Here is a 72089-nt window from a genome sequence, read left to right as displayed (position 1 = left end):
ACGTGTCATTAATAACACAGGTTTCGCAACAGGCATGCACAGGCACGCCACGTGGGAAGCCACGACTACTTTTCCACGTGAGCGAAATTTCACGCTACCAATTTGTTATTTATGGAACCCAATCGTCTTTAAAATCTTCGATATGGGATATTAATTTACGCACTACGCAGGCTTGACAATGTTATATAATATATATTTTTATTATTACCAGCAAATAGAATGGCGGTCGGGTGGTCTAGGTGGTTATCGCTTCTATCCCTCTCTCAATGGTTCCAAGTTCGAAGGCCCCGGGCAGCAGCCCACCATCTAGTTTTATTTTTTTTATGTTCAAAAAAACAAAAAACGTTAAAAAAAAATTTATATTGACAAAAAAAATAAAAGTTACATTGACAAAAAGAGTTTAATCAAAAAATAAATAAGAGTTACATTGACAAAAAAAAAATAGGAAGAAGTTATTTGGACAAAAAAAAAAAGTTATCTTGACAAAAAAAATAAAAGTTATGACAAAAAATAAATAAAAGTTACATTGACAAAAAAATAAAAGTTACCTTAAGAAAAAAATTAATTTTTTCTTGAAAAAAATAAAAGTTACCTTAACAGAAAAATAAAATTTATCTTGATAAAAAAAAGGTTACCTGGGTAGCACCGTCTTCTTATTTTTCTTGTAAAAAATTAAAAAAAAAGGTAATAAAATAAGTATTTATTGTCAAAAAATAAATAAAAAATAATACAACAAGTATCATGCTTTTTAAGCGTGCATTTGAGCTGCGTTTATTCTAGAAACCTTAAAAATTTTGATTTTGAATCCTAAAAAATTAGATTTTTGAAAATCAGTACGCATTCTAATAATTTTTACATTAATAAACAAATTTTATATTTTATTTATTAATTTATTTACAATATAAATTATGTAATTTGCTTTTGTTTTTTACAGTTGTGAATATTATATTTTAAATTAGATGATATTATAATATATTTTGGATTTGTTATTATTTGTATAATAAAATAATTATAAAATGTAAACCAACAATTTCAATTTTAGTATATAAGATTATAGTTAGTTAGGTTGTAATAATTTTGGATTAATGTTAGTTAAGTTGTAATAATTTGTTTTTTTTTTTTTAGTCGATTAGGGTTTCTTTTCAATTCGAAATTTTGATGGCCATTTTTTAATCGATTTTATTCATTCTTTATTGTAGTTTATGTATGATTATATATTTCATACATGATAATTCTAAGATTTTTCTCTTGTGTGATATAAATTTAATTGTTAACATAAATTTATACAGGGAAAGAACGTCTCAATATTCACATATTGATGAAAAAAATGAAAGTTAATAATGTAGTACCCCCATTTCTTATTGGATTCCTAAAAAACAACATTTATAATGAATTTTAATAATTTTTTTAGATTTATTTAAAGGTTTAATCCAACCAATTCGGCCGATTCCTGATCCAAATCACTGATTCATCGATTCGAATGGGTTTTTGGAATGCCCGATCTGGGGCACCGATCCATTTTTTAAACCACTGGACCATGAACTTCTATGATCAAATAGATCAAATATTCTCTCCTAAATATGTCATAGATGTGCATATTAATTTCAAGGCCCCTAGATAACTGAAATTTCCTTGTGAAAAAGTCATCATTTTAACGCATTTCCCAGGAAATGAATTTCTCATGTAAAATAACAAACCTACTCTAGAAAATGTTTATAGTAACCAGAAATACCCTCAACCACCATTGCTCCAAGAAACTTGTACCAAATCCTATAGATGAAGCAAAATCAAAACAAAAATCCCAACTCTCAAATCCTAGGAATCAAGCATGTTCAAAGGCAAAAGATCTTCACCTTGAAAGCAACTCCAGAAGCTAAAATCAAAAGACAAAATAGTATATGAATCTAAATGACCAAATTGTGATGCACTCTACTTACCTTAACATGGCCAGCTTCTTTAATGGCCTCAACCAGCTTAAGCTGGAGAAGAATTTGGTGGCTTCGAATGTGAGCTCCAGAAATGGCTGATATGACCACATCCGCGAGTTTCACAGCCTCGACGAGGCTTTGGTGGTCACTGAATGAGGCCTCAACAAGGTGAGCTCCTTGTTTCTTGAAAGATAAAAGCATTTGGAGCTTGTCGATGTCTAGCCCTATTTCTGCCCTCTGAAGAACGTAGGTGGGGTGCCCGGCTTCGAGGCTCGCCTTCACAATTCTCCGGCCAATGTACCCTGTGCCACCCACCACCAACACTCTACTTTTTTCCATTTCCATCTCTCTCTCTCTCTCTCTCTCTCTCTCTCTCTCTCTCTCTCTCTCTCTCTCTCTCTCTCTCTCTCTCTCTCTCTCTCTCTCTCTCTCTCTCTCTCTCTCTCTCTCTCTCTCTCTCTCTCTCTCTCTCTCTCTCTCTCTCTCTCTCTCTCTCTCTCTCTCTCTCTCTCTCTCTCTCTCTCTCTGGCAATGGAGGAAACCACCTCTGGTATTTATAGGAAGTGGGAGCATTTTTTTAAGTTTTGAGGTGACTTGAGGCCTTTTGATAAATGGGAAATCTTTTGAGACATCTTTAGCATTTTTAAACAGGTTTATGAGTAGATGGACAAAGTTTCTATGAGTCCTAGGACTCATATAGATATGCGGCCTTTTTTATGATCAAAGATAGATTTTGACCTTATTTTAATGTATATATATATATATATGGTTTTGGTAGTCTACACCATTTGGTGGTGTAGACCTGCTCAATATTTGTTTACACTAAAATACTCTTGAATTGTAATACAAAATTTTTCAAGTAGGGGATTTTTTGTCATTTAAAAAGGTAAAATGGATATTTTTATAATAAAATAATGGCATTCTATTAATAGTTAAAAACAATTAATGTATCTTGTGGGTGATGTCACACACTATATCATGATGCCATTGTCCACTATTGTTAATAAATGATTTTGTTTCTATTAAGAATTTCTAATTTACCCTTAACTAATTACTTAAAATATCCCTAAACAAAAAGTTACTATACTATAGGATAAGGGTATTTAAATGTCTAAAAAAGTCGAGCACTTTAAGGGTCTACACCACAAGTGGTGTAGCCTAACAAAACCCATATATATATATATATATATATATATAAGGTTGCAACCTTATAATGTAGATCTACTGATGCACCTCAAAAATCCATCGGAAAATGTAGTTTTAATGTTGAAAAACCCTTTAGTTGATCATCTGACATCGAGATGTATGACCATAAAAAATAAAAAAATTTTAAGTCTCAGAAATAGTGCATTTTACAACATATTATCTACACCGTCCATTTTCAAGATTTTCATATGTTTATATATCTACTTGATTTTAAGCACTTTTTAAATTTAAAATTTTATAATTAGATATAAAAATAGATTTTGAGATAATCCTAAGCATATTTTACATCAAAATTATATACTATGATAAAATTTGAAGACGCACCTTACCTCTATAGCTATGGATGCATCCATATGCCAAATGCATCCATATATATAACCTCTAACATGGAGACCATTAATAAGTAGAAAAAAATATTTAAAAACTAAAAAATGATAATTTTAACTGAAAAAATGATAATTTTTTGAAAAAAAATTTTGAACTGTTAGATTTTAATTTTTTAGGAGATATGTGATACCTTGGGGATGCAAATATAGAAATGCTTCTCTGACAGACTACTTTACCAAGGGAATGAGGCCATGAAAGAGTTAGTTGAGACCATTAAAGTCCAAGAATTAGGTGCGAAGTCTTTGCCCCATTGAAACCCAAATTGTCGTCTACCCCACAGATCTGTGTCGGATCATCGGATTGGCGGTCTGAATTGGTGATTGAGCAAAATATTTAAAGCTAAAAAATAAATAAAGGTATGTGCTGGGGATTTACCAGGAAACTAAAAATACAAAACCTTGAAAAAAAAAAAATATAATAATAATGAAAGGAGAGTTATTGGGGTGACTGTGCCAGAACATATATCTCTCATGAACCGGTTCGATCCAGACCGATTCCCGATCTGGATCAATAGTTCCCAATTTGAATCATTATGCTTTAAAATATGAAAAATTGTTTTATGAATCAATGAGCGCAACAGCCCGCTAACTTACAAACGTCCATCCTAAAGATGGACGTTATTTAAAGCATATTGTCTATAAATAAAATATGGACAGTGCACAAAAAATATTAAAAAATTTTATTTTTTATGTTAAAAATTTATTTTTATTTTCATATTTATGATCATCCTGGCCTAGATAATGAACCGACAAACAAAAATTAAAAAAAACAAATCATCTACAATGAATTTTAGTGGGGGCCGCATATATACATATGAGTCAGCCGACTAATAGAAACCCATCCTTAAAATATTGATCTAAATTATGGAGATCTACTTAGTAATGCACAAAAACAATTTAAATATTGATCTAAATTATGGGGATCTACTAGAGTATTATTAAAAAAAAATTAAGAAAAAAAGGAATTTTCATTTATCAAATCATTTATCACATTGGCAAAATCAGAAAAAGTGTTCCACGTTACGTTTCATGAATCATGATTATTGCTGATTCTCTTTTACAATATTTTTTATTATCCAAGAAAGAAATCCTTCAAAGACATGTCCACCTGTGAATAGATGTGAAGCAAAAAACGATAGTTTCGAAATTTCTCCTCTTTAGACACATTAATTTTTGAAGTCATTCCCTCACATTTGAACCTTCTCTTTAAGCAACATTAGTTGTTTCCACCTAAACTTGAATAGTAGGTGCTGCATGTTACGACCTCGCAGTAGTTATCAATTACTAAAGAAAAATGGTTTGATAGAGATGCAGCTTTACCAAAATAAGCAAAGCCTCACCTTGAATCTCATTTAAAATTGCAATTTCAGTATTGAAAAATCTTTACATCTTTACACCGATCATTTTGACTTGAATATTATGGCTGTGAAAAAAATTAAGATTTCAAGCTCTAAAAATAGTGTATATTACAACAAATTATGTAGACTGTTCATTTCACCCTAAAAATAAGTGTTCATAAATCCATAAGATCTGTACCATTTTTTGAGTTTCAAACTTCATTGTCGGTGTTGGAATTTAAAGCCATCATGGAGATTTCCGTTGATGAAAATGCTTTACAAATAAGGATTTGAAGTGAGGCTCAGTTTTGCTTTCATAAAGCCTAGGCCTTATAGAAACCTCATCAATGTATTTTGTTCTCATAAAGCGTGAGCCTTACAAAAACCTCATCCATTACTAAAATATCCTCAACTTCTTCCTGTGAATAGATGTGAAGCAAAAAACGATAGTTTCGAAATTTCTCCTCTTTAGACGCATTAATTTTTGAAGTCATTCCCTCACATTTGAACCTTCTCTTTAAGCAACATTAGTTGTTTCCACCTAAACTTGAATAGTAGGTGCTGCATGTTACGACCTCGCAGTAGTTATCAATTACTAAAGAAAAATGGTTTGATAGAGATGCAGCTTTACCAAAATAAGCAAAGCCTCACCTTGAATCTCATTTAAAATTGCATTTTCAGTATTGAAAAATCTTTACATCTTTACACCGATCATCTTGACTTGAATATTATGGCTGTGAAAAAAATTAAGATTTCAAGCTCTAAAAAGTGTATATTACAACAAATTATGTAGACAAAATACTCCCTAGGGAGTAGAATATCTTTTGTGCCCCGACCTTTTGGTGAGAATGGAGTCAGAGACCTCACCGTAAGGCTTGACAATACTACCGCCAGAGCCCGAAGCCATTCTGATATGTCTAAATGATAAGTTTCTTGCCTCATTTTGACTAAGGAGAATAGTTAAGATTATCATGATCATAATTAGTGGTAGAAAGAACAGCAGTTTCGATTAGTCAATAACTTCCGCATTCTACAAGCATAGTGGGTGACTGGTGAGTTATGCAACGACTGCCCTAGCTTTGGCTTGTTCAAACTTTGGCTGCTTTCAATGATAACATCTCTCTCTCACATGCATATACACATTCTTTCTCTCAGATACACCCTCCTCTCTCTCTCGGACATGCCTCTAGACATTCTCTGTCTCAGTGACATGTACCTCCCACCATCTCTTTCTCTTTTTGAGAAACAGTAACAGTTTTATTACATCATCCTTTGCAAATTACATCATTATAAATGCTAATTGGTCAATATAAGAATAATACAATTTTCATTTAAATCTGAAAAAACTAAAATATTAAAATTAAAAAACTAAAAACTTACACAAACATTAAAGCCTCAGCAGTTACTTCTATTTTTGCTAAAGCATCCACTTCCATATTTCTTTCTCTATATACATGAACAAATGAACTTTCCATATTCTTACACCAATCTAACAATTCCGACAATAACTCATTAAAAAACCATGGTAATGCAGGCTCTTTTTTTATTTATCTATTTTATTACATTCAATGAATCTCCTTCCACCACTAGCATATTAAAACCTTTCGCCAACTTTACACCTTGTGAAGTTACCCCACTAGACCATTTGCAACACTACCCCACTAGACCATGGTATTTTGTCAACACTACCCCATGACAATTCTGAATGATACCTTTTTATCCCTATTGGTCCTGGGTTCTCCAAAGAACTACCATTGAAATTTAAATTAATTCATCATTTTGCTAGTACTTCCCAAACCCCTACCCTTATATCATTTACCGATCTTTCAACAAGTAACACATTCAGATTGTACATCAAATCCATCCGAGAAACCCCCACCACTCCTCTTTAATTGATAACCATTCAGTAGCTGTAAGTCTTATTTTTTTACACACATCTAAATTTGTCTTTGTTGGATATGGTAATATCCACAATTACCCACATAAGGAAATCTCACATTATGTGGGATTGGGATTGATATTGATAAGTTTCTTAAAAGAAATGGAAATCCAAAAAGATTAGGACTATGGGATATATCTCTTGGCTCTTGAGATATATATAACACTTATAAGAAGTTTTCTATTTAGTGTGGACTTCTAATCTTATATATATAAGATAAAAGATAAAAGACTATGTGTGCTCTGTTTGGGTCGTCATATGGAAAAGGTTGTTTCCTCTAAAGAGAGAGAGAGAGAGAGGTAAGGGCCTCATGTGCATGAGAACCAAGGTCTCCCTTTAGAGAGAGAGCTTTCTATAGAGAGAAACACCATGATGAGCCTCTTGTAGATTGAGAGGCTGATTTCTTTTAGAGAAGCGGTTCTCAATAAGATTTTGGGTAGTTTCTCCTTGTAGTGAGAGAAAATCTCGATTGCTCTCAAGGGTATCTTCCTGGACAACGGTTTAGCTGTGGAATAGATATGGGTCTCTTCCTAGATAGTGGTTTAGCTGTAGAATTGAGTTGAGAGATCGGTAGATCGTACCAATAGAGAGAATGGATTTAAAATGACTTGCTCGATCAGGTTTAGTCGAGGGTTGAAAAGATAACTCTATGTCCCAAAATCTTGGATGTAACTTTCATTGATATAATGGATTTCAGTTTGTCGTGTCTGTGGATGTAACCCTCTTCGTGTGAACCATGTAAATCTTTATGTTCTTTTGGCATTTGTGTTTCATATTTTATTTCTTGTATTATGACTCGTGCTCTCTCCTACTTTGTTTCTAGCTGTATAATACACGATCTTGGTAGGATCCAACTTTTAGGATTCTTGTTTCCGCATCTAAGAGGTTTCTTAAATCCTAACAGTCTTAACAATGTCTTCAAAACATCTTTTATTCATCTCCTTCCATCACTCCCTCCATCACTCCCATAATACATGGTTTTAACTGCCTTCCAAATTATCCTCCCTTTTTTTCCCAACACTATTTACCTTCCAATGACCAATTATCCTCTCTCTTGTATAGGAATATCAACTTGCATGCCCAACCAGCCCAAACACCAATTCCATATCATCCTTGCAAAACAACACTTGAGGTATAAAGGGTCCATTGTTTCTTCATCACTTTTACACATCATACAAAAATTCGTTAAAATTTTACTTATTTTTCTCTGACATTTACAGTAAACAATTTCTTTAACTTTAAAAGCCACATAAAAGCTCTCACCTTCATGGGAATAAGCCATTTCCAAATCTTCGCCCCATCTACATCTCTCCGTCTGTGATGATTTTTATCCCAAACCGCATTGAAAACCCAGTGCTCAACCACCTCATTAACTATCTTCCTCTTAGATGTAACTGTGGCAAACAAATGAGAAACTTGAATCTTAAACCCCCAATCCAATTTCCCTGCCAGAATCGAACTTTCTGCCCATTATCCACAACCACCCTCATATACCTTAAAAGAAATCTCTAAGAAAGGCAATCCCTTTCCAAATTAGAGAAACGCCTTTCTTTTTTGCACCTTTTACAACAATACCATGCTTTTTGTCTTCCCCATATTTCTCCCTTAAGATATATATCTAGAATTGATCCTTCTCCACCTTTTACAACAATACCATGCTTTTTATCTTCCCCATATTTCTCCCTTAAGATATATATCTAGAATTGATCCTTCTCCTTAATGCATCGCCACCACCATTTTGTCAATAATGTACTATTCATTAATGTCAGTCTTTTAATCCCCATACCTCCGTTGTAAATAGGAGTACATACTTTATCCCATCTCAACAAATTAAATGGTTTCTACCATCACTTTCTACCCACAAGAACCTTAACATATGGCCTTCTAACCTTCTCACTACATTGCTCGCTCGGCAATTTAAAAAGGGACATATAGTAGAATGGGAGATTTGTTGGAGCTGCCTTAATTAACGTCAGTTGAGCACCCAATAACAACAATTTATATTTTCATGAATCCAGTTTTTATTGGATTCTTTGGATAACATGGGCCCTGCTATCAAGGCGCATATCCTCTCTCTCTCTCTCTTTAAGAGACACACATACACATCCCTACTATGGAAGCTAACATGCTTATCCCATGGGCCCTACTATCAAGTGAAAATGATAATGGGCTGACAAAGATGACCCAAAGTGGACTACCTTAGCAATATATGTTGTTTGGAAAAGACCTAGAAGTTATTTCAAAACGACATTCTTTCAAATTATTGTTTCCAAATTTGAAACAATAATAGAATTATTGTAAATAGAAGTAGTGGGTTTTAGTATCAAGTTGAAAAATGGAAGAGCGCAAGTCACGTTTAGATATAAAATGCGTTTTTTTATTTGTATTATGAGAACCAATGGGAGATAAAGCTCATGTAGAGCATACAAAAGCATACAATACTCATGTACGTGTGTGGCAGTTACGGTTAAAACGCATCAACCTTCACTTAAAATAACTTAGGTTGGAGATCAATTGCCAAAATTGAAAGAGTGCTTTCTCTCTCTATAAATTACTGTTCTAATACACTTGTTGGTACAAATTTTTTGGTAAAAAGTAAAAACAGCAAGAAAAATCATCTTTTGCATACTTTTTTTTTTTAGGTAAATTTTTTTTTGCATACTTTTTCTCTGTAAGATAAAGCCTACTCGTGGAAAATTCTCTCTAAGAGAGGCTACTCGTGGATAACTTAGATGCACTTTGATTAAAGTTCAAAGAGAAAAATATGGAAAAGTTATTTATGTCAGTGGGTGCAAGAACCTGACTCACCAATGTCTATCTTTAAGATGGACATTGTAAAAACCCCATGGCCTAAATTTCGTATTCATGATCTTAACCTAAATCACGCATCTTTAAAATTTTGGATTAAAAATTTAATCTTAAGATAGGTTCAAGTCGGGGGGCCGCATGTGTACAGCTGAGTCGGCTAACTCATAAAAACCCCATCTATATATATATATAGATAAGCACACTTATTTTTATGGACAAATATTGTCTTGACAAAATGATAACTCGTGCCTAGAAATAAAAAGATACTATAATAAAGGAGAGATATTCCTACTTAGATTTTAAGTAGGAAATTAGATTTTCAAACACATGCTGTTTATACTTTTATTTGAATATAAACTCGATTTTTTTATAGGAAACTTCTTTTGTAATAAGAACTAAGGCTCTGATTTGGTTTCGAAAGTTTTTTCTCATATTTATAAAGAAAAAGGTGTTTTCAAGGTTTGTTGTTTCCTCTCATGAGTTAGACTGTTGTATTATTATTACATAAATAGTTCTTAGTGCACACTAGGATTGTTAGCCTTTCGTTGCATGATTTTAGTCGGTGTTTTAAAATCCAGATCAGTGGGTTGGATCGTCCACCTCACATGTGTGCCGGATCGGATCGGATCAATCTAAATTACTGATAAATAAAATATTAAAAAATATGGCGGGACGAGGAGGGGGAAGGGGGTGGATTTACAAAGGAACTTAAGAAAATATTAAGTAAGTTTGAATAAATAAATAAATAAATAAATATATATATATATATATATATATATATATAACCTTAAAATGCCTATAGGTGAAATGCTACAGTATTTCGCAGCCACTATAGACTTGCTATGTCCATGACGGTTTATGGAACTGACCCGCAACGGACAGCGCTGTCCGTTACTATTCCACATGAATTTTTTTACCGCCACAGATCTAGTATGTTCGTGACGGTACTGCCACTGACATGCTAGGTTTGTGGCGGTCGAAAGACACAGATGAGCTTATAAGCGGAAACACTGTTCATTTTTTCCCATAAACGTTGCATAGATGAAACTGGGCTCTAAGGGGAACCAAGCCAATAGCAATACCTTCCTAAAACTGATTCGGTCAACGTTGATTTCCGATCTAGGGAGGCAATTTCTAATCCAGATTGGTAGGTTTTACAAAATTAAATTTTAGTCATAATTTCTTGATATTGTCCACATTTTCAGTAATAAACAAGGCAAAAAAAACCTTAAACCTTTTAAACACTTTAAAAGAAACAAAGTATCACTTAGGACTTCGTGAGATACGTGACTATGTGTGCTCCTTATAATATAAGGTATACGGGAAAGTACAAAATGAGAACATTTACCTTTAGTACAAGTAGTCGCATTGACTATTGGATGTGAAATTGGGTGGTTGCAATCATTCCATTGACCAAGCGCAAACTTCAAAAGAAATTTTTTCGAACTTTATAACACATCCAAACTATCAAATTTCACATCGAATGGTTGTAAGTAATTGTAACTACCTTATATCAAAAGTAAATGGTGTCATTATATACAACATCATATTACAAATACAAATATCGATAATAGATATAAAATATATCTATTATCTATATAATTTAGTATGTAAAATTAAATTTTTTTATATTTTGAGAAATTACGCCTATGCATGGCTCTGCACTAGAATAAAATATAAATATAAAATTTTCAATAGAATAGATACAAGATAAACTCAAGACTCCATTAAACCTCATTTATTTGGAATTGTATTATATAAAAAAACTTCTTTTTCCATTATAAATTTCTAAAAAGTGAAATTTTGCAATTAAAAATTGTAAAAACATTAAGACGATATCACATTTATTAATTTTAAAAAATTAGCAATTTTAAGGTGCGACTCAAGGCTAGGTGGTCCGGGTGGCAGGGTGTCATAATGTAACATCTTGAATTTCATTCCTACCACTACCTGGTTACCTCGTCCCCTCTAACTACTCATTCCATATTAATATTAACACTATTGCACTACATCGTAACAAAACTCTGAAGTTAAGCTTGCTTGGGCAAGAGTATAGGAGCGGTACCTTGTTAGGAAGTCTTTGTGTTGCACCCCTTTTAAGCCTTGACTAGTTAACAATTACATTAGCAATGCTACTTCTCAAGTACAATTCCTACGGCTAAATTATCTAAAAGAATAAGAAATATTATATGCATGGTTTCCACATATTTATGTTAGTAATATATTTATGTAATTATATATAAAAGATATTTATAGAATGGATTGTATACTATGAGACCGGTTACTTTTGGTCTTGCATTGCTTCCCATGCTTCATAGCCCCCCTCTTCTTAAGGTAAAGGGCTATGCATGGTGGGGTAGAAGCATCCCATCTGCAATCTTTTTGGCATGACCAAGAAGTCTTATGCCTTTCGAGTTATTTATAGAAAAGATTGTAGACTATGAGATTATTTACTTTTGGTGCAAGGAGGTCACAATTACTTTTAAGCATTGGATATGAAATTCAATGGATGAAAGTGTATTAGAACATTTGAAAATTTTTATGTTGAACTTTGTGCCTAAATAACGAAACATCATCAACCAAATGATTTTAAATCAAACAGTTACTAATGATTGTGAGCTCCTTATATCAAAAATAAATAGTTTTATTGTATGTATTTTGCATTTTTTTTATAGAATAGGCTCTAAACAGAATGTGACGGTGCCACAACACAACATCTAGAGTTCACAAGAAAAACCATCCTCCTTGTATCAAAAATAAATAGTTTTATTTTATGTATTTTCTTTATAGAATGGGCTCTAAACAAAGTGATTAGGATATGACGGCGCCACAACAAAACGTCCAGAGTTCACAAGAAAAAACGGTCTTTGGAGTATTCATTTTTAAGTATACCTAACCTCAACCTGGTCTTCAAGGTGGCTTGCACCACCACATAGGTCCATAACGTCGTTGAATATTACAAAAATAGGCTTAACGGCCCGTAACATTTAACGACTTTAAGCCTAGACCCTTTTTTATGTTGTCCTCAAAGCAAAGCAAGTTATTATGTACAAATATTCAACCAACTTTGGGGCTTGTTTAGTCCCGCGGACCACCCCGAATACAAGGTAGTTGAATATTACATTAGATATTCTTTTTGATATAATTGGGCTCCTATGATCTTATAGGTATCGGATCGATTCATTTTACTTTTTAATTTCAAATGTAATTCGATATTGGAGATATTGGCCTGCCATAGAAACAGCAAAAAGAGAAAACTAGAATTAAAAAAACTCATGATGCATAGGACCTTGGCTTAAAATGTCTGAAATTTTGGACCAAAACATAATTCAGGTAATTATCACCGCTTTGTACATAATTATCCTTAATCTTATTCCTAACCGAAATCCAATATCCCTCAGGATTCTCAAATAACATTATCAATACATGGACTCTTTTTCTAATAGGATAAGACATACCTCTTTTATTTTCAACATAGCAATTAAACTAATAGAAACATAAAGCTAAAAGTTCATGGTGATAATATATGTATAGGTCATAAATGACATCGATTGGGTGACAAACCAAAATGTCCACAATGTGGAAAATTCAGATTTAAGGCAGAAGGCCTTAGTGGAGTTTATCTACCCAAATCCTAGCAAATGGGAGGGTTGGTAAATGTCCAAAATTGGATTTATACTAAGCCAAAAGATTTCTACTCCCTCGAGACTAGAATGTGTGTTTACTCCCTTGGGTAAACCCCGACCTAAATTACTTTTTAAGGACTCTACCTCCTCAACAAATAGATTGACCCTAGAAATAAATAAATAAATAAATCCTAATTGTATCATCTATGCACATAAAAAAAATAATGTTTTGAGATTAACTAGAGATCATCCAATTTTTAGATGATAAGATCTAAGTGTTAGAAAACTGAAATTTTGAAAAATAAAAAATAATCATCTAATATTCTCAAAATTTCGGATCGCAAAAGTCCTCCCAAATACGCCTTCTTACAGAGACCACAAAGTAAACTATGCTCCAGAGGAGCCTAATATGCATCCTCTTATAATAAACAAAAAGTATAGCATAGGGGATTTTTATATATATATATTTCTTCCAAATGGCCAAAGCAATTGAGAGTGGAGACAAGCGATGGCCCTCTTGATTCTATCCAAATTGATTCATTATTTAAAATCATCAAATCCCAACTCTCTCTCTCTCTCTAGGGTCCATGACATTGAAGCTCAAGGTATAATTTTTTCCCTTTTGAAAAGTATTATTAAAAAAAAAAAGACATAGCATGGGGAATGGAAGTGGGAAACAGTTATGGCCATTACTAAGCACTGCATAGTGGAAGGCCTCATGGCAAGGCCCTCTGTTACATGAACAGGTTTGAATGATGGCACACGCTTTCTGTCTCATTGCTTGGCAGGCTTTGGTGTTGAGAGATAAACAGAGAGTTAAATTCCTTTTTTTCTAAATTATTTCAAAAGAAGTGGCACCCACTGGGGTGTGTTTGAGTGGTAGAAGAGGTTATGCGGCTTCCTCTCTAACAACTCTAGAATTCTACCAGTTTAAGAAATAAAAAAGAGAAATTATCCTATAGGACTTTTTCTCACCTATGTGTGTAGGACCCCAAAATATTGCTATTAAATTTGACATGGATCTATAGAAAAGTTAACTCCCACCCCAAAATATTGCTATTAAATTTAACATGGATCTATAGAAAAGTTAACTCCCACACCCACGTGATAACTTTTATAGAGATCCGTGCCAACTTTTATGGTGATCCTTTGGGGTCCTACACACATAGGTGGGAGAGGATCCTATAGGATCATTACTCAATAAAAAAATATGTAACGAAATTATTTACCTTCAGTACAAAGATGTCACAATTAATCTTAATCATTAGATGTGCAATTAGGTATTTGCATTTATTTTATTAACTAGGCTCAAAGTTCAAAAAAAAATATTTTTGAACTTTGTGACACCTAAATTACCAAGTTTCACACCAAACGTTTTTTAACTTTATGACACAGCGAAACTACCAAATTTCACATTGGATGGTTGTAGTACTTGTGACCTTGTATTAGAGGTAAATAGTTGCATTACATATTATCCCAAATGAGATAGCATGAAAACGCAAGTCTAAATTTCAATGTAATTTAAGATGTAGCTCTAAAATACAACAAAGTACTTTTTAATTAATAAAGATAAAATGTTATACCTTCTAAGGGGTTGTTTGGATACCTGGAAATATATTGTCTTGTGAAATATTTTATTGGTGTAATACATTACATGCAAATGGATTGTTACTGTTTGGGTAGTATTTAGATGCAACCTGAGAAATAAATTGCCCTTGGTTGATACAGTTTAATATGGAATTGTCTACATTGCACTTTAAATTTTCTCTTAAATTGTTTTTACCAGACATAGAAATTTAATATGGAATTATCTCGAAACAGACCATTTACCTTTTTTACTCACAATCATTCATGTCCTTTAAATTTCAAAATGGGTGGTTGTATTAATGTCATTCAATAAATACAAAATTTCAAAAAAAAAATCACTTTATGAAACGATAAAATATTTAAAAAATTAGATTGAGATATTGAAAGAGGCAAATGTGTAAGTAATTTATCACTTCTTTATTTATATCTTAACCCTAATCCCAAAAAATCCTTTTTTTTTCCAAAAAATAATCATTATAATTTAAATAAAATATAATTTATCATTTTTTTTTGTCTTGATCTAAACCCTAATCCCAAAAAAATCTTTTTTTTTTTTCAAAGATTTAGTAATCATTATAATTTACCCTCGTCAGCTAGCTTGTAGAGAGAGAGCAGACAAGGGAGGCTCAAAGAGGGAGGGACGCTCGAAAAGGGACAGTGAAGAGAGAGAGCACAAACAAGAGAGAGCACAGGCAAGGGAGGCTCGAAGAGGAGGGAGGCTCAAAAAGGAATAGAAAAGAGAGAGAGAGCACAGACAAGGGAGGCTCGAAAAGGGATAGAGAAGAGAAGCTAAGTAAACATGACTAAAGAGGAGAGAGAGTAGATTCGAGCAAAATGATGGGAAGAGAGAAATTGATACCATGATTTAGAAATAAACTTGAATATGGAAAATGGGAGCTTGAGAGAGAGGGAAGTGGTAGGCTTACCAGGTTGAGAGGGAAAATGGGAGCATGAGAGGGAGAAGAGTATAGAGAGGGACAATGGCTTTTTTAGACATCCGCAGTAGATTACATGTGAGGCCCGTAAAAGATTTCCCAACCCTCCCGGCGTGTAATAGATTTCACCATATTTTGAGAAATATTGTGTAATCTATTTTCATTGATAAATGTACCAAAGCAGTATAAATGACACATTTATTAGTAATCTATTTCTCTGTAATATATTTTCAGGTACGGCCCCTAATAATCAAACATTTTTGTGGAAAAATTTTATATAAGGTTGCAATCTTAAAATGTAGATTTAAGGTGCACTTCAAAAATACATCAAAAAATGGTTGTTTTGATGTTAGAAAACCCACTATTGAATTATCACGACACCATGATGTATCAATATAGAAAGAAGAAAAATTTGAGTTCCAAAAAAAGTGGATCTTATAATTATGGTGATCGTCTCTTTTGACATTCTTGCTTTGAAATCATTCATATTGATCTCTGGGAGACTTTTTGATGCTGTATTCATCTGCTTCATGATATTATATTAGTATTGCTGATTATTCATTCGCTTTCTAAGAAAATATTTTTTTAAATCTAATTCTAAAGTCCTTCAATTTTTCAGTCTTCCAGAAAATATTATCAACGACATATTAAATTTTTTTGTAGTGATAATAGAGATGAATTTTCATCTCATACTTTCTAATCTGTTTGTAATGCTCATGGTAACAAACAACAGTTTTTTTGTTCACTTACACCTGTCCAAAATGGTAGAGTGAAAACACAGTCAGGGATTGGGGTTGTCTTTAACATTTCATTGTGAGGTGTCAATGTATTTAGGAATGAAGCATTTCATATAGCTATATTTGTTATTCGGTTACCAACTTCTACCAAGGTGTCATATCAAATACTCAATAGAGAAGTGCCAAATTATTCAATTTTGTGTGATTTTGTTTGTATGTATCATGTGCATATAGACAAATCCTCTCAAGAGGCCTAAAAATGTGTGTTTGTTGGGTATAGTGTCGAATTTAAAGGATATATATGCTAATCTAATATCATTTGAAAAGAATATGTTTTCTGTCAAATATATAATTCTCATTATATAACTTTTGAGGGGAATAATACTACAAAGGTGAAAGGAAAATTTGCAAAAGAGATAACGCACAACCTATGTCATTCCTCATCAGATCATCTATAGAGAACATGCCATGTTTTAGCTCTCAAAACATTCACGGTGGTTCTCACTTATTGGTGGGGCACGGTCACTAATCAGGTACCTAGTGGTATTGAAGACCATAGTACCTCCACAAACAGTACTCTAACCACTCCAACCCTTGATAATCAGCCACATTACTCCTCTCGAGGTTTTTCAACTTTTTATTTATTGTAGTTCAAACATGTGATAACCCATTAGGGAAATTGATGCATAAAAGAAAAGTGGGAAATTAAATTCATCATTTTTGGGAAGTTCAAAAAAGTAAAATCAACAATAATAGAGAAAGAACATTGTTGTAAATCAAGCTACAAGAAGAAAAACTATCTTCTTTCATAAAATAAAATTCATTCCAAATGACATAAGTCTCCTAAAATGTAATATTCAACCTTTTATAAGTCTATGAAATCCTAAAATTAACTTGATATCCAATTAAATATTTAAAACTCTAAAATACCTTTAAATAATACCAAAATTTTATAAATACCCCTATAACAATATGCATGAACGTTACTTGTAAACAGTAAATAAAAAAAAATATATAAAAAAAAAAACTAGAATCTCTAAAAAACTTAAAAGACCCTAAAAATAAATCCTAAAACTAAAATTAAAATATACATATCATAAAATTAAAATTAAAATAATTTTGTCATGCAACAAGAATGGAGATTTTCCAGCTGTGGCCAAAAAATTGAATTCTCTATCTTTTGGAGTCGAAATTTCATCTGAAACCTCAAGAAATAAAATTTTTCCAAAAGGTTCTGGCAAAAACCCAGATTTCCCATAACTTTCCAGTAAATGCCCTTGCCTTTGTGAAGAGCTTGAGGAGAGAGTTTTCGGACTCGATTGAAAGTTACCACCTGAAAGTGCGAGAAACCTGTCTCCCTTCACCCCCTCTCTCTCTCCATCTCCCCTCGCATGTTCTCTCTCTATCTTGGGCCAAAAAAATCAAAAATTCTACATATACTTTAGAGAAGTGACAAATGCATTGACCTTGTTTTTATGCACGAAAATTTCACATAACATTTGCTCTTTACTGATAAAAATTAGTGTGCATCTTAAGTTCTTCCTACAAATTTATCATCGAGATATATATGATGATCTTAGTTAACAAGTCAAGAAATAATATATCGTTAACAAAAAATCGGTATTAAATCAGTTTTGGTCTCAAAAGTCGAAGGCAAAGAGTAGGGTGAGAAATACAGATGGTAAAAAATTAATTAAGTGGAAATATTGTGAATATTTTGGATTTGACTCAAAAAGAAAGTGTGAAAAACCAGACAAGATAGAAATTCCATGAAATATAGATATAATTTGCAATAGCAATCAATGATAACTAATGCATCCTTGAAAATTATATTAAATTGAAACAAAATTAATTGCAAAAGCGGCAAACCTAAAAATTATATAGTATGGTAGAACCATTAAAATTACAAAGAACATTAAGAGCTTGACCCATGCGCCTTTGACATTTACTTCATTTATAGCCCTCCACCCCTCTCTTTATTTTTTTTGAAATATGTTTATTGTCTTGGGAATATGTATGGCGAGTATTTTTCTTGGAAAACATATTTGTACGGGAAACTAGTTGATAAAATGTTTTGTTCAATTTCTTTGGTTAAGTTTAAAAAGTTTCAAAGATAAGGAAGTCTAAAAAATTATTGAGACATCATAAAAATTTTCAGTCAACCCCAATACTCCTAAGAAGTATAGGATCCCATTAATCAGAAAATATATTTAAGAGCAAAGTAAAAATAATATTCTTATCATATACAAATCATCTCATTTTATTAGTTAACTCAAAATTTCATTATTTAAGTCCATCTATCAAACCTAATGCTCCTGCAAATAAGGGATATATTATAAATATCTTTAAACAATGTAAAAAGATAACATTTATCACAAGCAAACTAACCAAAAAGTAAGTAATCTACAATTCCCCCATATTGTTTCAAGTTTCTACTTGAAAAGGTGTAATGACATGGAATTTTATTTTCAAATGCGGAGTAATTGTGGAGAGTATTCAACCCTTGGTTTTACAAAAGTAAATCGGATGTATTTAGGAAACCAATCTGTCACCATAGAATCAAAGTCAACTGAAGATAAGGAGTTTTCTTATTTGGAATTTTGCATTAGCTTGAAAGTAGGAAGGCCAAATTATCAGAATTGTTTTTTAATAACCAATAAATATGTGTTTTAAAAGGACTTACCAAAAATACATTTTCAAGATGTTTTCAAAAAATTGAAGTTTAAAATTTTTTTTAAAGAAAACAGAGGTTTTTTTTTTTACAAAAAAAAAAGTCCGTGTTTTTAGGGGCCACTTGCCAACTATTATCATGCTTATATAAATGCAAAAGAAAAATAAAATTTATTTCACCAAAGGTCTTTTCATCATTAAGGGGCCGTTTGAGTAGCTAGAAATCTATTACGTGACAATAGATTACAAGTAAATATTACATTTTCCACTGTTTGGGTACACTTAATGCTAAAAAAATAGAAATAGATTACACAATATTTCTCCAAAAATCAAGAAATCTATTACGCGTGGTGATGGGTAAAAAACTTATTACAAGCGTGACGTGTAATTTTGAGAAATCTTTCGCGTGCATTTTTGTCTAGTCTATCCCTGATTAAAAAATTCTTCTAAGTCTCTTTTTATAATAATTAGGTGATCCCTTTCTTTTTAAGTTCGTCCCCTTATCTGAAGGCATCAGCTGTCATATAAAAATAAAAATAATAAAAATATAAATTAGTAATCAATGATAAATTACACAAGACAATCATACTAAAAAATTTCACATAACATAATGTGATCCCTCCTTTTTTAAGCTTGTCCCTGAAGCCATCAATGTCATATAAAAACAAAAATAGTAAAAATAAAATCAATAATCAATGATAAATTACACAATACAATCATAATAAAAAAGTTTACACAATATAATCCTCATAAGAGATTACTAAAATCTCAATTGAAATAACATACCTCTTTAGTCTCTTCCAATACCTCAAAAATTTATACTGCAATTAGCAAACCTTCTAGTTTACTAATCAAACTTCTTCCTATTTTTTAACTTGTACCCTACAGATTTTGAATTTAGTATCATAAATTTATTGTTTATTTGAAATGATGAAAGACTTCTATAAAAAATAAATAAAAATAAGACTTATCACAATAAAATCATGTTATTCCAATTATATTGTTCCAATGACTTATCATGTTGAAACCAATGTCATGTTAGAAAACATGTGATTGCATATAAGTACCAAAGGCACTTAAAATAAGTAGGAAATAGTATCATGACTGTAAAATAGTACAAGTTATTATTAAAAAATCTTTTTGGAATTGTGATAATGTTATTATTAAAAATCTTTCTGGAATGGTGTGATGATGATTTTAATTTAGTATTTTAGTGGAATTTTATGACAAAAAAGAAGGAAATGATAATTCTGCACTTTAGGGGAATTTTGTGACAAAAAGGAAAGAAATGTTAGTTTATAGGCACGTGCTGGTCAAATGTTGGTAATGCAGTTTTTATATTTCTTCCAGACATAACCAAAGAATAACAATCTATTTCCCATGTTACATCTAAATACTACTCAAACAGTAACAATCCATTTACAAATAATGTCTTACGCAGGAATGTATTACGCCAATAATATATTTCACAGACAATATATTTCCAGTTATCCAAACGGCCTATAAGGGAAGTAGAATAGATGTTTTTCTAAGAATTAAGTGAAATTCTATTAGTGGTCAAGAAGTAATTAATGTCCGACGTGGATGATGTCATTATCTACTATATCTAATAAATGTTCTTTTATCTATCATGAATTTCTACTTTACCTTTAATTAATTACATAAAATGCCCTTAAACAAAAAGTCACCATATTATGTGGTAAGGGTATTAAATATTATTAAGTATATTATTGGAGCCGATAGCAACAACCATTTCATTGGACATGCGTATTTTTTCTTTCCAATAGATTTACATGTTTTATTAATTGAAATTTTTGATGTAGTGAGTAGTAGATTAGGGTTGTTCACCATTTAAGAAATCTTATTTAAGCTGTTCATACCATCCATACATAGTGTCTTGATCTAAATTTCAATTGTTCCATGTTTCGACAGTAGCATATTGTTCCGTAGGACTAAGGTCCAAAATATAGAATAAACGAGCGAATATAGGTCCAATTGATCTGAATTCATAATAATGAAAATAGGGAGGAGATGGAAGAGAAGATACATACGATTCAAGTGCCGATCTTGATAAATAAATAAACAAATAAACACTTCTTAAATTTGATCAAATACAAAAAAATAAATCAATCAATGGGAAGTTGCACGAAAATGGAGCTATGGATTCTAGCACCTTTCGTCTCTTAGAGTCAATGTCGACCCAACAAAATGCTTTCGCCTTTGGTGTTCTTTCCAATGTTTACACATTTTATCGCTCCATCAGAAACTCTTTCTGCCCCTACTATACTCCAGCTTTGTAGTTTCCACCGCCTGTCCAAGGTTGAGCCTTGGGATTTGACGTCAGACTTGAAAAGCCATTTATAGACGCTTTACGCCCGATCATTCCGAACAACACTTGCATCCTTTGTCTTACCGCAGCTACTAGCACAAAGTTAGCTGATGCTTATTCCTTAGATATAATCATTGCTTCTTCTTTGGAAAAAGAAGTTCACAACCCGTGGAACTTCTACCTTCACACAAGATTGATTGTTAGGCTTTCGCCCATTGTGGAAAATTCCTCCCTGCTGCTTCCTGTAGGACCATAGACCGTGCCTTAGCCCTATTAGTTCAATCCCCCATATGTACATGACGAACTTGCAAAGTTTTGGACCAAAAGGAAAGGGAGGACTTTGTAGTGCACTTCTATATTTTAAGGGTATCACAAAGATATCTAATTTTGAAACCATGGTTTTTTTACACTATTTGAAGGTTGATATCTAATTTTGAAACCATGGTTTTTTTACACTATTTGAAGGTTGGCTCTAATTTGTTTGTTTAAGCCTAAGCTCTATACAAACTGCACCCTGTAAAAAGTTAATATAGAGCCCAAGCTCTAAACCAGCGTTTTAAAAAACGCCGAGTCGAACCGGACTCGCCCGGTTCGACTCGGAAATAGTGAAAAAGGAACCGGATCGCCCAAAAATCGGAAATCGTCCGGTTCTAGAGAGATCCGGACGATTCTGTACAGTGAATCGCCGATTCACTGTACGGAATCGGCGAGTCCGAACAGTGAATAGGCGATTCCGTACGGAATTTTTTTTTTTTTTTTTTTTTTTTGGTAATCCATGATAGATTTTTTTTGTAATCCATGATCGAATTTTTTGGTTTTTTGTAACCCATAATAGAATTTTTTGTAATCCATGATCGAAATGTTTGTTTTCTTTTCTTGTAATCCATGATCGATTTTTTTGTTTTTTTTTTTTTTTTTGTAACCCATGATAGAATTTTTTGTAATCCATGATCGAATGCTTTGTAATATATGATCGAAATGTTTGTTTTTTTTTTGTAATCCATGATTGAAATGTTTGTTTGTTTTTTTTTAATCCATGATTGAATTTTTTGTTTTTTGCTTTTTTTGTAACCCATGATAGAGTTTTTTGTAATCCATGATTGAATTTTTTGTAATCCATGATCGAACTATTTTTTTCTTTTTTTGTAATCCACGATTGAATTTTTTGTTTTTTTTGTTTGTTTTTTTTTGTAATCCATGATCGAATTTTATGTAATCCATGATCGAATTTTATGTAATCCATGATCGAATTTTATGTAATCCATGATTGAATTTTTTGAAAATTTGTGATTTTTTTTGTTTAATCTATGATCGAATTTTTTTTTGTAATCCATGATAGAATTTTTTGAAAATTTGTGATTTTTTTTTTAATCCATGATAGATTTTTTTGAAAATTTGTTTTTTTTTTTTTTTAATCCATATTATTCAAAGAGAAAACGAGAGAGATGATGATTCTGAGGCCACCCTATCCCAGCCATATTATTCACATATCGAGTCCCAACAGCAACAGTGTAGGGATGAGCACGAAATACTGTAAATTAAATGCTGAATGCCGGTTCATGTAGGGAAAGAACATATCAATATTCGCATATTCATTCAAAAACATGAAAATTCTTAATGGAGTACCCTCATTTTTTATTGAATTCCTAAAAACCAATATTTATAATGAATTTTAATAATTTTTTCGGATTTTTTTGAAGCTTTATTCTGACCGATTCACCCGATTCGGATCCGGATCGCCGATTCACCGATCCGGATCGGTTTTTGAAAAGCCCGATCCGGGTCACCGATCCGATTTTTAAACCATTGCTCTAAACAATTAAATTAGAGCCTACATCAAAATTTTTATTAGAAAAGGTTATTTTGATGCCCACATATCCTTAAATTGATCATCTCAACATCAAGATACATGGACATGAAAAAAAAATGGATTTCAAATTTTGAAAATAATGCATCTTAATTTTCAAGATTTCCAAGTTTTCATAGATCAGGTTGATCTACACTATTTTTAAAGCTTTAAATTTTCTAATTAAATATGAAAATATATTTTAATGGTATCACAAAGATTTCCAATATTGAAACCATGTTTTTTGACACTATTTGAAGCCAAGCCTCGGCTCTATACAAACTGCACCCTTACTATTATTGTTGTTGTTGATGTTGTTATTATTTTATTAGTAATAGTGAGAACAATTCCGCAATTTTGGGTTCGTCCATTTTTGGACAAGTTTTTATACAAAAATTACCTCAAAAACCTGCCTACCATCGGAAAACATAAACAAAAAAAATGCTCCGCCTCAATTTTGAATATAACTAGTGAAACACCTACCCGGTCCACACAAAATGGGGACATACTGATTACCTTGTCGACACATTACATTACCATACTGATGCCCAACCAACAGCCCACAGAGAGACATATCTTGGCAGAGAGAAAAAGCATGTTATGTGTGAGGAATGCTAGCGAGGCTCAACAATACGTGGAGCACCAACTTTCAACTGCATGGAGCTGAACTCCAAAGCCAAAATTGGCTTAGACAGTAATAGCAATGAGATTTTCCGATTATGTTCATCACTATCGGAGGAATTCTCCACATTCAAGATTTCAACAGCACCCATCTCACCCGATGACGATTGATCATGGCTGGGAGTAGGAGGTTTGGATATTTTAGCAGGTGGTACCGGTCGAATTCTGCACAAAATATACAAAGATACAGCTATTTAGCAAATAAAATTCATGACATGCAAATGTACGTTTGCAATGCAATACTGCTTTCATGGTTCATTTGACCACCAACAGTTTTGGGCAGATTATCTAAGAAAGCCAGACACTGAATGTACTCCCAATGACATACAGTAGAAATAATATGCTTGTGGAAAAAGTTATTTACATGTCATAGAATAACTGTGATGGTTCATTGGAAAAAGTTATTTACATGTCATAGTTAAAGTTTCATCGTCTTTCTTTTTCAAAAAATAAATAAATATGGAACATGCCATTGCTAATTAGAGATTATGGAGATGAATGTTACGGAACTCGCCTTGGCCAAGGTGCTGGGCCCTTGGTACCTTGGCCAAGCCGAGTGACTACTGCAAGTCCGAGTTACTTACGCAAGTCAAGTACATGGCCAAACTCCCTAGAAAAAATATTAAAAAAAATGGAAAATAGAAAAAATTAGTAAAAGGAAAATAAAATAAAAAAAACCTCTAGAAAATCCACATAATTTTAAAATTTGTATAGAAAAAATCGATCTGAAAAAAAAATGATTTATAGTTGGGGACACTTGAAAAATCTTAAAAAAAAAAAAAGGAAAATATAAAAATAGCGATTAATGCAAAAACTACTTGCCAATCTTTGCCAAAAATATCAAATTGCACATAAAAAAATTAAACAATATACATAAAAAATTTTAAAAATATTCCCTTTTTTTAGATTTTTTAATAAATTTCTTTATGTACCCTGAGTTGTACAGACAAGTAACTCGGCCTCGCCACTAACGTGAGGCTGAGTTATTCGCCCTAGTCCGAGTGGACTCGGGTTAGTCTTGTAACATTGATGAAGATGTATAGATAGATCTTTTAACTTCTTAAGAGGTCATTAGAGAGGAGGAATATTTAATGCTGTAGATGCTTAAAAAAATCTCACATATGGTTATCACGATTAAATTTCTCAAGCGTTATAATGCATCATTTGAAGTTGCTGCATAAAGTCGATTACCAGGTTAAATCCAAGATTGGATACCATTATAGGTTTCAGAACACCATACGTATACATGCTTTAAAATAAAAAAATAGAGTCATTCTAGAATCTTAGTCATGTTTAAATTAATGAATGGAAAAAATAAGTGAGATATTAGCATGAAGATATTAAGTTTCCTATCTTGTGGATTACGAGATATTGAAGTTTCCTATTTTGTGGAATTAAAGTTGTAATGAGATTTGTTTCTTAAAAGACAAGAATTATAACTCTATAAATCTCTGACAAACCAGAGTAATCTCTATGATATGATAAACTGGTCGACCCTCTATGGACGTAGGCACCGTTGTCAAACTACACATATATCTTGTCGATTCTCTCTCTCTTTCATCCCTATTTAATTTATTGTAATTTTTACATGGTATCAGAGCAGGCTAATCCATCACGATCTATTGCGGCCTATCGATTTGAAAACCCAAAGGAGACCTTCACCCTCGCTTGTATCTCTCTCTCTGGCCTTGCTTTCTTGAAAGCGACGTCCTTATCTTGCACTAGGCTGTGGGTCTTTTTTATGGCCGATCCATTTGGGGCAATGAATTGGAAGGCACTCTATTTCACCCGGCCAAAATGGATCATGTGGGATTTGCAGGCATTAATTTGCAAAACCCCATTCACAACTTCCTTTCTGCATCGAAGGGTTTGCATAAAAGGGATTTTGCAATACCCCATTCACGTCATTCTTTTTTTGCATCAAAAGGTTTGCATCAAAGGGATTTTGCAAAACCCCATCCACGTCTCTTTTTGCATCAAAGGGTTTGCATCAAAGGAATTTGAAAGTCTCTTATCATTATCTTTTTTACGGCATTTTCCATTGACGGCTAATTTCTTTGCAAGGGCCCATGATTTGGTTTGAAACAGCTCCATACGCGTCGGAAATTTCTAGAGAGGGAAACGATAGTGCTCATTGGGGTCTCCGGTTATTTCCGATCAAGGTGTGTTCTACTCTTTAATTGCTATTCACTGATCAGGTCAATCTTCTGGCTCCTTTTATTTCTTTGTAATGGCAGATTCAGAACCTAACTCTAGCATAAAACTTACTATTGTTCTTTTGAATGGATTTAATTATCTTGCTTGGTCGAGAGCTGTTTCTCATTCTCTCTTTGAAAACTCTAAATTTAGACACATAACTAGAAAGAAAATCATGAATCTTTATTTGAAAACCTCTAAAGCAAGTGTTGAAAAAATTTCTCTGGTTGCTAATAATGAGAAATATGAAACAAAAAGGCCTCAAAATAGTGGTGGAGGTAGAGGACCTAACAATTATCGCAATAATGGAAGGGGCCATAATAATAGAAGGCATCCTAGATGTGATCACTACAACAGTATAGGATTGTGACCTCTGAGTCACCTAATGATCATAGTCATTCACATCTTCTCGCGACAATGGTAGAGGTTGCTCATTGCTTGGGCTTGGCCTGTTGCTTTTGAAAAAGAAGAGCGAGGCCTTCTATAGAATCTAAGTCGCTTAGCTGCTCACAAAAGTCTTCAATCTAGCTATAAACCCAAGTGAGCCTCTGCTATGCATACTGAGCTCATGGAACCACCATTCTCAGTCTTCACTCTCCTACGCTAGCCCTTATTCCTCAGATGGAGTTATTATCATATGCAAAGTTAGATTATATAATAGCGTGCAAGAAAACGGATGCGCTAATGCGCCGCGCTAGTCATTGCTTCTTGGCTTTCAAGCCTAGCTTGCTAGTTTTTTGCTCTTGCGAAACCCCCAGCCCCTTAGAAGAGTAGTCACACCGATTAATGCGTAGCATCAAAGCACTCGCGACTATGGCAGAGGTTGATCATTTTATTACTATTATTAATAAGAGTAAGACTAAATATGTGAAGGATAGGTGTTGGGTATTATACCCACACTTAAGGCCCATTAATAACAAGACAGCCGACAGATCTACAGCTCAGACCGCAACCACTCAAGCTCATTACTGCAATTGTGATCATTATCAGCAACCATGTAACAACAATGGTTCTTCCTCCACACAGGTTCCTTCTTCATTCTTAGACACAGGTAACCCTTATGCTTTCATGTCTTCAAGTGACACTTTTCCATAGATAATATAGGCTTAAGGACTATAGATCATATGACTGGTAATTTACAATGTTTATCTAATCTCAAAAATAATGAAAATATGAACATTATATCTATTGCAAATGGTTCATTGATTCTTGTCTATGGTGTTAGTAAGGCCAAGTTCTTTTCCAAGTCTCAAAACTCTGAAGTTATGCCTTCCTTTTCCTCTAACTTGATGTCTGTTAGTAAAATTACTCAGAGCATGAATTGCAATGTCATTTTTTCACCCAACTTTATGACTTTCCAAGACCAGGCAGCGGGGATAAAGATTGGTAAAGGAAGATTGTCTCATAGGCTATATTTATTTAAAGGAAAGGTTTATATAGAGCTGAGGCTCTAAACAATCAAATTTGAGCCTACCTCAAAACTTTCACTAGACGATGTTGTTTTGATGCCCAAATATCCTCAATTGATCATCTCGACATCAAGATGCATGGACATGAGAAAAAAATGGATTTCAAGTTTTGAAAATAGTGTATTTTGTAATGCATTTTTAGACTGTCAATTTTCAAGATTTTCAAGTTTTCGTAGATATGTCGATCTACATTATTTTTGAAGCTTTAAAGTTTATAAATAAAAATGAAAATATATTTGAAAGCTATCACAAAAATTTCCAGTATTGAAACCGTATTTGTCGACACTATTTGAAGGTAGGCTCTAATTTGATTGTTTAGAGCCTAGGCTCTATACAAACCGCACCCGTTATTTAATCAGGAGAATAAAGCTTTGGTCAGTCTCAAGGGCTATATTTATTTAATCAAGAAAATAAGGCTTTGGTTGCCAGTCAAGATAATTCTGATATTGATAAATTGTGGCATTGGAGATTTGAACACCCTTCAGTTAAAATTTTGAAAATTTTAATGCCCTCTCTATTTTTAAACTCTCATTCTTGCGAAGTTTGTAAATTTTCAAAATAGACAAGACTTCTTCTCAGTCTTCTATGCATGTTCAAAAAAACCCTTTTATATGATACATTCTAATGTGTGGGGACCAGTCCCAGTTGATTCTTACGCTGGCTTTAAATATTTTGTTACTTTTATTGATGATTGGTCTACTTAAGCCTCATGTTAATTTCAGAACACCATATGCATTCATGCTTTAAAATAAAAAAATCCAGTCACTCTAGAATCTTAATCGAGTTTAAATTAATGAATGGAGCAAATAAGAGAGACAAATGCAGTGCTTCTAAAATTCTAATCAGCAAGTTACTGGGAGACTTTGGGGAAGTTGACAAACAGTATCAAAGGCAAGATACAAACTTTAAAATGTACATATACAAGCGCAGATGCATGCCATTTAATGGAAAAAGAATCGAACTAAGAGGATGTAAAGGAGGCAGACTAACCTGCACTCAATGTCACATGAGTACTTAAGAAACTGAGGATGGTGCTCAGTGTGGCCGCTATGATTTCAACAATTAAATCAGTCAATCTTTTGGCACAAAAATGAAGATAAAAGTTTGCTCCGTAGAAAAAGGAAAGGAAGTCAAAGAAAAGACATAAGATGACGATCAATCCCCAAATGGATGTTTGATGGTCAAACCTGAAGCTTGGCAGAGACATCCGAATAGGAGGACCCCTCCATTGTCTTGTCAATTTTGATCCTGGTTCTGCAGACGAAGTGCATTGCATAAAAACCATCAATAAAATCTTTGAAAAGAAACTATACCTGTTTAAAATTTTGATTTAGTTAGGGTTTATGTGAAAGTTCAGAGTGATTGACTAGGCTTGGGACTTTAATGATAGCACATGTTTAAAGGGAGTTCAATTAGCCACAACTAATTAAAGACCTTTTCTGATTAACGGCTTTTCATTTTTTAGACTTCAATTTGCAATGCCTTTTTCGAATACTGGGCTCCAACAAAAAGAAAGGACATTGTAACGTACGAAAGATTAAATTTGTAACTTACTATACATAAGACTATAAGCTAGTAGGCTAGCAGACAACGATATTCCTATTGCTGCAGCTGATGATAAATATGCAAAATAATATATTATGTTTAGCTGCTTTCAGAACACCTTAGACACATTACATGAGTAAAATGAAAGAATCTGTTGCTGACACATAAATCATTTTCAACCAAAACAAAAAGAAAGGAAAATCAAAATCCTCAATAAACACAATTTAATGAGCATGAAGGAAAAGAAGCAAGGGATACCAGCAGTTTTGAGGTTGATATTACAGAAAGCAGTTGAGCATGAATCGTTGATCTCAGTTACTTGAATCTCCATGCCTTCTTTCCTTCTATGGATGTTATTTTCCACTCCCATCATGGTCAATAAATGATTATATTTACTTTTCGGCTTCTCAGGCATTATCTCAACCCTTTGCTAAAACACCAACATTGAATCAGATCTATGCACATGTAATCGCCATGACCCTCCCTCCCTCCCTTTCTCACGTATACACACTCACGCACATACACACCCACACAGACATGCAAAGGCCTATATGTTTAGATATGGACAACTTGTAGGTGTCCGTCATCATAAAAGAGAAATATGGATGTCGGGATGCTCAGTTTCAGGATTCCAAATTGTGTTTGAAATCTATAGGAGAGGTCCGAGGATTTGGGCTGCAGACTTTAGAATCTAAGAGAGAAGTTAAAATTAGTTTAGCCAAAACCAGTTCACACGAATGATCAAGAATGGTTCACCGCAAATCATAACAAATCTATTCCTCAAAGCAGTTTTCACTAAGAAAAATAGATCCTCTGTCACATTGGCAAACAATAGAAAGTACGCCTCAGGAGGTTTTCTTCTCAGGTTCGAAATGGTAGCTTTGCAAGCCCTGGAATTAGTTCCCACGGGAATGCTTTGCGTAAGGAGTCTGTGTGCAGCAACAGAAAATCTTGGTCACAATCCTTCTTCCATTGAGGTCCGACTTGGGAGTAGAGATGGAAAAAGCTGAAACCATTTTTTTGAGAAAGAAAAAGCCGAAACCATTTAATACAGAGACTTCAAACAAAGGACTCTACTTGAAAAGCTTTTGAGAAAAGGAATTTTGTTACACTTTGCTTAGGATTCAAAACGAGATAAGATAAGAAATGAACAATACGCATATGAATACTTGAAAAGTCATCCTAGTTATATCTCTAATCTTTTTCTAGTGCTTCTGGCCATAGGCCATTAGTCACATCCAAAGTCCAAGTCTCAGGCTGAGGGTGAGGCATTATAGCATCTCAGAGCCCCAATTCATACAAGGGTAGTCAGCTAGCTCACAAGAGATGATTTTTCTCAAATTTTTGGATTATTTTGTAGCAGAAATATATGTTGAAACTGCAACTTGAATTACCCATTCAGTTTCATCTGGCTTTTTTTTGTTTTACCTCTTGTTATTTTTTGAAAGACTTTGGGTCATATTGCAATTAGAAATTTGTCTTAAGCAAATTACTGGTGTACCAACTTCAAAGTGTAACTTTGAATAAATTTTGAACTTTCCTAAAGCATTTCCATTGCTTGTAAAGTCTCATCCACTTTGAATGCTCCAAATGAGGGTTCAATTCATATCCGGAAAAGAAATTGCCTAGAAGTATGTTCGACCTGCATTAGAACTATTGCACAGACTGGAAAAGTGCATCTAGAACCTATGCATGGGCACCAAAACCGGCATTTAAAATATAATGATTCTGTCAAGCAAACCAATACACCTCGTATCAGAATTTGATGAAAGCACTTCGAGCCCATTTCCTGATGGACATGGTTTCTACAAGTCTGCGGACTTAAATATACATGTGTGTCCTCTCTCCATGATCCATTTTTTAGATGGATTTGGAACCCAATTTTTTAGGAATATATAATCTATAACATGGGGATCGTTAACGTATAAAATAAATAAATTTTATATTTTAAAATGATATTGTTTGAAGAATAACTTTTTACCACTAGGTTTACTCCTTTGGTGGGACTACCACTTTTTTGTATTCATATTTATAATGGATGCTTGATGCGTCAAGGGAAGCTAATGTAAAATTGCATCCCTAATGCTAATGTAGAATTGCATCCCCAGCACAGAATACACTTTGTACAACTTCTAAGCACATCTAGAATGGGATGACATACAGGTTAAATTCACAGAAAAATGAACCTTTCAAAATTCCCAATGTTGTGCATATCATCCTTAAGACCTTCTATATCCCTAAATATCATTTTAAAGTTCTCTAGAGACCCTTGTGCAGCACATTCTTCAGATGTTTAGTAGGCCTATAAGCGCTAAGGGAAGCTTGAAAGTGATTACAAGGTCATCCAATGAATTTTGGGAGCCAGATTTATCCAAAACCAGAAGCATTACCCTTGGTTTGGTCTTTGGTGGGTGGTTGGGAGAGAAGTGGGAGGTCTTCTTCACGCATCACATATCCCACTTTTCTCCCCCACTCATGGTAATTAGTCTCATTAAACATCTCATGTTTCAAGAAGCCGACCAAAATTACTTTTGCCACCATGATTAGAGACTTTTGCACACCTAAATACAATCTAGAAGAGTTGAACTAGGACACTATGAGGCTCAGCTCTGGTAGCACTAGTGAGTGTATAGGGCCTTGTTTTCAAGGATACACGATTTAAATTTTTAAAATGACTCCAATGTAACTTACAATGCCTTTTAAAGAAATTTACAGCACCATATCTTCTGAGGTGAACATAATTCTACCATTACATACACCCAAAACAAATACATAAAATCACACTTTGGTCCCCAAACTAGTCCTACTCAAACCACGACTTAGAGATTGATTAAAAACAACAAGAACGTTACTTCCGCACAACTCCCAGCAAGATACACATGTAAAACATCAAGGCACATAAATGACAAGACCAAAGACAATCAATTTCCAAAATACATGGACTTAACTAAGTATGTACATAATCATGGGAAGCCACCGGTTTATGGCCTAAGACTTATGTACATACCAAGGTTTAAAAATACAGATCGGCGACCCGGATTGACCACCTCAAAAAACCGGGTCGGATTGGTGGATCACAGAATCAGCCGGATCAGCTTGTTTCGGAATAAAAAAAAATCGAAATATCACTAAAATTTCTTAAAATTGTAGTTTTTTATGTTTTCAAAGTAATTGGGCGTATTTTAATGTATATTTTTTATTATTCTGTTAAAAATATAAATATTGAGAACTTGTTTCACGCCTGGGTGTTTGTTGACCACTACATCCATTTTCTAGTCAAAATATAATTTAAAATGTAACTCAATGCAGTAAAATGGATCCCCCTATCTCTGTTTTGTAATATTTATATAATCCCCATTACTATGTTGCTCTGTTAATTTTTTCTAAATTTTCTTTTGCTTCATTTTAACTTGATATTTTCTTGTGAGTACTCTTGTTAAATTTCTTTTTACTTCATTTTTCTAAGTACGTGCTTTTCATTTCCCATCACCACTCTAAGCTTCATATTGGGCTTAATTTTATTTTGGCATGCTTTGATTCAAATGGCTTGAGTGAACACGATGGCTTAATTTTCTTGTTAGGCTCAATTTCATTACATGAATGAATGGTCTGAGTGAACGTAGTGGCTTGGGCCCAATTTTATTCATTTAGTGAAGGTGATGGTGTAAAAGGATGGGGGCTTATATCCCACATGGGGAAGAAAGAGGATGAAATGGGGGGCACAAGCCTATAATAAATGGGGAGATGAATGCTGAAGCAAATGTGATTTCTCACAGAGGTAAAAAACGGGCCTTTTTTAATGTTTAACTATAAAGTAGTTTCTCGCTTTGAGATAAAATGGTGAGCCGGTCTCATTTTTCAAAAAGAAGAAACAAAGAATATTAAAAAGGGTGGGGTTGACCACTACCTCTCTCTTAAAAAAAACATTCAAATTTTTTAATCCGGTTCATCGATGGTTCCATCTGGTTCTCTGACAAAACCGGCCAGTTCTATTAGTGAACCAGTACGAACCGGCTCGAACTGGCTGGTTCTCGATATACATGAACCGGATCGCCCAAGACGATTCGCAATCCGGATCGGTGATTTTTGAAGCATTGTTACATGCTATATGAATGCTCACTTTCGATAGCACAAGATTAATGGCTCAAATGGATCTACGTCAAGGGAAGCAAATATGTATCAAGCTTACTACACTAATTTAATTCCAAGAGGGGACTGATATACTTCAACATGAAGAGAGATGGTGTGGTGGCCAAGGATGCAAACTATGAGAAATTTTGTGGGATATTAACAAGCGAGAGTAAAAAGATCTTGGCATAGCTTGGGCTTATAAAATCATCATCTAGAACTCATTAGGAGCTCCAAATGCTTGCTGATTTATGATGAAAATCTCTGCAAATTTTAGTAAGAAATACTCATAACAACGATGAGAAAGTTATGTCAACATGAAGTAAATTATACTAGATGGCAAGGTAGATCATCTAGGCATAAAGGGAGCATGAAATCATTGTAGAAATGAAGATGGAAGTAGCATATATGTTGCTGTTTGGTGTGGCTTAGACCAGAAATAGTGAGTGAGGAAGATGACAACAAGGCTCCTTCTTGATGGCTATGGATCACACAAGTTATTATGCTCAATAGGCCACCATGGCTAAGCCTTAAGAAACACAACAAAAGGGGGACCTCCCATTTTTCTCTCCCTTTCTCTCTCTAGAAGTTCTCTAATCTCAACGAGGGCATCTTGGGGGAAAATACTTAGAGATTAGGGTTAATGGATGTTTGGCTTATTAAAGTAAACTTAATACATGGTCTGGTTCTGGAATTATAGTGGATTGCAGGCGAACCTCCAAGGACATGCACTATTTTGGATGCGGTGGCTCGCTTTTTTACACATGTACAAAGCTCTTTTCAGTCGATCAAAACTAAAAAGAGCGGCATCCCATTTGTGAGTGCCTATGAACATGCCGTGAGATGGTTCGAGGTCAAGGATATGGTTTATGTCCTCTCAAAGCCTGACCATCTCACACAGGGCTCTCAAAAATCCTTGCAGTAATACTATAGCTTCAGTAATTGTCTGATCCAAAACACTTTACTCATGCCTGGCTTATATGATCATGAGGAATTCTCGCACCATCCCAGACTAGGGATAACCCTCAACCTTTTTCGTTTATTACCCCTCAAGCTCAATCCTCATGATTCTGGGTTTTGTGACTCTAAGGATACCAACTCTAGATCACAGCACGTAAAGATCTCACGAGTCACGGTATTCTTGTTCACTCCCATTGTGACTAAGAACTATAAGAAAATAGTGGCGTCAGGCCTTGAAAGGCCATGACCCCAACAACATGCACATCTAGAACATCATCACAAAAGTGATAAAATATTTTTTAAATCCATGGTGTTCACATTCTTAAGATCATATACCCCACTAGGATCGTTCTAAGATTTTGGAACTTCTCCATTTGGAGAAAAGGTTTTATTATGAGCTTAGATTGCATTCACACATTACATAAGGCATTATCATTATTGACAGATTTATGAATGAAATGCATTCACGCATTACATAAGGCATTATCATTATTGACACATTTATGAATGAAATTCAAGTCCATCATTTCACGCATTACATAAGGCGTTATCATTATTGACACATTTATGAATGAAATTCAAGTCCATCATTTTCCATGAATCCCAAAACTAATGTCCTAGTCCACAATCCCACATAAAAGGAGATTTAAGCAAGTATATAGAAGAGGAATCATCTTCAATAATAGTCTTCAACTGGAACATTCCATTATACGCATAACCCTTTTTGGGTATATTTCTGTTTTAGAGCATCCATTTGACCATATATAGCAACTCACTCTCAAAAACAAGCTTAAAACCTAGGGATGGGTAATCGAGGCTTCATTCTATCCGAAAAACCCTTAACAGGAATGATAGATGACAATGTTTTCTAGTAGAGGATGGCTTGCCAACCACAGAAGTGCAGGGTTGTCCTCTCAAAAAGAAAGCCGGCAAAACATACGCTCGAAAACCGGCGGAAGTGATAGAAGATCTCGAGAAGGACCCCAAATAACTAGTCATTAGGGTCAATTTTGGAGGATCCTAATACTTGGTGGTGGACTTAACAAATAAAAACCATGAGCATTAGGATAGGTTGTGACCCAAAACATACGATTGAACAGCTATTAAGGGATGTGGGTCAAAGCCCATCATAAAGAATGCAGATGAGCACCCAAAATGGACTAAAATTTAACCCAAGGAGCCCACAAGATAGTCCCCAAAAATCAGGCCATTGCGATATGGGGAGGCCATGATATACAAGCATCAATCTTGATAACATGAACAATAACCTCGGTAGCACAGAAAAATGGGTCGATTTACTAAAAGAACCCCAGAGACCAGTAACTGACAGAGCCACAGTAGCAAAGTCCTCAAAAAGCTTAGCTTTAAAATTTTGATATCATTCCCATATCATTTGATACTATTTTCAAAAGAATTTCATAGTAGCATACTATTCATGTGTTGAGTACTACTCATGAAGGCCAAAAATACAGCAAAAAATAGCTTGAAATCCCCATTTTGTTTTGGTCATTTCTCCCAAATCCTATAGTGAAACTGGCTGAATTTGGCTAGGTTGTTCCTTGTTGAATGAGTTACTATACATCTACATATCATGGGGGTTCCCAGCCCGAATCATGCATAAATCAAAGACAAAAGATGACGGATTAAGGAAAATTCATGCTAAATTTTGGTGATGCTGAAATTTTGACCCACATTGACAAAAACACTCATAACTCGCTCAATACTTGGACTTTTTTAGTGAAATTTGATGCAAAATGCCTTTATACCAATTCTCCACAGAGCCAAAATGACCGCATAACTGTGAAAAATGGCGGAAGCAGGGGAATGAATGGGTATATGGATCCCCATAGTTTCCAAGGGTAATATGTGATTTTCCCCAAAATCACAATAAAATTGCCTTTTGCAAAGTGATGAGACAAATAGTTAATAATCCACCCATGGACTATCTATACTTTAATTAACCATCCTCGATTCATTTCACTTCCATATAAGGCCGACACCTTGTCCACTTCTTAGGTTAGGGGTTTCAGAGAGGGGTTAGAAGGTTGAGTGTCTAGAGAGAGCACTATCTAGAGAAAGAGACTTGTTGATAAAGAAAATCCTTAACTTAGTCCTCAAGTTTCTCTAACTCTAAAGTGAGAAAGACTTAACCATCTATCCTAACACTAGGTTAACAAGATTGAACCTAAATGAACCCAAAATACTAGCAAAAAGAGAGAGAAACCCCATTCCCATGGCCATTGTTGGTGAAGAGGCTAGGTCAAACTCCCCCCAAATCATATACGCTTGGGATGTACAAGGGGAGGCCTATGTTCCTCAGCCTCAATGAAGTTCTACTGTGTCCCTTACCCTCTACATCCCAATCTGCTGTCCAAAATGTGTGGGCACCTTAAGGGAGATCTATTGTGTCCCTTACCCTCTGCATCCCAATCTGCTGTCCAGAATGCATAGGCGCTTCCCTCTGCCATGATATAGGCAGGGGGTCTAAAAGGACTTCCCTAACTGAATCTGGGAGGTTGTAAACCCTCATTGCAAGTACATTTTGCACTTTATATTGAAAATGTGTGTGCCCTTTTTGCTTGTAAGAATTCCCTCTATCCATATATATCTTGCAGCCGCATAGTCACACGAGCGAGAAAAAGGGGGCACACCCTTGATGAAGAAGGTTTAGAAAAACTTATCTTATTAAATACAAGTTTGAACCATATAATAGTACAAGAACAGGGTCTTTTGAAACTTCTAGGGCATGTTACACATCAAGCAAGGTGAGGACTTCCCCAGATGCCAATTTCATTTCAACTGTCTGTTTACCCACTACTTGGTAGTGGACGAGTTGCCCATGTATAGTATTAGCCTATGCCCTACAAATTCACAGGTCTCAACAAGACCTATCATGGGAGACGTTTGGTAGCACTGGAGTCAATCCACCAATTCTTAATCACCAAATATCATCATCAACTCGGATCTTACAGCTATAAACCTCTCTTCTGTCACATTTGTGTATGGCTCTTTGCTACTTTCAAAGCCTAATCACTCTCTTGTGATGACTAGGCTTACCAAAAAAAAGACAAATGCCGCAGTTTCTCCTTGTCATTCTTCCTATTCTTTTTCAAATTTCTTCACTTCCTTTCTTTTAGATTGCTTAACTTTCCGTGGAGTTTTAGTTTAAATTTTCTTTTAAAACTTTCAATAACATATCCATTAGGAATAAGCCCAGACCTCTCCTCCTTCATGTCATACAGACAAGTCTCTTCCTCAATTCAAAAATGTCATATGAGGTCTTCCAAGAACAATGGCCTCGAGTTTGCGTTTTAGCATTGTAGCATACTACGATAATCTTTCTAAGAAGAGGGCAATTTAGCAATGATTGCTGACACTTGAAAAGATTCATACCCTCAATAATAATCTCATTGGCAAGAAGTTGCAATTCATGCACTTGGGTAAGAATTGGCTTATCATAAACTACTATAACATCAAGATAGTGGTGTGCCGAGCACTTTTTTTACCGGCATCCTCAATTGATGTAGGAAGGAAAAGGTGGGAAATTAAATTCACTATTTTCTAAAACTTAAACAAGTAAAATGAACAATAATGGAGAAAGAACACGGTTGTAAATCAAGCCCAGAGAAGAAGAACTTGCTTGTTCATGAAATAAAATTCATCCCAACAATATAAGCCTCCTAAAATGTGACATCCAACATTTTATAAGCCTATGAAACCCTCAAATTGCCTTGAGATCGAAGTGAACAGTTAAGACTCTAAAATACCCCTAACAATACTAAAATTCAAGAAATACCCCTGTGAACAATAACGTGTGAATAGTAACTTGTGAATAGTACGCATGAACAGCAATATCAACAGTACCAATGAACAGTAAACAAAAATATAAAATAATAAAAAAACCCTAGAATCCCTAGGAAACTTAAAAACCCTAAAAATAAATCCTAAAACTAAAATTAAAACATACATCTCTTGAAATTAAACAACAATTAATAATTAGAATAATATCGTCCTGCATCATTCTTCCTTAGTTGAAGAAAACTCGTCTTCGAGTTTTGAACTGTACTAAGATGAATTCAGCATCAAAACCACCTTCGTCCATATTTTTCTTCTTTGTTGGCTCAAAGATTAATTGTGGTGAGAAGACATCCTTAAGACAAGGATCTTCATATGTGTATTGACCAATCAATGTAAATTTATCAAGTACGGCTATCCTTAAACTCTCATTGAAAATCATGTAACATACTCCAAACTCAATTTTGTGGTCGTTCGACACTTTCTCGACATTTATTTTATTACTCTCTAGATCGAAGCCCACAATTTGCAAATTCTAAGACGACCATGCTTCCACTACACTATTATGATTCCAATGCCCTAAATACCTTGAATGCTCTACCTCTTTGATATTCTTGAGATCATCTTTCTTCGTCAAAAGACCGGTTCACCCACGAAAACTTTTTTGTTATCATAGATTAGATATCTTGTAAGATCTTATTCTTCATCTGAGCATTCGTAAAAGATTGAGGTAAATCTCAATCTACAACTTACTGATTTTTTTATACAACTTGCATCAAAATAAATAGTATCGTTCTTCGAATAGAAAACCCTAGAGTAGTGTCCCCCATTGAGAGGTCTTCTATCAATTTCCTCTTCACTCGACTCTACACACAGAACACGGAGTTGAAAAGGGTTGTAGTCGAGTTCTTCTTCAAAACTATGCTCCCGTCAATGCCATCACATATTGAACATATCTATGTAGTTTAACACATCATCAATCCGCAACCACTCAACTCGAGCTCTGATTCGCACTATTCTCCATAAAAACCCTCTCAATTTGGATCTATCCTGGTAGATTTCTCTTCTTTCAAGGCACGCCATTGCTGGCCTCGCTTGTGCAGCAATAGCTCTGTAACACTCTCCATCAAGTTGTTGATTTCCTTGCGTAGTTGGATCAGATCAGCATCATTACGATTAAGACCTCAATGACTAGGCCTCGCTTGATGCAAGAAGGATAGGTGGAAAATTAAATGCACTCCTTTCTTGCTCTTTAAACAAGTAAAATTAGCAATAATAGAGAAAGAACAGGGTTGTATATCAAGTCAAGACAAGAATTTTATTCTTTCATAAAATAAAATTCATTCCAATAACATAAGCCTCCCAAAATACGATGTCCAACCTTTTATAAGCCTATGAAACCCTAAAATTACCTTGAAATCAAAGTAAACATTTAAAACTCTAAAATACCCCTAAACAATACTCAAATTTCAAAAAATACCCTTGTGAACATGTGAACAGTACCAATGAAAATAACATGAACAGTACTTGTAAATACTAAAAGATCAAAATATAAAAAACCCTAGAATCCCTAAAGAACTTAAAAACCCTAAAAATAAATCCTAAAACTAAAATTAAAATATACACATCTTGAAATTAAACAAAAAATTAAAATAATTTTGTCCAGCACCATTAATTTTTTATTTACTCCAGTACATCTCGTAATTCCTTTACTAATGGAAAGTTCAAATGTGATGGGAGCAAAATTATACTTATTTTTAAATTCTATTCAATTTTAAAGGATGTATATTTTGATTTTAGTCTTAGGGATTATTTTTAGGATTTTAAGTTTTTTTTTTTTATTCTAAGATTTTCTTATATTTTCTTTATTTACTATTCATGGCACTGTTCATGTGTGTACTGTTCACAAGTTACTATTCATAGGGTATTTTTAGAATTTTATTAATGTTTTAAGGGTAGAGTCTTAAATGTTTGCTTGGATCTCAAGTTAAATTAGGGTTCATAGGCTTATAAAAGGTTGGATGTCATATTTTGGGAGGCATGGGAATGAATTTTAAATTATAAAAGAAATTTATTCTCTTGGCATGATTTACAGCTATGTTCTTTTTCTATTATTGTTGGTTTTACTTGTTTAAGGTTTAAAAAAAGGGTGGATTCAATTTCCCACATTTTCTTCCTGTGTCAACATGCAAGTTAAACAACAGTTTGACGTGGGCACAAGTATGTGTAATGCAAGGACGAGGGGTAAGAAATAAACAAATCTAAAAAATAAAGAAATAAAAATAAAAAGTGAGAGGATATACCCTCTCTCAATGTCTGCAAGGGAGTCTAACTCCAAAAAAAGATCTTTTCGCAAGACCGAAAATGATATATATTTATATAAAGACTGAAGCCTAACTTGCTTCTTAAGAAACTGTAACCACAATTAAATCCTAGTGCTTCATCTGTTTAACATTTATCGTCCAACCATACGCCTCCATTCTCTACAACTAAAAAAGACAAGAATACCACAAAGAACGCTAAAAGCCCAAATAACCTGAAACCCAATTTTAATATCTAAATAAACTAGTAAAATACAAACATTAAAAACCCATTGCATCATTCTCATAGGGTTGGGAAGAGCTAGACCTCAAGCTTGTTGTGTTCACTGCATCATTTGTATGACATCTAAATAGTTGGGGATGGAGTCCTACTATTCACTTGGTTACTTCGTCAATGAACCATTATTAAAACACTTAATCTACAACTTGTAGTAGAACTCTGGGCTCTTGAGCATAACTTTGATTTGTCTTCTAAGTTCAAAAGGTATTTCACATGCTTCAACTGGTGCATTTTCTACTTCATAATTGGTTATCAAAATTTGTAGCACTCTTGGGTGGTTGTTTACATCATCCCAATTGAGACTTACCTCGTCATGATATCCAATATATTCAATTTTCTTCTCCATTTGATCTCAAAGGTTAAGATTTAGTGTTAGATCTACTAGATAACGAGCACCTTCTTCTCAGTGACTTTGAATTTTCTAACAGTTGCAACCAATGATTTATTTTGCCGATCTCAACTCTAATTTTGCAGATCTCGATTCAAATATCTTCTATGGCTTTATTTATGCCCTCTTTAATTTGTTTATTCGCAACCTCCACAATTGTGGCAAGATCTACTCAATTAAAAGTGCAAAATCTGGTGGCATCATGATGAATAGATCTTCTAAAGTTCTGATACCAACTGACATAAGGACAAGGAGAAAGAAAATAAACGAATCAAAAAATAAAAGGTGAGAGAATATATTCTCTCAGGGTTGTAGGATATTACACGCTAGAATTCCTACAAGATGAACTATACATAAAGAAAGAGAATCATAAAAAATTATGTTTTATATTCAATGACCAGACACTCGTTACACTTTCACTTTCTACTACACATTGTCTCTCTCTTTGCCCTACTCCACACATCACCACTCCCTCATCAAATACTTCACCCACGTTCTTCACCCACCCATTCTCTCTCTCTACACGCACCACTCACTTTCTTCACACCACTTCCTATTTCACAAGTTGCGTCCCACTATTTATAGACTCAATACCGCCTTTGTAAATAGTGAATAAAGGGACGCATGATACTTTAATTGTGTAGTCCTTGAGGGTCCACATTACCTCATGGTTAACCAAGTAAGGAGGTCAGTCCTCATAACTGCCTCAAGAAACCCATTTAGAGAGAGGAGGTCTTAGAATTATCCCCAACACTGGCGTACTCCGATCTTCTTCTAGTCTTTTATTTTTCTTCTCCTTTTCAGTCTTTTCTTGTTCTTCTTTTTCACTTTCTTTGAAATCTTCTCGGCCTCAATTTCACTCTCAACATTTGCCTTCTTTGGCTTAAGAATTGGGTTCTACTGTGGTTCTTTTCTAGAGTTGAGATTTCCTCCTCTATAGCCTTCTGCCATTCTGCACTGTGATGTGCTTCTTCGTATGAGGTTGGTTCTCGTATATCATCTACTTCGGCCAATGCAGCAACCACATATTTAAGGTTCAGTTTTCTGGCCCTGATTGACTGCCATAAATGTGGTTCTTCAATAACCTCTTCTAGCTAGCTTGGTCAAGCTTACTCAAGTGTCTTTGACTGATGGACACCATCTCTCCATGGGCTGGAAAATCTTCTTGGTGTGATCTGTGGGTTGTGCTTCATCTGGCCCTCCTGGTTGGGTTCAATCTGCTCTTCATCTTGAGTATATCCTCGACCATCAATCTTTTCTCATCTTCGGTATGTGGTATTTGTGTGATTTTCAAAGTACACTAGGATGATGCCTCATCAAACACCACATCTCATGATACATAACATCCATCAGTCGTGGGGTCACAACACCTCCACCGCTTCTTTTGGCGTCATATTCAACAAATATGCACCATAGCGCCTTTTTCTCAAGCTTGCTGCACAAATTTTCAGGAACAAGCACATAACAAACACAACCAAATACTTTAAAATGTCTTACAGTTGGTTTGATCTTCCAAAGCCTCTTGTACGGTGATATAAATCCCAACTTTGGCTAAGGTAGTCGATTGATGATGTGCATTATTGTCTTCATACACTCGGTCCAAAATCTACTTGAAACATTTTTAACATGCAATATAAAGCTACAAGTTTCGGCTAGATGTTGATTATTCCGCTCAGCCACTCCATTCTCCTATGGGATGTCGGGACAGTTCCGCTGGCTTTAAATGCCAACCTTCTTTAAATAAGCCAAAAATTCTATTGATGTGTATTCCCCTCCATTGTCAGTGCAAAGACACCGAATCCTCTGGCAGGTCTACCCCTCGACCTTTGTTTAGAATTTTTTGAATTTCTCGAAAGTCTCTGGCTTTTCCTTTAGTAGACCTCTGAATTTTCTTTCAGTAGATAGGACAGTTATGAGACCAGTTTTGCTTTATGGAGCGGAATGTGAGCAGCCAAGAAACAACATACTCATAGGATGAGTTTAGCTAAGGTGAGGATGTTGAGATGGATTACTGGCAAGACAATAAGGGATAGAATTCGAAATAAATATATTCATGAGAAATTAGGTGTGGCTCCAATAAGATGAGAGAAAGTATGCTTAGATGGGCTGGCCATGTGCAGCACAGACCTAGTACAGTACTTGTTAAGAGGAACAAGTTGGTTCAAGTGGAAGGAAAGGCTCAAAAAGGGAAAGGGGTAGGCCCAAAAGGACATGATTGGAAGTAGTGAGAAAAGATATGGGGAATTATAGCCGCACCGAGGGCATGGCCCTTGATAGAGAAAAATGGCGGACTAGGATTCGTGTAGCCGACCCCAAATAGTTGGAAAAAGCTCTGATTATGATGATGATGGGATACACCCACACATACCTTGAATAGTCATCAATGAGCATGTATTTCATGCCTCTAATCAAGATTTGCTTTACTGGGCCAAATACATCTGACTAGATAATTTTCAGCAAGCTAGATACTCTAAATCAATATATGGTTGTCAATGAGCCTTACCAAACTGACAACCTACACACACAATGTCTGATTGTACTTCTAGCTGAGGACGTCCCCTCACCATTGATCAACCCATCATCATCTTCAATCTGTTGAGGCCCATGTGCCGTAGCTCAGCATGCCAAAGATCAGTGGTCTCACTTCGTCAAGTCTTTTGTATATAAGATTATTCGACTAACATTATCTAAACAAACTTCAATTGTCAGCCCTCCATAATTGGTTGGTTAGGCAACTTCAAGCTTTAGTACACCTTGACATCATCTGGGCCACAACCACAACAAAGTTGCATGTTGTCAACTTCTAATAGCAAGTTCTTCTTCATTCTTGGTACATAGTACAATTCCTACAGCTGGGCTTCTCCTGTATTGAATCAAGGCATGCAGACAGCCTTACGAATATGGGTGATTGGCAGCCTCGCATTATTGGCTATAACCACGACTTTGCCTCCCTTATATTCAGCCAAGTTGAGGAACTTAGCCTTGTCTCCGATCATATGGTTCGAGATGCTCGAATCGATCTAGTCTCAACTGTAATCAATGACTTCAGAGCTGGAGATTGTGCTCAAAGCTAGCTCCTCAGGTTCCTCCAATCGCCTCAATTCGACTGATTCAGGTATGTGCCCTTCAGCCGATCAATAATAGGCCATTTCTGAACTCATCAATTTGGTCTCTTCAACTACCGCAAAGGATGTCAAAGAATCCCACTCTTCTTAAATCTCGCTCTGGTGACTTGTCGCAGTCACCGTATGTCCGTTAGCTACCTTCTTTTTCTTCGACCAATAGTCGAGAGCATGGTGGGTTTTTTTACCACCGTTGTAACATGCATCTCATCGAGGTCTCCTTCATTGTTGATCAATGTCGGCATTGCCTTGTCTAGCTCCCCCTTGCTGAGAGCCTCTCTCCTTCGAGTGGTCTCAATTGTCTCTCCTTTCTTCGACACTTTGCTTTTCTGAGTGAAAAACACTTCATCTTTTATGAATACGCTGGCCATCTGTTTGGCCAACATGTCCTGATTCGCTAGTAGACTTTCTAACTCCAGAAGAGACAGCTGGGTCGCCCAACCTCTGATGGTTGCCATGAAACTATTATACTCGGGTCTCAATCCTCTCCTGATGATGTCTCATCCTCATCTTGATGATCCATGATTCCAGTCGAGTTTGGAGATCTCATGGCAGAGAGCTTTCACTTTGGTGAAGTATTGGCTGATCAACATCATTTCTTAGGACATCGATATGAGCTTGTTTTTTAGGAATTGCAATCGAGCATCATTCATTTTGGCAAATAGTGTTGTCAACGCATATCAGGCTTCTTTCGGAATGATGGCTTCTCAGAAGCGGTCCAACAGTTCATTTTTTAAATTGTTAGTCTTTAGCACGAAATGGCCTTTCCGGCCTTGATGCGCCATCATCACAACGCCTCAACATTCTCTCTAACGGGTGTGACAATTTCTTTGCCACCACCAACCCCCCAGAGATCATGTCCTTGCAAGTAAGATTCTTTGCACGAGCATTTGCCGTTACAATTGTGGTTGTTCAGCTTCTCAAACCCTCCAATTGCATTTGCTAGGTCCACCATTGTGATTGGTGGGTTCCTCATCAATCTCGTCCACCAAGAAGTTTGGTCCCTGACCAATCGACTTCATAGTGTCTCACTGCTCACATAAAATGGCCCCTGACCAAACCTGACTCTAATACGACATGTAGGATTTTTCTTGGCTTTTTATTACATGGCAAAATTCCTGCAAAATGAACTATACATAGAGAAAGAGAACATAAAAAGTTATGTTTTAAATTCAATAATTAGAGGCTCATTACAAACTTTCACTTTTCTACCACACACTCTCTCTCTTCACACTACTCCACACGTCACCACTCACTCTTCAAATACTCCACACTTTCTTCACCCACCCACTCGCTCTCTACAACCACCACTCACTTTCTTCACACCTTCCTATTACATGACTTGCATGCCACTATTTATAGACTCAATACCGCCTTTGTAAATGGCGAATGAAGGCACACATGATACTCTAATTTTGTGGTCCATGAGAATTCACGTTACCTTATGGTTAACCAAGTAAGGAGATCGGTCTTCACAACCGCCTCTAGAGAGAGTGAGGTAAAGAAGAGAGGAGGGGACCACATGTTGCCCTCTTACAAGGGTCTACAAGAGAGTCCACCGTAAAAGAGATCTTTCGCAAGATCCAAAATAAATTCTTCTCTATTCTGTATTGTCTAACATTTTCTTATTTAAAAAAAATAAACATAAAACTAACTTGCTCTCTAATAAACTCTAACCATAAATAAATGCTAGCCCTTCATCTATTTAACACTTAACTTTGCTCAAGCATCCATGCCAATCAAGATTAATGCATCTTGTGGTTGAGTTGGTATCGGAAGTTTGGTTTGCAAAGGGGTCGACTATGGTAACGTCAAAGGTGGACAAGGCTCAATCAACACATGGGCCAACTTCAAGGACTTGAGAAGGAACAAGACCTTTTGCTGTCATCTCTTGCAGTTAGACACGTCAACTGGTCCAATATAATCAAATCTGGATGCATAACTTTTGCCTGACCATTGCCATGCTCGATCACCTTGAAAGTGTTGGTTTTTGAGGTCCTATAAATCTAGATTTTGTAAAAAATAGAACTCGAAAACAATCCAAATAAGTGCTTCTAGTCCTTAAGATAAAAGAATGGAGCCGCTTAGGTGATTGAGGCCTCCTACTCAAATGCCCGAGATACAGTAGGGTCCATGGCGAAGTCACCCCATGATACAACTGCCCAGTGAAGCACATTGTTTCGAATACGTTTGTAGTCAGCCACTTCTCACAATGGAGGAGAACCTTAGAACACAATGCAAGAAAAGGGAAGGACTCTTTGCTAATAGAAAGGGGGGATCACACTCTTGGCAAAGGAAACTATAAAAATATGTTAAGAGGGAGAGAAATGCTTTGTAGAGAGAGAGCGAGAAGGGGCAAGGTTTGCCTTATGTTTCACTTACCCCAAATCTTGCTCCTTTTATGAGTTGTTCAATAAACCCATCATTGGAGAGCGGCTGGTATATGCAAGAGGTATATGCAAGAGTTTCTGAGATGCGTAAAAGAGTCAGTGGATGTGTGAGAGAGATCATAACATATGCAAGAGAGTTGGTGGGATGGGGAAGAGAGTTGGTGCTTAAGAGAGTTGGTGGTGTGAAAAAACAAGAAGTATAGGATTATGCATATATCATGCTATTGGGAACTCAAAAGGGTGTGCATCCATCACATGCCACGTAATCACACATATGCGAGATCAGAAAATAGTGTACAAATTCCATCGTAGTCCACAGTTTTTCTCTCTATATCTTTCTCAATGACCGATAGCGTACAAGTATGGTGAGGGAAAGGTGAAAAGAATCTATTGTGGTATTTCATTTGCCACACTACAACATTATGGCAGTCCATTGCCACATGCACACATGCTCCAAGCTTGAGCAGCAAAAAGAAATACTTTTTCCCCGAAGTACCCAACACTCAACACTACATATTCCACATACAGACCTACGAAATTTCTCACTATTGTGGAATTAAACTCAAGTTCTCTATTTCCTAAAAGCTTTTAAATGTCTGTAACAAATTACCAAAAGGACAAATTTGTTAGAAGACACAACACCAACGAATAATACCTGGTAAGTTCCTATTTAATGAATTGCCTATTAATGGCAGGTTGCTTGACAAGCCAAAGTACTCTAGAGCCACTAAGACAATGGAAAACATAACAGTACAAATGTTCGGTTGAAAAACAATAAAAAGGAACAATGACTCACCATGGTTTAAGTATATTGCACACTTAGGGTGTATTTGGCATATGAGAATTCTATAAATGGTTATGAATTGAGATGTGAAGAGTCACTATGGTTCATAACAAATGCCTGATAAGAATAATTGCACAACCTTTGATCGAAGAGATATAATTTGGACACCAAAAGATGGCATAATGACCGTCTCTTGCAGCAATAACAAAATTTGAGAGTCCGAATACATTTGAGGTGCCTCCCCCAAGAACTCCCATTCACTTGCTTCTTTCAAAATGTAAAAAGACGGATCAACCTCAGACCCATGGGAATTTTTATTCCTCATCTCTACATGAATCAAGTAAACATCCGATTGGTTTGACCTTCACAATAATTTTGAGTTATTTCAGGTTTTTGCTGTTATATTGAAAATTGTGCAGAAATTTAAGAACGCGCATTTCCATGTATTTTGTATTTTCGACCAGGCAAGGGGATTCAGAATCAAGGGCATGTCTTGCACTGGAAAGAATATTAAAAAAAATTTCCAATGATCTGAGGTCAAAGAAATTGGTCATTTGGGTTGTGGAAACTTCCAATTACAGTAGCATTACATTGAGATCCAGCAATCTCCATGATTTGGAAGCATGCAGTATGGATTAATCTCTATGTTGGGGACACACATATCAATACATAACACAACTATTTGAAAGATAAGCACAAAATTTGATGCCACTAGGAAACTAAATTGTAAAAAGGATCATAATTCTTTTATGCATGAATAAGTAAGTCACTCAAGTGGATAATTGATCTGTAAGCACAATCAACAAAATTCAGAAACAATGATACTCGCATAAATAGAGACGTAATTGGATGCAATTTGCACATTTCATGAATACATACAATTGACTTACTAGAGAAGGTTCAAGCACCCGAACAAGCAAAATGCCTCATAGTGTCCTCAATACTAGTGGAAAAACCCATGAACAACCATGGTAGCGTTTGAGGGGACCAAACTAGACACTGTATTTAGTTATGCAAGTTTGCAAATACACAGAAAAGGTAATAGAATAAGAAATGGGAGCTAGATGAGGTTCCATGATTTGGAAGTGAATTGCCCTCAAGTTGATGTTGCAGGCGACTAGGTACTCAAGGATTTTAGGCACAAATTTGGATTTCTCTGGGCCTTTGAACACCTACAATAGATTATTTTATTTGCTATCTCAGAATGTATTTATGAGTTTAGTCTATAAGTATGTGTGGATAAGCAGTACATCTTATGTGAGGCATAAGTGATATCACCAACCAGTATTAGCAAGCCGAATGTTATTAGCTTCTTTACTCAAATGGTTAGAATTTTCGATTTCCATTAAGAAATAGCTGAATGATCAAGATCTCTCTCTCTATCTCTCTCTTTATCCCAATTAGGGGCAATTAGTGGCACATGGCCACAAAGAACAATATCTTCTTCACTCAAGAAATAGTAATTTCCTTCCTCAACATTCAAAACTCAAGGTCCTTTCACACAGTACATACTTCTAGAAAGGAATAGCCAAAGGATTGAGAACTCTCTCAGTTCATAGCACATGGGTCACACAGTACATACTTCTAGAAAGGAATAGCCAAAGGATTGAGAACTCTCTCAGTTCACGTAAGAAATAGGTTTGCAGGATCTTAACATTCAAATTTCATGGTCCTCCTTCAACGATGCATACCACTTCATCATTGTTGAACAATTGGAATTTGAAACCACATACTTCATTTAAATATGTTAATTGTTAAACGGAATTCATGAGCTTGTGTAGGATGTGAAAATGAACCACCAAGCATCTTTAAAATTTGAGCATGGGCTTGATTGGTTAAGTTGTTGATGATAGCATCACTACATTCCAAGTTCAAATCCTACCACTGAACTACCCAAAAAGAATAAAAAAGAATAAAAAAGAAAAAAAAAAAAGGGAAGAACCCAGTAAATGAATTCATGAAATATGTCCAAGTTACTTTCAAACTGAAACCACCTGCATCTCACAGAACGCATTGTTACAAAGGCACCCAATGAGAGATTCTGCTAATCATGAAAAGGTATGATTAAGCACTAACAAAGTAATTTAGAATTCTAAGTGATTTATCCAAGTCAGGTTCTGTTAGAAACTTACATGATACTAAAACCCAGTTTAATTGATCTGGATGACAATGGTATCAGGTAGAAGTCAGAATGAAGTAGCAGCTTCTGAACAATTAAGGCGAAGTGCAAGTATCTTCATATTCATCCATGGGATATAACAAAAGTGAGATGGATCCTTTTTTTTCTTTTTTGGACGTGACAGTGAAGGAATATTGTACTTTGCTCTCATTGCAAGGAGTTATGTTAAAGGAAAAAAGGGTGTTTCTAAAATATTTGAAAAATAAAAGGCGCAAGTTTTTAGTTTCGTTCTTTTCTTTTTCTACCCCATTTAAAATATATTTTAAAAGGGAAAAAAATAAGAAGAGAAAAGGAAGAGGCACGTGATAAGAGAGACAAGAGGCCATTGAGAGGCAACACTTGGTCCTTCTCTCCCTACAAGTGTTTCCTTTTATTTCCTTTAAGTGGTTATATATGTGAAGGGTTTTTAAGGGGCTAATGTACCTTGTACGAGCTCCTCTCTTTCGTTTTTGCTTACTTGTGAGCTAGGTACAAGGACATGCCTCTCATCTCTGTGAGGGCCCTCCAGTGTCACAGGATAAGATTACAACACATTGTTGCCTCTTACAGTACTTTCTCTCTCTAGATTATTTCCTAGCCTTGTTTTGCAGCAAGCTTGTCTTCTCCCTCATGCCATATACTCATGGAAAGCTCATTCCCAAAGGTTTTCCCTCCCTAGAAAGGCAACAAAATAGGGCTTGAAAAGTCTCTTCGAATTTGGTGAGTTGTTCTATATTTTTGTTCTTTTTTTTTTGTTAGATTAGTGGGGATACAGCCCGTACCCGTTTTAGAAATAGTTAGTGGTTTTTGAATGAATTAGTGGGAATGGAGACCTAGATCGGAGCTAAGGCTCACGTGGTGCTACCACCACAACCTCAACGCCATTCCCTTTGTTCGTATTTTGTATCTAAAATACTACTTGAAGTTGGGGGTAAGATTATATAAGCAAGGAGAAAATTATAGGGCATTATTTCTAGTAGGTTGGAACGATTTACATGCGTTTCACTTTGATATGCTTTCTTGGAAATTTCCTTTGAGTTGATTAGATGAGATTCTGAATTGTTGTATTCTCCTTTAGGGTTTAATTCTTTTATATATGCTGATGTTATTATCCTAATGTGACAAGTTTACAGTAGTGAAGAGATTTTATAGCAAGCTATTTTAGGTTATAAAAATTTATGGTTCTTTGATAAAGGTGTGCTGGCATATGTTTAATGATATTTCTACTTAAGTTCAAAACCCAATTTGCATGTTAATATAGCTCTATTTGCTTTATGAAAGCCAAACTATTCATTGTAATCGGGCCAACAGTCGAAGATAAAGTAATCAGGCATTTACAATTTATTCGACTCAAGATATTAATCACGCAAGCATTGAAAAAGCCAAAAACGAATGGTGCTAGTTAGTTGGTCATGCCTAGTAAGAAGAAGCACCACATGAAGAAAGAATCAAACCAATGGAAAAAGTGAAAACTCACATCAATGATGGAGTGCCCCTAGAGATAGCTGATAAGATGACATAGTATATAATAACTAAAAGATTCCTGTCATAGGTAAGAGTGCTTTTCAAACTAGATCACATAAAAAACTCTAAAATCTCCTTAATTTTGTAGTACCATAAAATCAGGAATGCCCATCATAAAACAGAGGGAAATTGTATATTTGATATTTCTCAAGAAATGAAAAAAGTGGAGACATTTTGTTTAGTTCTGCACCTTCGAAAATGTAGCAACATGACTAGGGAGCCCCACATACTGCAAAAGAAATAAGTAGATGACTGAATCAAAAATTGGGTCTAAAGAGATAGAAGAGAGAGAAACAGAGAGAGAGAGAGAGAAGCACACCTTTCTTCCATGTTTACACGCTTCATGACTGTTCACGAGTACTCTTGCAGCCCATCTTAAGGCCAAGAAAAAAGAATGCAAGCATTAAATTATGTAGGTATAAATAACATAAACCTATATTTTATAAGCTTTTGAAATCAAATAACAGTACTGTGAAGTGATGGATTGCAAACAAATAACAAGCTAAAAAATCAGAAAGTAGGAAAAGAAACTTACGCGCATGATGTTGGCAGGTTCCATACAATGCCTGCAATCACCACTAGCTGAAGCACACAAACACTTTCTATTCAGCAAACATTCCAAACCACTAAAAACAGGGAGAGCGAGACACAGAGAGAGAGACCCATTCCTCATTTTGACAGAAATAAACCCAAGAGGAAGTTCATGACATCAATCAAGTTAAACTAAATTGTTAGAAAATAAGAGAGAGGAACGGAGAGAGAGATTTTTGCTAAAAATTATTAAAAACTAGCTCTCAAGTTTATGAAATTTATTATTTTTTTTTTTTTTTTCTCTTACCAAAACTTATACCAATGTAGAATGGGACCGGCGACCGGCCACGAAAAATGGTGAGGGGCCCCTAGTCAAAACTGATGAATCGGATTTTGAAAAAATAACATAAAAAAAATTACTTAAAAATATGAAATATAATTAAAAAATAGTTATTTGACTTGTTTTGGCCCATCTATCTCTATAAAAACAGGCCAGTCCAACCAAGAAACATTAGATTTGACCAGTTTTAGACCAAAATCTATTTTTTCCTTAGAGCAAATAGGCCCCCAAGCACCGAATTGTGGTCCAACCAATTGCACGCCACGGTCCAATCCGGTCTTGATCAATATCATTTATACCATGATAAACTAATTGTTGGTTTTCAAACTGCTCTTAAAAATTGATGTTATAAAACATCTAATGCATGATTAAACCTTAGTTTTAAATCATAAATATTATAAGTATTTTAAAACTAAAAATTAAATATGGATAAAAATTAATTTATAATAAGAGATTTGAATTTTAAGAAGGAATCCTACTATGATTTTTCATTTATTTTTAACCAATTTGTGTAAGGATAAATTCCTACACTGTTATCAAAAAATTGAAATACGAGAGAGATAATTTAGGGATTCTAAACATACTTGTGAGAGATTACAGAAACATTGGAGGAAAATTTTGAGGCATAGTGAAATTCAAAATTTACCCTTCCTATTTACGATTTATTCATTCCTATAAATATAATTTTGAAAAAAGTAAATGCAAAAAAATAAATATATAATAGTAGAATTTAAGAGAAAAACAGTGGCACCTCATCGAACACACCAGCTGGGCTGTCATCGTAGTGAGCAAGAAAAAGACCACCAAGAGTATACCTGCAAAAAATTCAAAAAAAAAAAAAAAAAAGCTTACATCCAAAAATAAACAGAATATTCACTTCACTATTCAAAAACCCTAGATATTGATAATAATCGAACTTAACTCAATAATATGGAGCAACGAATTATATCCAGAGCAGGAATCATACGAAGATTTGCAGATTTTCGCACAATTGCTACTTAACCAAAGGAGTCCATGGGAAAATTATGTTAATATATTTTTACAATTTTAAAAAATTCCCCCAATTTCTAGCTAATTTTGGCGGGATTTTCAGTGGAAAGTGGAAACCAAGTGACATTTTGGTGGCATTTTGGTGGCATTTTGGAGAGTCGTAAAAATTGTTCACAAGCCCGATATTTCGCAAAATTCACTGTAGATTTCGGTAGAATTTTACATAAAAAAAGAAAGCAAGAGAGAAAGGAAGAGAGAGAAAATATAATATCAAAAGGTTCGACCAATCTGAACTGTTAGAGAGAGAGAGAAGAATAATACCCGAAAGCTTCCACCAATCTGAACTCTTTTGGAATGAAAGCACGCGCCGTTTCCGCCTTCACGAGATGGAGCTGATACAATGCACTGACAAAACCAGAAACCGCTTTTAGCAAACGGATAACCGCTTACCCGTACCACCAACTACCTATCATCTGTAACTCCCACAAACTGGAGACCGAAAACCATCTATCTCCGATGGAAAATTCATAGAAACAAGTGTAAATCGGCCGAAGCAAGGACGAAAAACCACCAAAATAGAACAGAACGTCTACCCATGGTTTTGAACGGTACAGCAAAAGAAGCACAATTCTGTTAAACAATGGGCAGTTAAATTCACCATTTTAGGAGGGAAAATCAATAAGCGGGAGCAGAAGTCTGACAAAAAATTTTACGGAAACCGTCAATCACAGAGGACACAAAAAAAATGAAAAGACCATGGATTAAGACCACTTTTTCTAAGTATAGAAATTAACTATGGATTCTAGCATCTTAAACAGAGAAAATCATACAAACCCACCTCCCCTTAAACACCCATGGAAGTCCAGCGTCATAGCTTGAAGAGCTTCCACTCTCAGAAACCGCCATTTACACCCAATTAACAGAAAAAGGCTCAGTTGCCGGAAAACCACTGTAAACTGCTGGAAATGGCTCTTAATTGCCGAAAGTCAGTCTCGGTTGCAGGAAAATTACCACCCGAGAACAGTTTCAGAAACCGCGATTGACACTCAATTGCCGGGAAACCTCCCTCAATTAACGGAAAAACACTCAGTTTCCGGCAAACCACTCCAATCTGTCAGATTGCAGGAAGTATTACCCAACAGAGCATAAGCTTGAAACTCAAAGCCCCCTCTGATAGGGCATGCACTAACCAATACCACTCTCAGTTTCAGATAAACCAATCTCGAAACCAGTCTACAGCTAACCCGTATCCATCCATGTGGCAAACAGCCCTGAACTTCCTAAAAACCACTGACGAATGCCGGAAAACCAGTCGAACACACTTCTCCTAAGACTTGAACAGCCGGAAAAACCACTTTTCGCGGACTCCGAACCTGAAAATGCAAAACCTAAGCCATAAAACGACCTGGATTGATGAAATCAAGTGGATATTCTGTAATCTCAGGGCGCCATGGATAAGAATCAGGGGAGTTTTTAAGTGGATAAAGTTGCATTTGGGTTCTGAAAAACAGGGAATAATAAACACAAAACGACGCTGCAAATACCAAAGTGATTCCAAAAGTCGGATCCTAGATTTTGTTGCTGGGTGCTTCGGTGACAGTGTGACACAACAGGCTCAGAAACTTTCTGTTTTTTAAGTTTAAAAGTCAGGCTCACATTTTGGGTGGTGTACAGTGAACGTGATGACCCGCCGTACCGTATGGTTTGAAATTGGATTAGGGTTGGCAACCGGGTCCAAGTGAAACCGATACGAGTCTCGGTCCTGGTATCGATTCTGGAGCTGATTGGTCTGTCCAAAACGAGTTGACTCAGATCTGGATTGGATCTTGGTTCAGATCAGGTCTGGTTGACCTGAACTTAGCCCGAATCCAAGTTTTGGACACGATGGGTTGGATCCGAGTTCAAAACCTTGGACGAATCGGGTCTGGGCATAAGTTGACCGACACCCGACTTGACCCATAGCCACCCCTAGATTCCTAGATTGGATGTGGTTTGTACGTGGTTGAAGGCCCTACATAATTAAAGGAAAGCTTCTTATGCTTCTCCTACCACATAAAACTTATATACTTCCCTTTATCCAACCGTCTATTTTGAATGGAGGGCTAATATTGCCCCAATCACAACATCACTGCTCTATACTATTTTATTTTAAATTTTTTTGTATATATTATTTTGACACCACATTTTGCACGTCCAATCCTCTATTGAACTCACACTAGCGAAAAATAAAAATAAATTATTTCTAATAAAATAAAATGACCAAAATACCTTTAAAATATTCAAGGGGTATTTTGGTCATTATATTTTTTAAAAAATTTATGTTTAATATATTTTATAGATGCGCCCCGATGAGAAAATGGTATATACCAAATTTCATATTCATACAATTTGAATACAAAATATTAAAAATAAAATATTTTGAGATGTCAGATCTAATATCAAACGATGAGCGGCTCTCTTAATCAAAATTTGAGGGCTCGATGCTAGGAGAAGCATAAATCTTCTACGTTGCAGCAGGAGAAGTATAGAAACGTTTCCCAATAATTAAAGCACAATGTACCTTGAAATAGTATAGAAAAGTGATGTTGCAATACAAAAAATCTGTGTTGACTATTTTCATCATTTGTAAATTTGAACCGTCGTAGGAGAAAAATTAATGACAAACCCAAACCAATATGTTTCACCTACAAAAAATCCAAAGCATTAGGTGCCAAATATTTGTTTGACTTTACAATTTTTCCTCTTTTTGATAAAGTTACATAGGAATGGAACTTAAGACATATTGTGACTTTTTCTATTCTTTTCTTTGTTTTTTCAATTTTTCTAGTTTGAATATTTTTAACAAACTTTTAACTTTGGAAAGAACCCTTTAAATTTGTCTCCAATATAGAAAAAGAAAAATTAATGACAAACCCAAACTAATAGGTTTCACCCACAAAAAATCCAAAGCATTAGGTGCCACATATTTGTTTAATTTTACAATTTTTCCATTTTTTTGATAAAGTTACATAGGAATGGAACTTGAGACATATTGTGACTTTTTCTTTTCTTTTCTTTGTTTTTTCAATTTTTCTAGTTTGAATATTTTTAACAAATTTTCAACTTTGGAAAGAACCCTTTAAATTTGTCTCTAATATAGAAAAACCAAGCTAAATTTCAATAGATTAGGGGAGTAGTGGTATGAATGGATACCACATTACTATTTTTTCAATAGATTCGGGAGTTAGATTTTGAAGGTGTGAAATTGAGGGTAGCAGTAGGAATGAATACCACAATGTAGTATCTGGGTGTGAGAATGCTATCGCCACAACCCAACCCTTATGTTCCAATAAATAGCCTTTAGTATACAAACAACGCATTCTTCAAAGTGTAGAATGCACCTATTTGGATAAGCAAATTATGTGAATTACTTTTCTCTTGAAAAAAAACATTACCACTTGAGCTAACAAGACAAGTAAATTTATTGCTGGGCAGGGATTTGGTGCATCAGCTGACTCACCGATTTGAATGTGATTTCCTTACAAAAACTCATTTTATAGGTTGATAACATTGAGTGCCACCATCATGAATCTGAAAAATGAATGGATTTTAAATTTTGAAAATAGACTTTATTTTTGGACCATTCATTTTAATTATTCGCATATAATTATAACTTTAATACTTTTAAGTTGCAAAATCATGAATCCAAAGTAGACATGCCTCAAGAATGACTTAAACTGGATTTTAGATCCTAAATCCATATGTAAGATTGTTTTTGGAAGGGAATTGCTTAACTTCCTTAAACTTTCCCCCTAATAAAGGGAAAATTTAAAATGAAACCTTATTGAAACACGGTCCCCTTCCAAAAATCCATCTTGAGGAGGATCTAAATGTCCCTCTAGGAGTATTTCATCTTAGATATGTGACTTCTCAGCTCAAAAAGTAGTGCAAATAAAATGATTTGCGCGGAACTACGACATTGTTCAACTCCAAAGACTAAATTAGTATAATCTTAAGGTTCAAACTATTTTCTTTTTAAATTCATGATCGCAGTGATTCTGTAAATTTTTAGGTTCACAATCCATCTCTAAAATTATTGAATGAGGCTACATTTGAATCTAAAATTATTGAATGAGGCTACATTTGAACAGGTGTGTAGGTTAACGCCCCCAAACCTGTTCTTAACATAGTTAGCAAGTTGGGGACTATCAATAAATAGGTTCACCATAAAATCGGAAACAAATCGTTTTTATTTTAAAAAATCAGATGAAAAAATTGGGTAAAAAATATGGAACGGCAAAAATATTTCATACAAAGATATCGTTGATATATCGGATTAGGCTCAAAAAATCAAATAAATTTATAATATTAGAAATTTTGAAATTTAAAAAAAAAAAATTTATGTCAAAGCCATCAATTACTAATTCATCTATAAAAACTTTACTAAACTAATATAATTAAGTCAATTAATTTAGATGCCTCGTGACTCTCATTCAATCATCCAATATTAAATATATAATTAACTAGTATATACCAAAAAAAAATGTATCATATAAATCTACCCGTTAAATATTTTAAGAAACATCACACCTACTTATTACATAAAAAAACGAATATACTATATAAATTTATTCATTAAAATACTTTAACTATGGTATAGTGACAAATATACTCTATAAATTTATTCATTAAATACTTACACATCACACATACTTAGCAGGTACCAAAAAAAATACATGATTTTTGTTTTCTCAATACAATGATTTAACTATGGTATGGTGTATATGGTCACTCCATAACTATGGTTAAAGTTTTATAAATTTTTTTAATTGAAAAGAGGCTCATAGAAATTTGGGTTTCACAACTGTGATTACGGTTTTGAGAGAGAAGAAGGCCCGTAGAAATTTGGGTTTCACATCTGTGTTTACGGTTTAGAGAGAAGAAGGAAGAAAGAAGGAAGAAAGAAGAGAAGAGAGAAGAAAGAAGAAAGAAGAAGGAAGAGAAGAAAGTAGGGCTGGGCCCATATCCATTAGGATTTGTAGAGAGAATAAGAAGGAAGAAGAAAGAGTTCATGGGCTTCACAAACCCTAATAGGAGTCCTGATTTTTAGAGAGAGAAAAGGATTAACTCTAATGGAAGAGGCCTTGATTTTTAGAGAGAGAAAAGAAAGAATCCTAATGGAAGAGACCCTAACTGATTTTTAGAGAGAGAAAAGGAAGATGGGATGCTGATTTGCGATAATTTGAAGAGGGTTGTTCTCTCTAAATTGGGATAGTTTGAAGAGGGTTGTTCATTCTTTTGGGGAAACAGGATAGTTTGAAGTGGGTTTTTTATTTTCTTGTGAGAAACAGCAAGCAAAGCGGAAGGATTAAGTTTGGAGAACTAATGCTATATGTACAATTGCTTCGGAAACAAAATATTGATTGCTTGGTCCTGTAGTCACGCTCTCTGCTTCTCATTCATCAGTAAAAGACTATGTTTTGAGCTCTAATTTGTACCATAAACAGTATTTTCATAAAAACAATTATCACAAATAATCACATAAATCTGTATGTATATGATTTATTTACACAATGATTTACTTTATAAAATGATTTGCTATAAATAATATTTCAATGATTTTCCAAACTAACAACTGAAATATGCATCTATTTGTTCAAGTTTTTTTAAAAAATTCATACCATCAACCTATTGTGGCTTTGAAGAACACAATGGGATAAAAGTTTCTATTTTAGCCTCTCTTTTTTTTAATAATATTTTTTTTTCAAAAGCGTGAGAGTAGCAATGGCTTCAATACACAAAACAGGAAAAAAAAACTTTCAAAAAGAAAAAATTTAGGTAAAAAAGGATACGATTTTTTTGTCAGATTTAAATCGTATTATGAAAAAAACACATTTTAAATGGTTTTATGAAAACGACGCGATTTCTTACCAACCTTTTCAAATAGTCTCCGTTTAAAACAGTTTCTATAAGAACGCCAACTTTTTGAAAAAATCGCCGATTAAACAACGATTTGCGTTCTTACAATATGGTCATGCCACCTGAAAATTTATTTAAGTGCTAAAGTCAATCAATTTAACATCAATAATATTTCAAGATTTTTTTTGACTTAGGTATCCCCTCAAGAATTTCATTAAAAATATACAAATTATCCAGGTGATAAGCATGAAGCCGCATCTCAATAGGTAGAACCGTAGAGTACTAACATGATGCAACTAACAAACAGTGGATGGTTTATTGGCCGCTTGATGCAATCACCCGGCTTTCTCCACCATCTGTCCGTGGAAATGCAAAGTTTAGGTTACACTAGTACAAAGCTTTAGGATCCCATTTTATGGAAAAAAAAAAGTATACAATTAGACTATTTACATTTGGTAGGAGGTGGTCAAACTTAATTTTGACCGTTGGATATAAAATTGGATGGTTGCATTTATCTCATCGACGAAGCTCAAACTTAAAAAATAATAATAATAATGAACTTTGTGACACCCAACCATCATATTTCACCTTAGATGGTTATAAACAATGGTTTAAAAAACGGATCGGTGATCAGGATCGGGCTTCCAAAAAATCGATCCGGATCGGCGAATCGGCGATCCGAATCAGGAATCTGGTGAATCGGTCAGAATAAAGCTTAAAAAAAATTCGAAAAAATTATTAAAATTCATTATAAATATTGTTTTTTAGGAATTCAATAAAAAATGAGGGTACTCCATTAAGAATTTTCATGTTTTTGAATGAATATGCGAATATTGATATGTTCTTTCCCTGCATGAACTGCCATTCAGCATTTAATTTACAGTATTTCGTGCTCATCCCTACACTGTTGCTGTTGGGACTCGATATGTGAATAATATGGCTGGGATAGGGTGGCCTCAGAATCATCATCTCTCTCATTTTCTCTTTGAATAATATGGATTAAAAAAAAAAATAACAAATTTTCAAAAAAATCGATCATGGATTAAAAAAAAAATCACAAATTTTCAAAAAATTCTATCATGGATTACAAAAAAAAATTCGATCATGGATTAAAAAAAAAAAATCACAAATTTTCAAAAATTCAATCATAGATTACATAAAATTCGATCATGGATTACATAAAATTCGATCATGGATTACAAAAAAAAACAAAAAATTCAATCGTGGATTACAAAAAAAGAAAAAAACAGTTCGATCATGGATTACAAAAAATTCAATCATGGATTACAAAAAACTCTATCATGGGTTACAAAAAAAGCAAAAAACAAAAAATTCAATCATGGATTACAAAAAAAAAAACAAACATTTCGATCATGGATTACAAAAAAAAACAAAACATTTCGATCATGTATTACAAAACATTCGATCATGGATTACAAAAAATTCTATCATGGGTTACAAAAAAAAAAAAAAAAAAAAAAAATCGATCATGGATTACAAGAAAAGAAAACAAACATTTCGATCATGGATTACAAAAAATTCTATTATGGGTTACAAAAAACCAAAAAATTCGATCATGGATTGCAAAAAAACAAAAACAATTCGATCATGGATTACAAAAAAATCGATCAAGTATTACAAAAAAATCTATCATGGATTACAAAAAAAAAAAAAAAAAAACCGTACGGGACTCGCCGATTCATTGTTCGGACTTGCCGATTCCGTACAGTGAATCGGCAATTCACTGTACAGAATCGTCCGGTTCTCTCTAGAACCGGACGATTTTCGATTTTTTAGGCGATCCGGTCCCCTTTTCACGATTTCCGAGTCGAACCGGGCGAGTCCGGTTCGACTCGACGTTTTTTAAAATACTGGTTATAAGTAATTGTGACTTTCTTGTATTCAAATGAATAGTCGCATTATGTACAAACACTTTAGAAATTAGTTACTTTCAATTTCAACTCATTTAAAAGAAATATCAATAGAGAGCAACTCATTTTACCTTTCATGTTCCCCGTCTTTATATCATTTTATCCTTTCCTTAGAAAATCGTTTAATAAAAATAAGGAAAGCCTCACCTCATAACTCATCGAAAATTGCATTCAAGCATTAGAAAACCTTTACATCAATCATCTTGACTTAAACATTATGGTTGTCAAAAACAAAAAAAAAATTTCAAGCTTTAAAAATAGTGTATATTGTAACAAACTATCTAAACCACTCATTTCGCCCTAAAAGTAAGTGTTCATAAGTCCGCAAGATCTATACTATTTTTTTAGTTTCAAATTTGATTGCTAGCATTGAAAATTTATTTTTAGAGCCATCATGGAAATTTCCGTTGCCTAAAGTGCTTTTCGAAAACAGTTTGAGGTGAGGCTTTATTTTGTCTTCATAAAACCTATGTCTTATAGAAACCTCATCCTTTTTATTCATGTGGTGGGACAAACTTGGAGGAGTTGAGCAAGTGGTAGGGAGAAAAATAGATAAAAAATAATGAGTTTAGTTGAGGGTTGAGCATGTGGTAGGGTGAGAAGTACTTTTTCTAGTGGTTCAAACTTTAAAGCAAGTAAACTTTTGAGAAGTCTCCCAAATAGTACAAGTGCCCACACATGACATCAAAATTATTGAGCATGATTGGGGGGTGATGGAGCAAAGTGCAAAGATGAGGCCCAATGAACCGTGTAAGTGACCACACGGCTCACCAAAAGTGAGTCCGTAGCTGCATGTCATTGGGCTCACTACTAGCCTGTGCGCATGGATTTGGGATTTGGGCTTCCTCTTATTTTTTGGGCGTTTCTGTCAGGCGGTGCTCCCAATGTCAGCTTGGGTCGCCCACCAACTGGTTTCGGTCGACTCGGTGATCAAACCAACTCCATATTATCGTGAGTTTACTAAAACAATTAAAAATAGTGCGGTTTTTATAAGGTTGCAACCTTAAACAATCCAATTAAGGCGCATCTCCAAATCTTATCATAACATGTAATTAGAAAATTTTAAACTTTGTTGTAAATTTTTTTTTTTAGAATTATCTTAAAAACTATTTTCATACCTAATTAGAAAATTTTAAACTCTAAAATGGTTAAAATCAAATAGATCTATAAACATATGAAAATCTTGAAAATGGACGGTCAAGATAATGTGTTGCAAGATGCACTATTTTTTGGGACTCAATTTTTTTTTTTTTTTTTAATATTCATACATTTCGATGTCGAGATGATCAATTGGAGGGTTTTTAAACATTAAAACAGCTTTTCCGATAGATTTTTGAGGTGCATCGGTGATTCTACATTTTAAGGTTACAACCTTATATAAACTTTTCCCTATCTTAAAACTAAAAAAATTAAAACTAATTGGTTTGTGAAAAAAATTGTCAAATAGGTGTGTGAAAACTTAGATTTGCTTACCTATAAGAATGGATTGGTGACCCAGATCGCTCATCGAAAAAAAAAATTTGGGATGAGCGATCTGGCCAATAAAAAATGTAAAAAATTAAAGAACAAAAAACTAACAAAAAACTGAAAAAAAATAAAAAAATAAATAAATAAAAAAAAAGCTGGGACCAGTTTTTTCAAAGAAGCAACCACAATTAGCTCGATATTATGGCAAAACCAAGCCAGCCCCTCTGCTTCTCGATCCAGATCAACAGGTTCCGATCTGACCAGTTATGTTAGAGAATCAACTACAACCAGCCCGATATTTTTGTAGAACCTCCCCTCCAGTTCCCTATCCTGATTGGCAAGTTTCAATCCAATTGCCCTTTTTTAAAACCCTTGCAATAAAAAATGTTGTTCTTTGTAACAAATTTATGGAGGGATGAAATATGAACAATTTGAAACAAATTTCAATGTGTTTTGTTGCGCAATTTGACAGGGTAAATAAAATAAAGGAGCAAGGTTTTCTAGGCTTCAAAACAGAAAAAAAGGAGGTTTTGATGTAAAAACCTCACCCCAAAACTGAATTTTTCTAAAATAGGCCTTCTATTGAATCTACAATGGAATAATTTATGCCGAAATTGATCTATTAGGAGGGGTTTTGTAGCATAGGATCAACAATTGATCCAAAAAGGCCAGAAAAGTAAACACTCAAAAGCTATTTCTCAAGGTTTTTTCATGCCGATAAGGGTCCCAATGATCCTAATTGTTCGCGTCTACTCAGGCGATTCTAAGTTGACTGGTTGGTTTTTTAATAACAAAAAGTGTAAAGGCCATGAGTATGACCATGTCCATGTAGGCTAACATTAAAAAAGAAGAGGAAAATATAAGGGGGTGGACCCCTTGCAATATCACTAAAATGTCAAAAGATTACAAATTATACACACTTTTAAATTTTTACATCAATTAATATGTTCTACCTTCTTTTTTTTTTAAATGCTCCTATTCAATTTTAAAAAGTCAGAATAATTAAGCGTATTTTGATAATTTTTACCCCAATTATCATTCAGTTAAGATGTCTCATAAGGTAAAATTATAAAAGCACATGTAATCGTTTGGGCTTCCCGACACCGAAAAGGCAATTTAGAAATTTTTCAATATCTCCTTTAGAGAATATAAGTTCTTACTGCATAATATTAAAAGCATATATTGTAATTTATAATCTTTTAACTCAGTAATACCGTAAGGGGTTTTAAAACTTTTTTTAATATTTTCCCCGAAAATGAAACCCAGCTAGCCTAAGGTGAATATCCGCATCTTTATCAATTGTTCAGTATTCAAGAGTTACTTTTTTTCAATATTCAAATTTTTTAATATTTTCCCAGAAAAAAAAAATATAATAAGCATGATTGAGAATGAAACTCAGATAACAAAAAAGTGGCGACGCCTGAGAGATTCGAACTCTCGCGGGCAGAGCCCATGTACTTAGCAGGCACACGCCTTAACCACTCGGCCAAAGCGTCTCGATGAACGAGTTGATGGAAATAATAAATAATATTCTCTTAATATTTTTTAATAACATTATTTTAATATCTATCAATAGCAATGAAAGAACTCGCGAACGGCTAGTACCCATCTTTCAAAAATACAATTTTCCCCCGCCATACACTCTTTTCTGCATCCCCTTCTTTATGCTTCGTTCCTCTCGCTTCCATGTAGAGGCAGCTATGGCTTCACCTGCAATTGCCCATTTGCCCATTTCCCCCATTTACACACCAAAACCCCAATGTCAATCCCCCCACAACTCTAACCCTAATTCTACTCTTACCCCACAACTCCCTTTCATCCTTCAAAAACTCGAATGGTGTCGAAACATGGAAGAATTGAAGCAAATTCATGTCCCTGTAATCAAACTAAGCCATCTACAATCCACACTAGTTCTGAGCAAAATCTTGTCATTTTCTTCTATTTCTCCTTTTGGAAACATCGATTATGCACTTGCCTTTTTCTGTCAGATCACAAACCCAACTACCCATTTCTACAACTCCATCATAAGGGGCCTTTCTCAAAGCAAAAAGCCCGAAAAAGCAATATTAATTTTTAAAGACATGGTCCAAAGAGGGGCGATTCCTGATAATTATACATACCCATTTATCATTAGAGCTTGCGCTCGACTTGGGGCATTACAGGAAGGAGAGGAGATTCATGCTCAAGCTATTAAAGTTGGGTTGCTTTGTGATGTCTATGTAGTCAACAATCTGATGAGAATGTATGCTGATTGTGCTTGCATCGAAGCTACCCGCCAATTATTCGATGAAACCCACGAGCTTGATTTGGTCTCTTGGACTACATTGATTACCGCATATGCAAACTTGGATTTTCATAGGGACGCAATTGACGCCTTTCTCAACATGACTTTGGCGAAAATAAAGGCAGATGAGGTGACAATGACTGTTGTTTTATCTTCATGTGCTCAATTAGGGGACCTTGAATTGGGTGAAAGGGTCCACAAGTACATAGAGAAAAATGGGGTGAAATTAGATGTATTTGTGGGTAATGCTTTGGTTGATATGTATTTGAAATGTGGTGACATGAACATGGCTTTGAAAATTTTCGATGGAATGCCTAAAAGAAATGTAGTCACATGGAATGCTCTTATTGCTGGACTAGCACAGCAAGGGTTTTCTAAGGAGGCATTGTCAGCTTTTCGCCAATTATTGTGCACAAATGAGGCCACCCCAGATAGCCACACTATTGTTGGGGTGCTTTGTGCTTGTGCTAGCTTGGGCGCTCTAGATTTAGGCAAATGGATCCATGCCTATATAGGAAAGAATAACATTGAAACAAATGGGTTTGTTGGTAACGCGCTTATTGACATGTATGCGAAGTGTGGGAGCATAGACAGTGCATTCCTAGTCTTTAGTGACATGAGAGTCAAGGATGTGTATTCTTGGACGGCCATAATTGTAGGGTTCGCCATTCATGGGAAGGGTCCAGAGACCCTAGAGATCTTCATTGAAATGATAAGGCAAGGGATGGAGCCCGATAGTGTTACACTAATTGGAGTTCTATCTGGATGTAGCCATGCTGGGTTGGTTGAAGAGGGTCGACACCATTTCAAGGCCATGCCAAACTTGTATAAGCTCACACCTCAAATTGAGCATTATGGATGTATGGTTGATCTCTTTGGTAGAGCCTCACTTTTCGAGGACGCCATGAAGATCATTGATGACATGCCTATGGAACCTGATGCCTCAGTTTGGGGTGCCCTTCTTGGGGCTTGTAGGATCCATGGTAAGGTTGATCTAGGGGAAAGAATTGCCAAAAAGCTTATAGATCTAGAGCCTACACATGATGGAACTTATGTCCTTATATCGAACTTATATGCATCTAATAAGAGGTGGAAAGATGCGATAAATGTGAGGAAAACAATGAAGGGTTTGAAGATTAAGAAGCAACCAGGTTGTAGCCTCATAGAATTGGATGGTGTAGTCTACGAATTTCGAATGGGAGAGGAATCACATCCTCAAACTAAAGATATATACTCCATGTTAGAAGAGATTACAGAGCGTCTGAAACACGCAGGGTACACAGCAAACACTTCACAAGTGTTGCTTGATGTGGATGAGGAGGAAAAGGAGTACGCATTGTGCAGGCACAGTGAAAAGCTGGCTATTGCTTTTGGACTAATTAACACTAGCCATGGCACAACACTACGTATTGTGAAGAATCTTAGAGTTTGTAGTGACTGTCACTCTATGACAAAGTTTGTCTCTGAGATTTTCCATCGGGAGATTGTTGTGCGAGATCGGAACCGCTTCCATCACTTCAAGGGAGGATTGTGTTCTTGTGGGGACTATTGGTAGTTAGAAATTTTATTTTCTTATATTTTTTTCTTTTCGTGTTTGTGTTTTGGTGGAGGGAGGGGTGGAATCCCTAGTGTTAATTTGAAACTAAATATACTACAATAAAATGTTGCAGATAGGAAGAAAATCTCTAGGATCCATCGTATCTCACATATTCCTCTCTCTCTCTCTCTCTCTCTCTCTCTCTCTCTCTCTCTCCATTACACTTAGATCATGGTGTACTGATTTCTTTACTGGTTTTTTTTTTTTTGGTTAGTCAGTGGGGGAGAAGGCCCCTACCCATTTTTCATTAATAATAATAATAAAATACAGCTCATAAATTTACGACCCTAGAATAGGACAATTGTGCCACATCATGAAGTAACACGAGATTTTTTTGCTAGTTACTAAGAGCTTGAATGCTCAACTGATGGTGACCGGTCCAAAGGATAATGAGTAAGTTCAAATTGGAAACTTGGAAGTTTTCAAGCCCTGCATAAATGACCATTGTTCCTCCACTCTTTCTATGGGTTGATTAGGTGGGATTTGAGCATAGGATATTTGTGATGCACCCTACAAACCCTAAACAAAGCCAAATGACCCAATTCTAAGAACCCAATGAAAATCCAAATATTCCATTATTATAGGTTTATCTCTATGTTTATCATAAACCATGTAGTAGGTTGAATAGATTGGTCCACGATCTTATATGGATGGTTCTGCTTTGTTTTCTTATCCATTTGATTAGATGATTGGGTGATGTTTGATTGTGTATTGGAAAGTGTCACTTGGGAAAAGGTGTGTGGCCCTCCACAAGCTACTTGTTATTTGTTAGTGGGGTCACAAACTCGCTACAAAACAGCAGAGTGCTCATTATATTTTTCTCATATCTCTCTTGTGGACCATAATTCAGATCTCCCCTCTTGATTCCCCTGTGAAATAAATCTCTCTCTCTCTCTGCATTGATTTCATGATAAATCTATCCATCCACCTTGATTTTGTGAGGAAATTAGCTATCATTTTACTTGCATCTAACTCTACTTGAGGGAAGAGAGGACTAACTGAAATTGAGCAGAACGAAAGAAAAATGATTCTGGGTTCCCCGACCCGGCCCATGACCGGTTTCCACGGCCGGTTTGTGCAATTAAACACTACTTCGGGTTTCCCAACCACCGAGGCAAAGCGACGGACAATCCGACACTTTAATGTGGAGATGTGATTTATGTAAGACAAAATTAAAATATTAAATTGACGTGCCATATCCATGTATTCATTCGTGGAAAAGCGTTTAGCACCGGGGAACACATTCTTACATTTGCATCCCACGGCACATACCATCCGACCAAAGATTCCTTTTACAAAAACATAAAAATAAATGACTTAAAAATTTCCTTCAAAAAAAGACTATCTTTTTTAGTTTTTAAAATTTATTTTTTTAACCATGTTAGGGATTTCATATTCTTTCAAAATTAGGATCAAAATCTAATTCATAAATGGATTATTATGGGGGGGCACATTTCTACATATGAGTTTGGGGACCCATATAAACCGTATCCTTCATTTATTAAGTATATTAATGTGCAAAAATATATGTAGTCTCTCTAAAATAAAAATTGGAATTGTATACAATGAGACCATTTACCTTTGGAACAAGGAGGTCACAATTACTTACAACCATCCGATGTGAAATCTGATAGCTTGAGTCACAAAGTTCAAGAAAAATTCTTTTGAACGTTGAGCTTGGTCAAAGAAATAAATGCAGCCACCCAATTTGACATCCGATGGCCAAGATTTATTGTGACCACTTTGTACTAAAGGTAAATGATCTCATAATATACTTTCATATAAAAATTATCACACTTTCTCTTAAAAAATAGATCAGTACACTCTCTCGCTACAATAAATAAGAAAAAAGGAAAACTACTAAAATAAAAGTCTAACTTACAAATTTTTTAGTATTTTTGTTAAATTGAGTAAAAAAAAAAGAAAAATTTGCGGTCTCTCTACCCCCCTTTTATGCAAATGTAACAAAAATGGGTGTAAGTAATTTGTTTAAGTCTTGATTTTCTTAAAAAAAATTAATTTCTTTTAAAAAATGCCTACGTGATTAGGAATGTAACGTTTGGTTCACGTTTAAATATTTTCTAGAAAACATTTTCACATGAAAAAGTCCTCTCATATGGTGCAATGTGGGAATATTTTTATACCAATTGGTCTTAGTGCATCTTTTTACATTAATAGGCAACTAATTGATGTAAAAATATTCCCATACTTGATCACATGAGAGATTTTTTTTTATGTGAAAATGGTTTCTAGAAAACATTTTCATGTGAACCAAACGTGTAATGTTTTTATTCTTTTAAAATATTCTCAAGCTTTCCCCAAATTGTTTAAAGCACCGAAGTACATCCATCTTTAGATCATACCAAGGAGGCTTATGAAGCGAATCTGATAACATTGCTTTCAGCAATGAACTATCAAGAAAAACTTTGGCAATGTCCATGTATAAGAAGGAAATGTTAGCAATTATCCATGCCCTAAGTAAATGGATGTTGTGCTCAGTAGCATGATGCTTTATTATCTACACTAATCATCACAGTCTCAAATATTTTGTGGAATTCGTAACTTTGACTCTCAAGTAATCAAGCCCATGGGGTATAACTACGAAATTCTCTTTCGAAAAGAGAAGGAGAAAGTAACCGCATATGCTCTTCACCTCTCCATGAGAAACACTCTTCTCTCATTGTTATATCTTACCTCAACCTAATTAGACAGATGTCATTGAAGAGGGTCCTATGGCAAACCCAAATACAACAGTTAATGAGCTACTTCATCTTGGAAATATTAGATACTAAATGAGTTACATGAGACACTGATTGTGGGGGCATTTAGGATCCCTAAACATACTATTGAAATGAGATTAAGCATGACACCAAATAGTTTGTTGTTGTAGAAATGTGACGTTTGGTACTAACAAATCGGGGGAATCACTAGACTACTAAGGGATAGCTGCAACACCCCCCCAACAAAAACTGCCCCCAGGAAAAAAAACAAACACAAATCATCATCATCAAAATCTTTTCGCAACGAATTGGAGTCGGCTGCACGAATCCTTATTCATCATTTTGCTCAATTAAGGGTCATATCCTCAATGAGACCATAATTCTTCTTACCACTTCTAACCATATCATTTTGGACATATCTCTTGCCTTTTTTGAACCTCATCGAAAACAACCTTAATATTTCAATGGAATTCATTGAGCCACCAAATCTTATAGAAAGTCTCATCATATTAGAGGTGGGTGCCCATATGAGTAAGCAAGCTCACTTTTCTCCTCTATCACACCCATTTACTGTTGTTGTAATTTCTCAATTTTTCTTGATAATATATTTTAAGCTACATGGACTGCCAAGCTCCAATTTGAGTAAGAGCGATGATATTTCCCTGAGTATTTTTATCATGGATTTCTTAAGTTGTAGAGTACCTAGTTCAAAGTTAGTTCATTGCACCATTTCGAAATTAACAAGCAAACTAAATTGGTCAACAAACGTGTGAAGATTTACTTATGGTACTTAGTATCAACCAAATCCAAACATCGGGTTTAATGGCTTCCATTGGTTGTAGCACCCACCGCCTCTCCACCAAAATAGCCTCATATGAAGTTGCCTATGGGCAACCCCTCCATTTTCATGCAGGGGTGGCAATGGACCCAGGACCCGACCTAGGTCTCGAACCCAAATAGTATTCGAGTCCAATATCAACATCCGGACCAAACAAGACCTGTTGCCACCCCTATTTCATGTTAGATAGCATTGGAGAAAAAACCGTTTGATTTCTAGATTTAGAACTACAAAGCCAAGAGAATATATTGCATGAATTTTGAGGGAAAAATCTAAATTTATCAAAAATTTGTTTGAAATAACAAGCGAATAAAAAATACAAAGAAAAAGAGTTCTAAGTAAGTGATGTGAGAAACAGTCTTTATCTGTATTCAATGAGTTAAATTAGATAAAATACAATTGTGGATTTATAAAGAGGGTACAACTAATACTTGCTAAAACTATAGGATATAGTTTCTATATAGGTCTAGTATATAATTAGACACTGACAGATCATAATATCCAGTTGCCATATCTGTTGTAGTTGTCATATCTATTCACACTCCCCCACAAACTCTAGATGATTTTAAAGGAATCATGGAGAGTTTGGAAACAAATTGTGAGAAAGGATACAGGGGAAGAGACTTATTGAAGAAGTTGGCGACATGTGTTGCGGTGGGCATATATGGTACGAAAATTATGCCTGCTAGATATTATTGTCAAACATAGTGGCAATCGACTTCAATATGTTTTGTACACTCATAGAACTCCGGATTTTTTGAAATGTAAATAGTACTCTTGTTGTCACAATAAAGTGGAGTAGGAGTAGAAATAGTGATACCCATGTCTTCGAGCAACGTAGCCAGACAATCTTGGTGGTAGTTTGTGTCATAACCCGATATTCAGCATTCATACTTGATTTAGCTATTCATTTTTGTTTCTTGCTTTTCCAAGAGATAAGAGAATCACCGAGAAAAATGTAGAATCCTGTGGTAAATTTACGATCACTTGGATTACTTACAAAATCGGAGTCTTTCTAGGCCCGGAGCTCAAATGAAGTAGAAACGGAGAAGAATAAAGCTTGGTAACATGTATCCCTGATATAACGAATGATGTGCAAAATGGCAACGAGAAGTACAAAAAGCGGAGCACTCAGAAACTAACTAATCATATGTACTGCATAAGCAATATCTAGGCATGAAATTGTCAGATATATCAGTTTTCAAACTAGTTGCCTAAAAAAGTTAGATCAGGAAGGGCTTCACCATCAGTAGCCCGAGATTTGGCATTATCCTCAAGAGGGGTATCAACTCTCTTTGTATCATCCCGTAGTCGAGCTTAAAAAACATTCTCTGAAGCATATTTTAGATGTGAAAACAAATAGCCACGAGGAGAATATGCAACTTCTAATCCAATGAAATATCGCAAGAAACCCAAATCATTCATTTCAAAAGTGCTATTAAGCTTCTATTTGATTTTGTGAATTGTGCCAATATTATTACCCGAGATAATCATGTCATCCATGTATAATAACAAGAGAAATCATCATGCTGAATTTCAAACACAAAGAGGGCTAGGGCATAATTACTTTGTTGAAATCCAACAGAAAGTACTTCATTATGAAATTTCTCAAACCACGCACTAGGTGCTTATTTGAGTCCATATAAGGCTCGTTGAAATTTACACACTCGTTTTTTGGAATCCACAACACTAGGAGGTAACTTTATATATCCTTCTTTATCAAGATCACCGCTGAAAAAAGTAATTTTGACATCTAATTGATAGAGAGACTATTGTTGAATAGAAGTTAAGTGTACGAATTGTAGTCATATGAGCGACGGGAGTAAAAGTTTCTGCAAAGTCGATGCCATATTATTGATTGTAACATTTTACTACCAGGCGGGCATTGTATCATTCAAGGCTGTCATCGGCACTGGTTTTAATTTTATATACTCATCGGCAACCAATAATAATTTTTTCTTTCGAGAGAGTTGCCAAGTCCCAAGCATGCATACACTCGAGAGCATTCAACTCATCAATCATTGCTTGTTGCCACTCAAGTTGACTTGCAGCTTCTTTGTAAGTCTGAGGTTCGGAAAAAGAATGAACAAAAATAAGGAATGCTTGGTGAAGAGGTAAGAAGGTTACATAATCAGCAAGTCGGGTAGTGGAAAAGATACCCGGGTGCTCCGTCTAAGAGCAAGGAGCAACAGAGGATCAGCAAGTGCAGGGTTCTGATCAAGACTAGCAGCATGAGGTGATGGAGTTCCTTCTTGGGCTTCAGATAAAGGGACACAGGTGGAATGGCCAGAGGAATTGGGAACAGAATTAGAGAAGGGGTCCAAGAAAGAAAGGTGAGAGGGTGAGGTATCATTTTTATTTTTAAATAATGGAATATGCCTAACCTATGAAGCAACATTTCACAATCTTTGGAGATAA

At 34.9% G+C, this 72089-nt stretch overlaps 2 protein-coding genes, 1 long non-coding RNA gene, 1 other non-coding gene and 1 pseudogene across 12 annotated transcripts in view; 2 read left to right on the top strand and 3 right to left on the bottom strand.

Annotated features, from left to right (window-relative positions):
* Positions 1-2451, bottom strand: part of LOC18443896 (bifunctional pinoresinol-lariciresinol reductase) — a 13548-nt gene extending 11097 nt beyond the window's left edge. Inside the window, exon 1 of the mRNA XM_011628650.3 lies at positions 1938-2451. Within this exon, the coding sequence (XP_011626952.1) occupies positions 1938-2273 (336 nt within the window). The 5' untranslated portion in view covers positions 2274-2451. The remainder of the gene's footprint in view (positions 1-1937) is intronic.
* Positions 2452-23636: 21185 nt separating this feature from the next.
* LOC18443897 (protein NEOXANTHIN-DEFICIENT 1) lies at positions 23637-54940 on the bottom strand. Of its 8 annotated transcripts, XM_006854078.4 has the most exons (10): positions 53775-54940; positions 53258-53341; positions 52698-52761; positions 51611-51657; positions 51395-51449; positions 51266-51304; positions 29484-29655; positions 28868-28934; positions 28671-28727; positions 23637-24180 (listed from the first exon to the last, which is right to left on the bottom strand). In XM_006854078.4, exons 1-10 carry the CDS (start codon positions 53840-53842, stop codon positions 23949-23951), a joined length of 885 nt encoding a protein of 294 aa, XP_006854140.2. In that variant the 5' UTR covers positions 53843-54940; the 3' UTR covers positions 23637-23948. The 8 variants fall into 8 exon arrangements, 7 of the variants coding, with proteins under 7 accessions (XP_006854140.2, XP_020529022.2, XP_020529023.2 ...); XR_016051344.1 differs by lacking the exon at positions 29484-29655; XM_020673363.2 differs by having other exon boundaries at positions 28671-28934.
* LOC148782907 (uncharacterized) lies at positions 25700-49794 on the top strand. Its single transcript, XR_016051345.1, has 2 exons — positions 25700-26177; positions 49573-49794. It is a non-coding gene; the product is annotated as an uncharacterized LOC148782907 (long non-coding RNA).
* An 8706-nt stretch (positions 54941-63646) lies between the features above and the next one.
* TRNAS-GCU (transfer RNA serine (anticodon GCU)) lies at positions 63647-63728 on the bottom strand. Its single transcript has one exon. It is a non-coding gene; the product is annotated as a tRNA-Ser (tRNA).
* Positions 63729-63822: 94 nt separating this feature from the next.
* Positions 63823-66198, top strand: LOC105421401 (pentatricopeptide repeat-containing protein At1g08070, chloroplastic pseudogene; annotated as a pseudogene). Its single transcript, XR_016052568.1, has one exon. The product of XR_016052568.1 is annotated as a pentatricopeptide repeat-containing protein At1g08070, chloroplastic pseudogene (transcript).
* The last annotated feature ends 5891 nt before the right edge of the window (positions 66199-72089 follow it).

This window comes from Amborella trichopoda, chromosome 3 (assembly GCF_054954075.1).
Source record: "Amborella trichopoda isolate Santa Cruz 75 chromosome 3, AtrichopodaSantaCruz75HAP2 v2.0, whole genome shotgun sequence".
In the NCBI taxonomy this organism is placed as follows: Eukaryota; Viridiplantae; Streptophyta; class Magnoliopsida; order Amborellales; family Amborellaceae; genus Amborella; species Amborella trichopoda.
Note: the sequence above shows the minus strand (reverse complement) of the source record. Positions and strands in the feature narration are given on the sequence as shown.

Bases quoted from the DNA above. Each gene is read 5' to 3' on its own strand.
- LOC18443897 (XM_020673363.2), bottom strand. From the start codon at position 53,842: ATGGCGGTTTCTGAGAGTGGAAGCTCTTCAAGCTATGACGCTGGACTT. The intron at 53,342-53,774 runs GTGGGTTTGTAT...TGGTTTTGTCAG, and splicing joins CCATGGGTGTTTAAGGGGAG to TGCATTGTATCAGCTCCATC. The intron at 51,658-52,697 runs GTGCCACTGTTT...TGTGTGCTTCAG, and splicing joins CAGCTGGTGTGTTCGATGAG to CTAGTGGTGATTGCAGGCAT.